Raw genomic sequence first — 72,089 nt, forward strand, 5'->3', positions numbered from 1 at the left:
GATATTAACAATTAAAAATATACTAAATCTAAGGGGTGACACAAACATCAATTATCAATGGGGGGTTTGTGTTAAGCTAATGAATAAAACCGACAAAGATATAAGAAAACGAGATAGGAAGACGGGATTCTTGGGATGTGATAGGAATATGGGATAAACTAGACTATCGGGTTACATGCTTTTGATGGTAGAATGTTGAACATTTGTGACTAGGCTAGACTATAGTGGGAGTAAATTCTCTCTCGAGCAACTTACCCTGAACATTAAGTGCAACCTCCGCCTTAGCCCATTCACTTTTTTGAGCTGAATGTGTGGGAAAAGAACTAGGATTCACTCTCTCGACCTGAACCCATGTCGACCCAATACCACCGGCTATCAATTTAGTAGTCTTAGTTTTACGACCTCTCTCTCGAGCAAGCCAAAAACACTAAGATGAATCGTATTTGCAACTACAATCCCATTAAGTTCATACACAACTACTAAATGAAGTCACATTTAAACAATAAATAAGCCATCAACATGCAAGACCGAACAAATAATCTAACCCATATTCACAAAATCACACCCCAAGAATTGGGGTTTTAACTAGACATGTAAAAGCGATAAAAATGTATACCAATATAAGTTTCCATCAACTGGGTATGAAGAATTAAATCTTAAAACATGTCAAGAGTTAAGAATCTTCGAGACCCACGTCCAATTTCTAAGTGTTAAAACCCTTTGAATCTTCAAGGTCTTAGAACTAAGTCTCCAAAACCCTCTAAAACTTGAAACTGAAAATATTCTAAGTCTGAATAATAATTGTCTATGACTTGATACTAAGTAAACAATTCAAAAAAGTATTTATAGCTTTGGAAAATTTGTGTTGTGGAGGATCACTCGGCACAGTCAGTCGGGATTGCCGATACACTTGGCGATCCGCGTTTTGGTTGATTTCATCGCCTTCTTGCTTTAGCCTTAGGCACCTTCGCTCTTTTAGTCGTTGGGCAATATAGTACTGCTTCACGGAATTACTCGGCAACACGCCGACTGATCCATTTCATCGCCAACTCGATCTTTCCCTTCAAGGCTCAGCACACTAGAACAAAAGACGATCTCCAGGACGATCGGCGACTCGCCAACCGGGCTTGGCGACTCGCCAACTGTGCTCGGCGATCTTCAGGTCTTCATTTCTTCGTTCTTTTCAGCAGCCTTGTTACTTCTTGCTAATTCGTGTTCACGCTTTGCCTCAAACTCCAAATACCTAAAACTTAAGGGTTTTCAGCAGATATTGAGACAAAATATGCATTTGAGGAGACTAATTCTATCAAAATATAGCCCTAAATAAGTCCAATTTGTGGACTCATCAACACCCCAACTTAAACTTTTGCTTGTCATCAAGTGAAACTCATATTCAGCCGTTCAAAAAGGATGTCTCAAACAGTGGTACACAAGAATCGATCATGAATGTATACAACAAGACTCAATTTACTCAAGCAAGGATCAATTGTGTACCGAAAGATTCAAGTTGTGACACACCATTACCAAAGATTCTCAAGTTCGCAATATTTGCGTCAAATGCAAGTTCAAGCTCAACAAAAGTATCTGAATACCCTTATACAAAGGATGATTCCATTTCCACACACAAAGGTTTAATCATATAAAGCTTCGAAATGAAATGCAACGCTCACACTCAAAAACAAGAATACAATGCATGTTTTCACCCATAGGTTTGCCCATATTTTCCTATCGACATTTGTTTCAGCTCACTCATGATCAAACAAGTCTTTACAAGGCTTGTAACGGGGCTGAGTGCAAATGTATGGTCATTTAGGCTCAGTGACTTTCATCCTCATGAAATGTGGTGCTCACAACACTCTCTTTCCTCTTCTTTCATCAATTTCGTTAGTGCTATTAAGTCATCCCATTATTCACTCTCCATGGATTGTTTGGAACCCCATTCCTTTTAGATTTTATTCCACAACTTTTCTTTTTCATTCTTTCTTCTTGTTTTTCTCTTCTCTTTTTATTTTGTATGGAGGGGTTCCATTTTTCTCAGCTCCATGGGTTAAAGGAGACTTTCTTTGCACTTTTTGACTTGTCCTTATCCTTTCACCACACCCCAACTTAGGATTTAGGCATAAGTTGACTATTCAATCAACCACATATCTAGAGGATTATAGGTAGTGGATTATGAGAGGTTTAGTTTTCATCAAGTTTCTTCCAAAGAAAGATAAGGCTCAAGGGGTGTTAAAAATAGGTTCGCACTTTCACAAGGTAGGTCACAAAAGAGGTATATGTCAAATTGGCTCACACTCTTCGATGTTGCCTAAGATAATATCAAGAGATAGCCTTACTTAGTCGACTGGACCAACGGGGCAAATTCTAGGTGTTGTCATGCATGGTTCACAGTAAGCTCATCACACAAGGCATCGACACTAAAGTCAAACAAGACTCTACACTTTCGCTAGTGTGCAACGTTCATCGCAAGAGAATCGATTGGATACATGGCTAATCACAACGATATGCAAAGAGTTCATATATTGTCTATGCAACTTCATTTGGTCTCATTTTAGCCGTACATTAATGTTCGTTCGATTATGAGCACTATTTGAGTCATCGATATTCATCAAAGTCGAGACTCAAATTTGCTAAAGAATAGCCACATTCAATTACATACAAGAGGTGGCAAAACTTCAAAAAAAAATTTGGAAGCGTCAAATGATTTACAAAAGCAAAAGGAGCCACAAGCTCAAACATCCACAAAAAGCAGTATAAAATGACATTGAACGCATAACGACCCAGATGGTGGGCCTCACCCCACCACAATTAAAAAAAATTGTCCTCAAATGCAAATAACATTATATCCAGAATTTAAAATAAAGAAAGATAGAGAGAGAGGTAAAGAGGGGATCCTGACTATTCAGTCGCTCCATCTGTCGGGGCTTCAGTGCCTATTGTATCAATCTGGACTTGGCCTTCAGTGGCCGGAGTAACCTCAGAAGGACCAGCTCCATTGGATCTAGCAACAGGTGCATTTGCTAAGGAAGCCTGCACAACAACATCTATCATAATTGCGTCAGTCTTGGTCAGGTCTTCTTCTGCAGCTCCCTCAGTCTCCTCAAGCATCTCTTCAACAGTCTCTGCCTCGGACTCAGGATTGACTGTCTTCTCCATTTTATCCCCATGTCCGGTAGTGGTCTAAGGCATCTCAGGCACATTTGGAATCTCCACTGTTCGAAAGACCATGGACATATCGGTGGACTTCAGGTAGTCCACATCTTTTCACAGCTCAGCAATGAGAGCTTTTAAAGTCGTCACCTCCTCTGTGGCCCCTTAGTTGCACTCGCACATTGCTATCCTGGCTGTTAAGGCATCAATGATAGTGCTCGGTGGTGTCACAACATCTGCGAGGGCAGTCTAAATCAAGCCTGGAACATAGGCCTCTAGACTGGCAGCCCGACGATTTGCAAATTGGGCAAGCTGCCCCATCCGGAGTAGGGAAGCCTGGGTGAGTGGAGGCCGAGAAACAACAACAATATCAGTAGGTCTAGTAGGTAGTGTAGCAACAGAAGAACCTGGAGTATAAGCATAAGTAGTAGTGGCAATAGATATAACTGAAGGCCCAGGGCCGGAGCAGGCAAAGGTACATCTATAGCTGATGATTCTGTGTCAATTGAATCCACTGAGGGTGCTTTCTTTTTTTCTACTTTATCCTTCAGGTACTCAGATTCGATTCTCCAGATATCAGTAGAGGATGTGGGCATCACTTCCACATCCTTCTTGGCATCTCAAGGTACCCGAGCTCGTTTGCACAGTTTTGTGATCAATATTGGGCATAAAAGTAAGGTTTGGCGCTGCCTTGCACATATGAGTATCTCTGAAGCAATGATCGTACCAAAGTTTATCCGAATATTTTGTATGATTCAACCCAGGTAGGCTTCCTTGGCAAGGCGAATGATCGACTCATTCTGGGACGGCATAATTGTGTTGCCGATAAAATCGAACCCGGATCGTGCAACTATGTTCAGTTGTTTCTTTTCAATCAGAGCTCTTTCTGCCAACCACTTTGGAGTATCATCTGAAATTAGTGGGGCTAACCACTTTTTCATCTCATCCAGCTTCTTGTTCTGATCCAGTGTTGGCAGTGATCCCTAATATTCGTGGACATTCCCAAGACTGCGTTGATCGCATCATTATCATACTTCACCCTTCTGCCTCTAACAACTACATAGTCAACTTCTTTGAAAGTTGCTGATAGTTGCTTCTTCTGCGGTATTAGTACACTGTATGCACTGTATAACTCTCTTACCCAGTTTTAAATATAAGGGCCACGGGGTTTTGTGAAGATTTGGAACTTGTGGTGTTTCAGACACTCCACTATCTCTGGGTACCTATCGATAACCCCATATATGGCAAGACATTTTTCTTTAAGGATCAACCTCATCCCCTCAGTCTTTAATCTATTCACTGACTTGGGCAGAGGACCCTGTACTGGAGGTGCCAACACTATTGCCTGGGACTGGAGATGTAGGAGTGGTAGGCTAAGAACTTTTGATCTTAGATGTATCATTCAGCTGTTTAGATCGTAACTCACCCCTCTGTGCCTCCATCAGTTCATCCTCATCGGAACCCACACCATCACCTTCATATGGGGTGGGGTCATTGGTATAAAAACCATCACTGTCGGAGCTTGCTTCTGATAGCTCAAGGGTTTTGTCCTTGCCCTTGCCTTTTCCACCAGTTGTGGAAAGTGTTTTGGCCTTGCCCCTGGATACAGTTGTATCCTCATTGATTGTAATCCCTTTTGCTTTCCCTTGGGGTGGTTTGTCTCATATTGCAACTTTAGGTCTGGCCATGTCTTCAAAACATTAGAGAAAAGTTAGTAAATATTCATATTGAAGCACAGAAAACTATTGCAGCCAGGATCGCCGATTAAGTCGGCGAGACGCCGAATCTCTTTGGCGAGTGAAATCGGGCTCAGCGAAATGGTTGGCTCAAATACTATGGCCAGTTGGAGATGGGATATCCCTTTCGTTGATTCGCTGATTGCATTCGGCGAGCCAGGGCTTGCCTGCCGAAAGTTCCAGTGCAGCAAGGGTTTAGAGGCGCAAGCAATGGGCGTAACATAAGACTATCGGTGAGTTGCCAAGTGCCTTTGGCGATATCAAGCTTCTCGCCTGAAGTTACAGTAACCAACAACACATACAACATTAAATTAAAGGCGATGTGGGGCTATTAGGTGAACCCCCAAGTAGTTCGGCGAGCTCAACCCATCTCGCCAAATGACCCAACGTGCCTGTTTTCAACCCCATTTCTCAATTTCAGCCTTACGACCCCTGAAAACAAAATTGAAACATGTACTACTTAATGTAAGGCAAGAACCACAACACTCATTACCTCGGGATATTTAGACTTCTCCCGATTTCTATGCATGCACACCTCTAACATTTTTAGCCACTTATAGAGCACGCAAAGATGGAATTTAGACAATCAAACAATACGGACAAGATGTTAAAATTAAAACAGGCACTTGAGCATACTAAGCCTAACAGAGAAGCCCAGCACACATCAACATAAAAATATTATTTGCATAACAGTACAACTCAATAAGACTAAATGCGGGGTTCGGAACTCACCTTGAATGTCGATTACAACAAGATGGAGATGCTAGGCGGTAAAGTGGTCCAAATTCGAGCACAAATTTGATTAGATAAAACACTTATAGAATGCGAAAGTATTGAGAGTACTAACTTGGTGCGAATTTGGAAGGGTGAAAAGTAAGGAAAAATGAGGAATTTGAAATTTAAACCTCTGGCTCTCATAATAAACTGTATATTTCCCGGCCAATCGGCGACGTTAGTCGGGATCGCTGACTTACTCAAAGATGCGCCGATCAGTCAATTCCCTCGCCGTGTTTTACAGGACATCTATTTAATTGGGGGTCTAAACGGTGGAAAAGATCGTTATCTCCAACCAAATCAGTGTGGCTCCAAATTGCTCCTGATCCAGCCAACTTTTACAGGCTCCAAACCAAACTTGTTTAGAATCAAACGGCGGAGGAAAAAGGGTACGCGAACCTCTTCGGCGATTTGCCGAAGGGGCCTTTTTTTTTGCCAATGTCATCGTTTTTCAACACTCCTTACATTTCTTTCGGAAAAATCAAAACACCGTTATTTTAATCTTAAGAGAAAATAATTAAAACCCTGGGTTGCCTCCCAAGAATCGCCTTAGTTATAGTCGTGGCACGACTTCTGCACTCAGTTTTGATTTGTTATGAAGAGATGGGACATCACATGACCCATTTGAGTCTCCAATCGCTGGACATATATGAATTGGGAGGCATATATCTTATTTAGTAGTATGACATTCTCCTTTATCTCATTTAAAATCTTTTCGTGACCTTCCACTCTTCTAAGAATGAGTGAGAGTATCTCCTCTATTTGTTTGTCCTCACGTGCATTGAGTTTCTGATTAGTCCACAAATTAGACTCATTTAGGGTTATGTTTTGATAGAAATAGTGTCCTCAAATGCATATTTTGTCTCAATATCTGATGAAAACCCTTAAGTTTCAGGTATTTGGAGTTTGAGGGAAAGCATGGACACTACTTAGCAAATAGTAACAAAGGTAGAGAAAAGAACGAAGGAATGAAGATCTGAGAATCGCCGAACCCATTCAACAAGTCGCCAACAAGTCTTATCCTCGCCTTTTGTTCCAATGTACTGAGCCCTGAAAGAAAGGATCAAATCGGCGGGGAAAAGAAGCAGTCGGCGTGTCACCGAGCAGTTCCGCGAAGCAGTACTATGTCGCCCAATGATCCAGGACTCGATGATGCTGAAGGGAAGAGCTAAAAGGGGATGAAGCAGACCAAAGGGTGGATCACCGAGTATATCGACATTCCTGACTAACTGCGCCGAATGGCTCCTTCGCATCATATTTTCTTAAAACAATAAATACTAGTTCAATTTTTATTTTTAGCAGTCAGTTTTGGTTATATTAAATTTAGAGTACAATTTTGAGAAACAATATTCTCTCTAAGTTTGGAGAGGGTTTTGAAAAACTTGAAGATTCAAAGTGTTTCAACTCCAAGAATTTGGACTTAGGTCTTGTGGATTCTTCACTCTTTGCTTGTTTTGAGACTTAAATCTTCATACCCATTTGAATGCAAAATCATATTGGTATAAATTTCTATCTCTTTTACATGTCTAGCTAAAATGCCAATTCTTGGGGGTGTGATTTTGTGAATATGGGTTACATTATCTATTTGGTTTTGCTTGTTGATGATTTATTTGTTGTTTAGATGTGATTTCGTTTAGTAGTTGTGGTGGCACTTAATGAAATTGTAGTTTCAATTATGATTTCACCTTTGAGCTTTCGGCTTGCTCGAGAGAAAGGTCGTAAAACTAAGACTACAGAATTGATGGCTGGTGGAATTGGGTCGACAGGAGGTTCAGCTCGAGAGAGTTGACGTTTTAACTAGATAATCTAACCCATATTCGCAAAATCACACCCCAAGAATTGGGGTTTTAATTAGACATGTAAAAGAGATAAAAATTTATACCAATATCAATTTCCATCAACTGGGTATGAAGAATTAATTCTTAAAACACGTCAAGAATGAAGAATCTTCGAGACCCACGTCCAATTTCTTAGAGTTGAAACCCTTTGAATCTTCAAGGTCTTAGAACAAAGTTTCCAAAACCCTCTAAAACTTGAAACTGAAAATATTCTAAGTCTGAATAATAATTGTCTATGACTTGATACTAACTTAACAATTTAAACAACTATTTATAGTGTTTGAAGAATTGTGTTGCGGAGGATCACTCGGTTTAGTTAGTCGGGATCGCCGATACACTCGGTGATCCGCCTTTTGGTCAATTTCATCGCCTTCTTGCTTTAGCCTTCAACATCTTCGTGCTTTGAGTCATTGGGCGATATAGTACTGCTTCACGGAACTACTCGGTGACACGCCGACTGATCCATTTCATCGCCAACTTGATCTTTCCCTTCAAGGATCAACACACTGGAACAAAAGGCGATCTCCAGGCCGATCGGCAACTCGCCAACTGGTCTCAGCGATCTTCAGGCCTTCATTTCTTCGTTCTTTTCAGTCGCGTTATTCCTTCTTGCCAAGTGGTGTTCACGCTTTGCCTCAAACTCCAAATACATGAAACTTATGGGTTTTCATCATATATTGAGACAAAATATGCATTGAGGACACTAATTATATCAAAATATAGCCCTTAATGAGTCCAATTTGTGTACTCATCAATTACCTTCTCATCTATTACTTTGATGTTATTTCTGCTATGGAGCCGTTTCATATTCATGTGAAATTCATGAATCTTGTACGAACTACTTATTTATTATTATCCAAGTGAAATATCATCCTACGTTCGCGTGTATGCATCCAGTAGTTTCTGATAGAAAATCTACTATTAGCTCATCCTACAACTCAACAATATGTGAGTTTACAAAATGCTATTCTATGTTCTCCAGTATATGCATCTCGAAATTTTTTACAAGGAAATTCAAAATTAACTCAACATGTGAGTACGCCAAATTTCATCCAGTGTTCTCTTGTATTTGCATCCAATATTTGTTATCAAGAAATCCACCATCAACTCAAATTCGACCCCACAATGTGCAAGTTCACAAAGATATGATGGTATGGTTTTCTAGTTGACATCGTCGTCGAATTATAACTACTCGATATAAGTATCACAACATCAATAATTGATAGACAACAAATGGCTAGAAGAAATAGTGTTGTACCGATAGGCAAGGCCTGAGGGGAAACACCACAAATGAATATTCTATAAATGGAAATAAGAAATGATGTTGGAGACTCAAATACAAATGACATAGTTGTTGACTGTACCAATGAAAAGAAGATACAAATTTTGCATGTGTAGCGCCTATTATATATATATATATATATATATATATATATTGTAGGCTTAATTTAAATGAGTTTTAAAAATGGTGAATCACTTAGGGCCATTTTATATTAAATAAAGACAACTTACCACAAATTCTTTAGTCATATAAGGAATGTACTTGATCAATTTTCAAGAGAAAACATATTCCTCTTCTAAAGTTTGTGACTTAGAGAGAAAACAAATACTTTTTCTGAACTATGTTGCAATAAATGAGTTAAATATAGAAAAAAAATTAGGAAAAATGAATCACTACATTACGAAATTATAGTGTATATTTGATATTTTTTTCGTACTATTTCTTTATTTGAAGAATTTTTTTGTCATTCACAATTCAAATATGAATAATGCAATTTTTTATCCTCCATTTTTATTACTTTCTGATTGATTACTTCAATGTACTTTATGTTATGAAGCGTTTCATACTCATATGAAATTCATGAATCTTTTACGAACTATTCATTCATTATTGTTTGAGCAAAATATCATCCTACATTCGCACGTATATGTATCCAATACTTTTTATAGAAAATCTACCATCAACTCAACTTGCGGTCCAACAATATGCGAGTTTACAAAAGGCTATCCTACATTCTCCAATATATTTATCTGAAACATTCTTACAAGGATAATCAACATCAGCTCAACATGCTAGTTCACTAAATGTCATCTTGCGTTCTCCTTTATTTGCATCCAATATTTTTTTATTAGGAAATGCACCATCAACTCAACTTTGGTTCCACAATACGCGAGTTCACAAAGAATTGATGGTATAATTATCTGGCCAACAATGTCGTCGATTCATAACCACCTGATAAGAAATAACTGAGCACTGATAATTGATGGATAACTAATGGCTAGAATAAATAGTGTTGTACCAATAAGCAAGGAGAGCACCACCAATGTATATGCTACAAATGGAAAGAATAAATTGTCATGCCCCAAGATTACACCCTGGGCGGGGCAGGCACTCGAGAACCATTGTTGGCCCCAAGAGAACCCTTGGTCTGGCTTACTACTCCGTGGAAGACTTACTCATGATAAAAGTACTTTAATAATTAAACTTAAAGCTCAATAGATAACTTAGAATGTTTTATAAATAAACACTCACTAGCCAAAATGGCAACACAAGTCTCAAAATAACTGAATGGAAATGGAAAGACTTATGAACTAACAATAAATAATTGTATGTGAAGCCTCTAACAACTGAGATGGAAGTCGGGAACAGACCCACGGCATCTTAAAACCTTGAATACTGAAAACAATATAAAGGGGATCCTCTAGAAGCAAGGAGGCTCACCAACAACTCTTAAGCTCAAAGGATCAATGATACGCTGGATGTTGATCCTAGTTACCTGTATCTGTATCATCAAAAAATCTAGGCCAACTAGCATCATTACATTGAATGTATGAACATGCGAGAGAAATTCTTAAGCAAAATAAATCTGTGTATATAGGAATACAAAATATCTCTATGGGAGTTTCTCTAATGACAACTATCACTATGAGTTATGTGATGATACAATGTCTTGCCTCACGCTGCCAGGGCTGTCCTAAACCTTATCGGGGGTATAGAACCTAACTACTAAGTGGATCCAATGGTCTATACTAAAAAGCGCTAAGGAATCATCTAAAAAGTATGACCCTTTTCAACCCATGCAAGCTACACGATTTATGGAGACCATGAGTTATTTGAACTCAACTTGTCCCCAAATCGATGGTCAATACTACTCCCAAAATGTAACTAGCTCATATGTTTAAACACATAACTCTTTCTGTGGTTTGAGATAACTACTTAAAAACTAGCCCAAGGGCTCTCTTGGAAATCAATGTTTCCTTTCTTGTTCAAATGTGAAAACATTTACTCTTTGGGATTACATAGTTCCCATATACTCTTTTGAAAAGACTCTAAGAACTTTCTAGACTTGGCTCTTAACTTTTCTTGTATTTGAATTTATGGATTCAAGGTTATGATTCATGTTTATGGATGATGTCATGATGTTTAGACGTACCTTAGAGTGTAGAAATCAACTAAAAAACTTAGGTATGATTCAAGGGAACTCAAACGGAAAGAAGTGGGAAAGGGTAGAAGACCTAGCAACCCTGGAGTACTGAGTGGCGCTAGGCGCCAAACCTCATACTACAAAACCTCGGTTGGGGCGCTCTGAGTGGTGCAGCGCCATAGAGCCCATCCCACAAACACAGATGTGGAGCGCACTGAGTGGCGCAGCGCCCCATCCCTTTTTCCCAGAAAGTTTTGATAATTTTCTTGCTCGTTTTTCTACCCTAATTCGTCAAGATTCTATTGGTTCCTTCTCCAAAAACATAGATTCGAATACCCAACCCAAGTATACAAGAATATTACTCAAAAACAACCTCAAATTTCATGAAATTATTTCAAGAACTCCTCAACAACTTAACAACAAGAACCCAATAGAAACTTCAACAAAATCCATCAAGAACTCAATTACTGTACTTTCAAGAACTTAATTACTCTATTATCAAGAATGTAAATACACTGAAATAAATCATGATTGGCGTATGGGTTAAATAACCTAATGCTATGTCATCTCACGTACCTCGTAGGGATTAAACCTTGGCAAAATCCGCAAGCGAAACTCAAGAACGCAATGAATCTTGGTCTTTCTCCTCTTTTCTCTTCTCTCAAAACCCTAGCATAATTTTGTAAAGCATAAAATGAGCCAAATCAGTTTAGACCCCAATTTAATTAGTAAAAACAAACTAAATTAATTGGGTGGTTAAAAGACCAAAATACCCCTCTTAAATATGGTTCAGTTTCCTTAACTGGACATCCCGACTTCAAACAGACATATCTCCCTCATACGAGCTCAAATATTAGCAAACTAGGTGGCATTGGAAAGATAATTAAATGACCTTTAATATGATATCTTTTAGAACACCTAAATAATCCTGTATTGAGACCTATGGTCATTTGAAGTTGACCCAAAACTTATACTTAACATAACTTAGCCAAATTTCAGATTTTTCATCTTTTCCAAAAATGGTTCTTTCTAATTATAAATCTTTCAAATAATGGGGTAATACAATATCTCCCCCTTGGGAACATTTGTTCTCAAATGAGATTACTCTTATGTAACACCCCGCCTTTTCCAAACATATAAAATTACTCATATCTTCATGGAAAGACCAGGAGGGTGGGTAATAAATTAATAATGATGTGGTATGTTATATTTTAGGTGTTCAAAGGTTGTATCTCAAGTTTTGAAGTTAGGTAAGTGGCAAAATAAAAGTTGGCGAAAGTTACCATAAACTCCTTTTTAAAGATTTCTCGGAAATTTTGGTCAAATATCTCGGAGGTTTTCTCCTAATATATAGAGAGTTTTGGGGCCCACACCCTATGAAATCGAATTTCTACGAGTCTAATTTCCAACGCATCAAACCGTTTGTTAATAAGACTTTATAATAGAGAGATATTCGTGTTTTCGCGAGACTACGCAAGCAAGCACATGAGGTGGGTCCCCTAGGTTGGTGGAACTTTTTTCTATATAATATTCTTCGACTTTTCTTCATTTTTTTAGTGAAGTACCAGAAAACTCTCAAAACCCACTTCTAGGATCAGCCATGCTATAGATTTTCTCGACTTAAGTTCTTGACGGAAGTTGTTCTACGCGTTGAGCTCGTCAACATGGTATAATTTGTTTTATCAATTTCCTAGCATATCATACTTTGGTGTTGGGACCGCAAGGGTTTGGACATATTTTAAGGTTTTGAGGTGTATTACAAACTTAAGATCAAGGTAAGACCCTTGTTTCTTCGATTCTAGCTTTAATAAGCCGTAAATACCAATTTGCGACGGAAATACATATCTTTTATCGGATTATCATGGTATCCTCGATACTTGTGTGTTCATTATGGTCCTGCCTTGTTGTAGTATCGAGGGGGTTGTGATTAAAAGTCGTTAGGCCACCTGAATTAAGCGAAAAAGGTATGTTAAGGCTATTCCTACTTACGGCAAGTTTCCTTAAAGCTTAGGAGAAATGTAATTGGGTTGTTATACTTGTAGCCATTATTGTTGATTGTTGGCTGCTCGAGTTGATATAATCCCCCCTTGTCGGGATTCTTATTCTGTTACTAGCATCACTATATTGGACACGACATAGATGCTATTTGTATAGGTTGCTTATAACTAAATTGCTCGCTTTAAGCGATTGGATTGTTATTGTTGCCCTTGGGGCTATTGTGGTTAGCTGCAGGAAAGTGGTCTATGCCTAGAAGGGCTATGTTCTACCTACGTATCTATTTGGATGCCTAAGAGGGCTATGAGTTGCCTATAGGGTTATATTGATGCCTTGAATGGCTATGAGTTCTGTAACGACTCGGAAAATGATAGAATGAACTTGAGCCTTGACGTTTGGGTTAGTGGGAGCTTAAGTTGATGTTTATGCTGTTTTAGAACTTAAATAGAGCTAGGTAGCATCCTAGGGTTCAAGAAAGGGACTAGGCTAGCGATTTAGCCTAGTGGACTGCCCAGTTGACCAGCCTTTGAGTAATCCCACTGGAACAGACGAGTAAGGGGAAGATTTTTAAAGTTACTACTTTTAGGGTCAACTTCAAATGATGATATCTTTTAGATAAAAATGAATTAGGTGGGCCATTACCTATCCAATTAAAGGTATCTGAGTCTTGTTTCCAACGCCACTGAGTTTGCCCTTTTCCGATCTCGAAGTAAAAAGTTATGCCCAAAATAGTGAAGCACTATCAGCAAGGACGAGCTTAGACGGGTTTAGTGGAAACTTTTAAGTGGGTCCTTATTTCTTTTCCTAAGTTGAGCCCCTTTTATTATATGCCTCTCCTAGCAATTATAAAACCCTTCTAGACCAAATTCTTCCATTTTAAGTCATTCCAGTTAGAATTAAAAAGAACTCACCTCCTCTTAAATACTTTTCTCTCTACAATCCTCCAGTTTAAGAAGGTCAAAAACTTGGAGCTAGGGCTTGGATTGAAGGTGGTTTCTTCATCAATTTTCTTGGGGAATCTTAATAAAGGTATGGTGATCCTTGATCCTTGATTATCTTTCCTTCAAGGAGTCCATTAAAAAGGGTTTCAAAAGTTTTCACAAAACAAAACTTCTATTTTCTATTCTAGGTATGGGTTTATGGGTAAAATGTTTTCAAAGTCATTATATTGGTGAATTGAAGTTGTATTTATGATTTTAAGATGATTTTATATGAAACTTCTTCAAGAACCCATGTTTTCATTAAAAGCCTCGAATTTGCTTATGAAGCGGGTCTAATGCCTATGATTTAATGTTGATGAAATTGTGTTTAGATCGGATTGTATTGTTGATTTATATGGTTTTGTATATCTAATTATGACGAATTGTTGGTATATGGATTAATTGAGGATTGTGGCCTTATGGGCAAATTATGGGTGAATCACCTTGTGGTGATAGAATTGTTGGGAATTGAGTAATGGTTATTATGGCTTTGGAGGATGGTAAGTTGGCTTAATCTCATATTATGGATAAAATTGTTCTTGCTTGGTTTGATCCACTTATGGTGGAGGTGTTTAATTATGGAATGTATTGTGACCATGGCCTTAAAGGCAAGACATGAGGAGCTAATGTTGACTTAGAATTGTTTACTTGTTTGTTACATTGTGACCATGGCCTTGAAGGCATAGTATGAGAAATTGAAGTGTTATCATGACATTGTATGAATGAGAGTTCAATGAAGATAATGTGATCAAGTTATGAATGTAAATGTGTTACTATTGAAAGATTATTTCTCAATTTGACACTCATGAATGTTGATGATAGAATATGAAGGATTCTCCAATATATTGCATATCTCGAATTGGTAGAGCTTGTGCATCCTTTTCCTGTTTAAATGATTATATTGTTGATTGTGGAATCCTTGAATCGGTAGGCTAGTAGCACCCTTCCAATCATGATAATAATGAACCTTGGAATCGGTAGGCTAATGGCACCATTCCATTAATGATTAGTAATGAACCTTGGAATCGGTAGACCTATGGCACCTTTCCATGAAGGTTAATGATGAGACTTGAACCGATAGGCCCATGGCACCCTTTCAAGAGGAGTTAATGAGCTTTCCTAAATGAACCTTGAAACGGTAGGCTTAAAGCACCATTTCACATGTTAATGAATGTAATTTGGAGTTGGTAGGCCAATGGCACCTCTCATATGTGATAATGTCAAGGTAACGAACTATTCTATGGGAATGTAGGCTAAGCACCGAGCGGATTTGGTTAGATGGAAACTCCCCCGACAGTTAGGCATGAGTTTCAATGATCGTCTACCTTATCCCATAAACTATGTGCCCGCATAGGAAGCTAGTGGATCCATTAAGCTATATATACCGGTCTTCCTTAGGCAAGTAGACCACCTCTTTACGGTGTGGGGACTTATGACACCGGATTCCATGACAAGCTCTCATGGTCTATGTCGGTTAAATGCTTACTTCCCATCATGTGAGATTTCATTATGGTTTCTTGACAGGTTCTACAAAGTGTAGGTAGTAGTATGGGATGCTACCTATACATTGCACGAGTAGGCTTGGAGAGGGTCATAGTGAGTTTCTCTAAATCCTAATGACTGTGACATGAATGTACCCTAAATGAGGTTATTAAAGAATGTTGGCTCTCAAATGCTTAATATGAGATGCATGCTATACTTGGGTTATATTACGAGTTATTTTCCCTTGTCATGTCTTAATTAATGATATACCTCTTATGTATGAATATTGTGCAAAGGTGAAAGAAAGGAATGATAAGTTACTTTAAGTGACCTAAATGTGGTGCCTTAGTATGGATGGTGGTATGGGACGCCATCCATACATTGCACGAGGTATAGCATAAGGGTTTCTTGAGGTGAAGGTCCAAGGTAAAGGTTTTCATGTTGATATTGTTTAAAGGTGATATTATGACTTACTTGATGTTATGCTTGTCTTGTATGTCTTTTATGCTATTGTTCATGATATTTCAAAAAGGTGGCATAATGCATGGTTTCTAACTAAAATGTCCCTTTTTAAGCATGTTTTGCATGGTCATCATACTTAGTACTTAATTGTGCTAATTCCATATTTCTCTATTTTCTACTAGTGTAGGTTCCGAAAAGTGAGCTGGTTCTATAGTAAGCTTGGAAGTTGAAGTTCTTCCAAGATCTTGTGGTATGTCCTCATATGTCGAGGACAAGACTTTTCTATTCTAATTTTATGATAAGGTTCTTGTAATAGACTTCTTTTGATTGTAAAGGGCCGTGTCCCTACTTATGTTTTTTGTATTGTGTCTAAGATGGCCATGTGAGACTTAGAGTTCCGCTGTGTGTTTTTAAAGTTGTTTTAATGAAGCTTGAATGGTTGGATGTAATAGTTTTTAATTCCGCACTATTATCATTATTGAATGCAATGAATGACTATGTGGCTTGTATAAGACCCCTTCGGGGTCGAATACGTCTTGTTACGACTTGGGGGTGCTCCCGGGTCGTGACAAGTTCCCTACGGGGTAATATTGATGCCTAGAAGGTCTATGAGTTGCCTACATGTCTATATTGATGCCTAGAAGGGCTATGAGTTGCCTATAGGGCTATATTGACGCCTAAGAAGACTATGTGATTCCTACAGGGCCATGCTGTTGCCTAAGATGGATATGAGTTGTCTATAAGCTATGTTGATGCCTAAGAGAGCTATGTGCTGCCTACGGGACTATATTAATGCCTAAGAAGGCTATGTTACGACCTACGGGGCTAGGGGAAAACTGTTATGGGTATATAGACAGATTGGCACCTTACAGGCTTATAGGGGCCTGCGTAGGAGGTTTTGTGTGCTGTTTGTTCCTGCCGAACTTATGGGGGCTTGGTTAGGTTGTTGTTTTATTATTTTTGATAAGTTAAGATTTAGGAGCAGGTCAGTACACTTATCTTATCCTTGATTTATTTATTGGATTATTACAGTATATTAGGATACCTGCTCATAGTCTATTGCCTTTCATACTCTGTACATTATTTCGTACTGACGCCCCATTGCCTGGGTGTGCTGAATTCATGCATGCAGGTCCCGACAAATGACCTAGTAGACCTCCTCAGTAGCATCATTGACTTCTATTTGGTTGGCTAGCCTCTTTCCTCTAGAGCTGCCAGAGTTTGGAAGTTTGTTAGCTTTTGTTGTATATATTTTTATGGGTAGGCTGGGGCCTTGTCCCGCAAATATTTACTACACTTAGAGGCATGCAGACTAGTGTGTGGGGTGTGTAGCTATTTATGTCCATGCTGGACTAGTTTGTTGGTTTGTTGAAGCTTATGAGGCGTTTGATGTATTGTCTTGATATATACCTGCTTTATGTTTTTGTATAGAGATCATGGTGGCCTCGACGACCCAATCAAGACTTTTGTGCTAGTTGGCTATTTCGTTAGATGAACTCTTGGGAGTAGCCATTTCTTTTATAGATCAGTTAACAGGGGCCTTGCCAGCCGAGATATTAGTTTTAAGCTAAGATATACTTGTTTGTTTTCTTGTTTGCGTGTGGTTGCCATGCGCTAGTAGAGAATGGTTCAGCAGGGTCGTCTCGGGCCTGAGTTTTAGCAGCAGGAGCTAGTTGCGCCCCTTTATTTTGGGGCGAGATAAAATTGGTATCAAAGCAACGTCGTAACCTAGGGAGTCTGCAAGCCGTGTCTAGTAGAGTCTTGTTTATAAATGTGTTGTGCACCACATTCGATAAGCAAGAAGCTATCGGGCATGTTAGAATGACTATCCTTCTTTTGGTCACCTCGTGCTATAGAGCGGCGTCTTAAGGGTTGAGGTTTCAGGCTTATAATTGCTATTTGTATGCAGATAGAGATGACTGACACTGGATAGACTACAGCTAGCCAAGGGCCAGATACAACTATAGGGGAGGGTACCAACAAGGTACCACAGGTGGAGGTAGCCCATTGTGAGACCCAGTGGGAGACATCTTCTCAGCCCCCTATAGCTTCTTCATCGCTTCAAGAGCCGCTGAGGGCTACAGGATCCCCGACTCCACCAGCAATACCACCTCTAGTCCCTCATATTCGATCTGATCAGGATTTCAAAAGTGTAGTATGTATGTTAGCCCAGTTAGTAACTGCACAGCGCCAGCCAGTTGAGCAGATGTTGCCAGACCTACTGAGGGGACCAGAAGTTTGAGAGTTCGTGAATTTCTTGCCTTGAATCCTCCACAATTTACAGGAACAGATCACAGAGAGGACCCTCAGCACTTTGTTGATCAGCTTCATAGGATCTTCAGAGTCATGCACGCCTCAACGACTGAGTCAGTTGAGTTAGCAACATTTCGATTGTGCGATGTTGCAATATTGTGGTATGAAAGTTGGGAGAGATCTAGGGGAAAATATGTAGATCTACCCACTTGGGATATCTTTACAATAGTTTTCATAGATCATTATTTACCTCGAGATATTAGGGATGGCCGGGTGGACCATCTTCTGAACCTCCGACAAGGCGGCATGAGTGTCCAAGAATATGGGCTGAGATTTGATTCATTGGCTAGATATTCCCCATCATCTGTTGATACGATGCATGACGGGGTGCGTAGATTTGTGGGAGGGCTTGACTCAGACTATATCGCCGCTTGTTCTACCACTGTACTAAATGATGATATGGATATCTCGCAAATTCTGGCCCGCTGGTTCACATTGAGATTTTCAGGGTGGTCCAGACCCTGATATTCTAGTAGGCCACCTAGACCTCCACCACAGCAGTTCTAGAGTAGTAGATTTGATCGTGAGGGCCAGGTGAGGGTTCACGAGCATCAGACTCTTAACCGTAGAGGGGTTCAAGCCATGCTAAGACAACACCGCCGCGTTGCACTACTTGTGGTAGGATGCATTTCGGAAGGTGCAGGCAGGGTTCCACATGATGTTATTCTTGTGGACAGGAGGGGCATGGGTGGAGGAACTGCCCGACCATCGGTCAGGGTGGTATAGGTTAGTCGACCAGGTCAATAATATGTACTTCCTCATCAGCACAGTCTATAGGGCATGGACCCCAGACTTTAGCAGGTAGAGGCAGAGACGGATGCAGAGAGAGAGCATCTAGTTTTGGTAGTGGCCAGAATCATACATATTCACTAGCCGGCTGACAATACTCATAGTCATCACTAGATGTTGTGAAAGGTGCATTAATTATGTTACTCCTATTCTATTGATGGTTTGATAGATCCTGGATCTATTTTGTCTTATGTTACTCCATTTATTATGGGGAAGTTATGTATAGTAGCAGATTCATTAGATCGACCCTTTATTGTATCTACTCCAGTTGGTGGGTCTATTATCGCCAAGACAGTCTATCAAGGTTTCATGGTAGAAATTATTGACCGTCAAACCTCTGTAGACCTGGTAGAGTTAGAGATGGTTGATTTCGACGTCCTTATGGGTATGGACTTGTTAGCATCTTGTTATGCTAATGTTGAATGCCAGACAAAGATTGTTAGATTCCATTTTCCAAGAGAGGCAGTTTGGGAATGGAAAGGCGATACAGCAACGCCGAAAGGTAGGTTTATTTCCTATCTTAAGGTAAGGAGGATGATTCCTAAGGTTGTATTTATCATCTTGTTCGCGCTGATGATATTGATTTAGAACCACTTACTCTTTAGTTTATTCCTATAGTTAATGAGTTTCTAGATGTATTTCCAAACGAGCTCTCTAGTATTCTTCCAGAATGGGAAATTGATTTTGCTATCAGTATGCTACCAGGTACACAACCCATATCTATCCCTCCTTATAGAATGGCTCCTGCTGAGCTAAAGTAGTTGAATGATCAGCTGAAAGACTTTCTGCATAAAGGCTTTATCAGGCCTAGTGCTTCACCATGTGGTGTGCTAGTGTTATTCGTAAGGACGAAAGAAGGTTGACTAAGAATGTGTATCGATTACCAACAATTGAATAAGGCAATTATAAAGAATAAGTATCCCCTTCCGACGATCAATGACTTTTTTTATCTGTTACAAGGTGCTAAGTGTTTCTCAAAAATTGATTTAAGATCAGGGTACCACCAGATACGAGTCCGGGAGAAAGATGTTCCAAAGACAGGTTTAAGAACCAGCTATGGACACTTTGAGTTCTTGGTAATGTCTTTTGGATTAACTAATGCCCCAGCAGTGTTCATGGACCTGATTAATAGTATATTCAGGTCGTATCTAGACTTGTTTGTCATTGTATTTATTGATGATATTTTGGTGTATTCACGTTCAAAAGATGAGCATGCAAATCATCTGCGAGCAGTCCTTCAGGTTCTTCGAGACCGAGAACTTTATGCAAAGTTTTCTAAGTGTGAGTTCTGGTTAGACTCTGTAGCTTTCTCAGGCCATATTGTAGCAGATGCAGGCATTGCGGTTGATACACAAAAGATTGAGGTCGTAAAGACTTGGCCCAGACCCATGACTAGCAGTCGTTCAGGTTCTTCGAGACCAAAAACTTTATGCGATGTTTTTTAAGTGTAAGTTCTGGTTGGACTATGTAGCTTTCTTAGGCCATATTGTATCAGATGCAGGCATTGCGGTTGATACACAAAATATTGAGACCGTAAAGACTAGGCCCAGACCCATAACTCCGACTAAGGTTCGTTGTTTGTTAGGGTTAGGTGGGTACTACACAAGGTTTGTAAAGGGGTTTTCTTCACTTTCAGCACCATTAACGAAGTTGACTCAAAAAGTAGGTAAGTTCCAGTGGACTGAGGCTTGCGAGCATAGTTTCCAGTAGTTAAAGGACAGGTTGACATCAGCACAATTTCTATCATTGCCAAAGGGTTCAGAAGGCTATGCGGTGTACTGTGATGCTTTTGGTGTTGGGTTGGGATATGTTCTAATGCAACATGGTAAGGTTATCACATATGCTTCAAGGCAGTTGAGAAAGCATAAGAAGAACTATCCGACCCACGATTGAGAGTTGGCTGCTGTTGTGCATGCGTTAAAGATCTGGAGACACTATTTGTATGGCATTCGTGTTGATATCTTAACAGATCATAAAATCCTTCAATATATCTTTAGACAAAAGGAGTTAAATATGCAATAACATCAATCGCTTGAGTTACTGAAAGACTACGACGTGGATATTTTATATCATCCAGGAAAGGTGATTATGGTAGCCAATGCCCTTTGTAGAAGATCTATGTGTATTTTATCCAATTTAGGTGTTGAGAAGTTTGAGCTAGCGCGAGAGCTTCATCAGTTAGCTAACTTGGGAGTCAGATTGTTAGAGGCAGATGGTAATGGGGTAACAATTCAGGACACAGCCATATCATCTCTTGTTGTAGAAGTAAAATCACGGCAAAAATAGGATCCTAACTTATAGCAGCTTAGAGCCAAGGCTCAAAATCAACAGACTTTAGAATTTGATATATCAGGAGATGGAGTCCTTAAATATAACGGTCGATTGTGTGTTTCGAATGTTGCTGGTCTTCGTCATCGGATTATGGAAGAGGCACAAAATTCCCATTATTCTATTCACCCTGGTTTGACGAAGATGTACCATGATATTAAGGAAATATATTGGTCGCACGGGATGAAGAAAGACATTGCTGAGTTTATGGCACAGTGTCCTAACTACCAACAGGTGAATGTTGGGCACCAAAAGCCCGCTGGGCTAGTTCAGGAGATAGCCATTCCTTTATGGAAGTGGAAAGCAATTAATATGGATTTTATTACAGGGTTACCTCCATCGCGTCGCAAGTTTGACTCTATTTGGGTAATTGTTGATAGACTAACAAAATCAGCCAACCTCTTACCAGTCAGAGTTATTTTTATGGCCGAAGACTATGCACGACTCTATATTAGAGAGATTGTTAGGCTACACAGTGTCCCAATATCTATTATTTGTGATAGAGGAGCACAATTCACCACCAACTTCTTGAAGTCCTTCCAAGAAGGACTTGGACACATGTTAATCTTAGTACAACCTTTCACCCTCAGACAGATGGTCAGGCTGAGAACATAATTTTGACACTCGAGGATATGTTACAGGCGTGTGTGCTAGACTTCAAGGGAAGTTGGGATGACCACTTGCCTCCTATTGAGTTCGCATACAATAATAGTTATCATTCAAGCATCGGGATGGCACCTTATGAGGCTTTGTATGGGCGAAAATGTAGATCCCCATTGGATGGTTCGAGGTAGGTGAGTCTAGGTTGATTGGACCTGACTTAGTACAACAGACAATGGAGCAGGTCAAGCTTATTCGAGAGAGTTTGCTAACACCTCAAAGCAGACAGAAGTCATACTCAAATGTGCGACGAAGGGACTTAGAGCTTTGCGTTGATGACTGGGTATTCTTAAAAGTCTCGCCCATGAAAGGAATTATAAGTATTGGCAAAAAAGGCAAGCTTAGTCAAAGATTCATTAGGCCATACCAGATCCTTCGGAGGGTAGGACGAGTTGCTTATGAGTTAGAATTGCCTTCGGGGCTAGAATCTGTTCATCGGGTTTTCCATGTATCGATGCTACGGAAGTGCGGAGGAGACCCTTATCGGGTCATCCCAGTTGAGGATGTTCAGATCATAAAAGAATTGTCCTACGGGGAAACTCCAGCTGCCATATAATATCGACAGGTCCGTAAATTGAGGACCAAAGAGGTGGCTTCGGTTAAAGTACTGTGGAGAAAGAAGAATAGAGAAGAAGTGACCTGGGAAGCTGAGGATGGCATGAGGTCTAATTATCCTCGGTTGTTTCATACCCCAGAGTGATGGCATATCAGTTTATATATGTGCAGTGAGGTAAGATACCTATCTGTTTTTTTTATATTGTTGTTTATTATTATTGTTGTTGTCGTTGTATATTTGCTCGCATTCTTATTGCAGAGCTATAGCGCTTAGCTATTTATGTCATCATGTGTGACTCCTAGGTTAGACTTTTTGCATTTCAGGTTCCTCGATAGTGACAATGTCAAAGGATACTCTGCCAAAATTTTGGCAACTCTTAAGGACTTAACTGCGTGACTCAGATTTTTCATTCGAGGACGAATGTTTCTAAGGGGGGAAGGATGTAACACCCCGCCTTTTCGAAACGTATAAAATTACTCATATCTTCATGGAAAGACCAGGAGGGTGGGTAATAAATTAAGAATAATGTGGTATGTCATATTTTAAGTGTTCAAGGGTTGTATCTCATGTTTAGAAGTTAGGTTAGTGGAAAAATGAAAGTTGGCAAAAATTACCGTAAGTTCCTTTTTAAAGATTTCTATAAAATTTGGGTCAAATATCTCGGAGGTTTTCTCCCAATCTATAAAAAAAATTGGGGTCCACAACCTATGAAATCGAAGGACTACAAATCTAGTTTCCAACGCATTAAACCGTTTGGTCATACAACTTCAGAATAGAGAGATATTTACGTTTTCGCGAGACTGCACAAGCAGGCACGTGATGTGGGTCCCCTAGGTCAGTGAAACTTTTTATATATCATATTCTTCAACTTTTCTTCATTTTTCTTAGTGAAGAACCAGAAAACTCTCGAAACCCAATTCTAGGATTAGCCAAGTTATAGATTTTCTTGACTTAAGTTCTTGACGGAAGTTGTTCTACGCGTTGAGCTCGTCAACATGGTATAATTTGTTTAATCAATTTCATAGCATATCATACTATGGTGGTGGGACAGCAAGGGTTTGAACATATTTTATGGTTTTAAGATGTTTTAAGAACATAAGATCAAGGTAAGACCCTTCTTTCATCGATTCTAGCTTTAATAATCCACAAATAGCAATTTGCGATGGAAATACATATCTTTTATCAGATTATCATGGTATCCTCGATTCTTGTGTGTTGATTATGGTCCTGCCTTATTATAGTATAGAGGGGGTTGTGATTAAAAGTCATTAGGCCATGTGAATTCAACAAAAAAGGTATGTTAAGGCTATTCCCAACTTGCGGCATGTTTCTTTAAAGCTTAGGAGCAATATAATTGGGTTGTCATCCTTGTTATACTTGTAGCCATTATTGTTGATTGGTGGCTGCTCGAGTTGATATAATCCTCCCTTGTCGGGATTCTTATTCTGTTAGTAGCTTCCCTATGTTGGACACGACTTAGAGGCTATTTGTGTAGGTTGCTTATAACTAAATTGCTCGCTTTTAGTGATTGGATTGTTATTGTTGCCCTCTTGGCGCTATTGTGGTTAGCAGCAGGAAAGTGATCTATGCCTAAAAGGGCTATGTTCTTCCTACGGGGCTATATGGATGCCTAAGAGGGCTATGAGTTGCCTATGGGGCTATATTCATGCCTAGAAGGGCTATGAGTTTCCTACGGGGCTACATTGATGCGTAGAAGGGCTATGAGTTGCCTACGGCGGTATATTGATGCCTAGAAGGGCTATGAGTTGCCTACAGGGAAATATTAACGCTTAAGAAGGCTATGTGCCTCCTACAGGGCCATGTTATTGCCTAAGAGGGATATGAGTTGTCTATAAGCTATATTGATGCCTAAGAGAGCTATGTGCTGCCTACGGGGTTATATTAATGCCTAAGAGGGCAATGCCACTGCCACAGGGCTAGGGGACTACCGATAGGGGTATATAGACTGATTAGCAACTTCCGGGCTTATGGGGGCCTGAGTAGGTTGTCTTGTGTGTTGTTTGTACCTGCCGAGCTTATGGGGGTTTGGTTAGGTTGTTATTTTATTATTTTTGATAAGTTTAGATTTAGGAGCAGGTCAGTACAATTATCTTATCCTTGATTTATTTATCGGATTATTCCAGTATATTAGGATACCTACTCATAGTCTATTGCCTTCCATACTCTGTACATTATTCCGTATTGATATCCCATTGCCTGGGGGCGCTACATTCATACATGCAGGTCCCGACAGTGACCCTATAGACCTCCTCAACAGCATGATTGACTTCTATCTAGTTGGCTAGCTCTTTCCTCGGGAGTTGCAAGAGTTTGGAGGTTTGTTAGCTTTTATTATATATATTTTTAAGGGTAAGCTGGGGCCCTGTCCCATGAACCTTTACTACTCTTAGAGGCTTGCAAACTAGTGTATGGTGTGTGTAGCTTTGTTATGTCCATGCTGGCTTATTTTGTTGGTTTGTTGAAGCTTGTGAGTTGTTTGATGTATTGTCTTGATATATACCTGCTTTCAGTTTTGTTATAGAAAACATGGTGGCCTCGACAGCCCATTCAAAACTTCCGTGCTAGTTGTCTATTTCTTTATATGAACTATTTGGAGTAGGTGTTTCTTTTATAGATCTGTTGACAGGGGCATTGCCAACAAGGGCTTAGTTTTAAGCCGAGATATACTTGTTTTTTTTCTTGTTTGTGTGTGGTTGTCATGCGCTTGTAGCAAATGGATTAGCAGTGTCAGCACGGGCCTTAGTTTTGGCATTAAGAGCCAGTTGCGCTCCTTGAGTTTGGGGTGTGACATCTTAGTAGACTAAGGGTGTAACATCTAACATTCAGCTCAAACACCCAACAAGCAAAATATAAATACAACATGCCAACTTAAAACGATTCCAAGAAAAGGATTTGTACCTTAATTTGGAATATCTCCGGATTTTAAGAGATATGGGTATCTCTTCTTCATATCCTCCTCAACTTCCCAAGTAGTTTCCTCAACAAACTTATTTCTCCAAAGGAGTTTGACTGATTCTACTTCCTTGGTTCTCAACTTGCGAACCTGGAGATCTAGAATCTGAATAGGAATCTCCTCATAAGACAAGCTATCCTTAATACTAATATCTTCAATAGGTACGATAAGTAAAGGATTGCCCATACACTTTTTCAACATAGCAATGTGAAACACTGGATAAAATGCTGGTAGCTCTTGTTGTAGCTCCAACACATAAGATACATTGCCAATCCTTTTGGATATTATGTAAGGACCAATATACCAGGGACTGAGCTTCCCCTTCTTACCAAATCTCATGACACACTTCATGGGTGAAACCTTCAAGTATAACCAATCATCTACTTCAAACTCTAAGTCCCTTCTCCTAACATCAATGTAGGATTTCTGACAACTTTGCATTGTTTTCAACCTTTCTTGAATAACTCTCACTTTCTCCATAGCTTGATGAACTAAGTCTTGTCCTATCAATCCACATTCACCAACTTCAAACCATCCAATAGGAGATCTGCATCTTCTCCCATAAAGAGCTTCATGTAGAGCCATTTTGAAGCTATAGAGGTAACTATTGTTGTAAGCAAACTCTATGAGAGGTAGGTGATCATCCCAATTACCTTTGAAATCAATCATACAATCTCTCAACATATCTTCTAAAGTCTGAATAGTGCGCTCTACTTGACCATCAGTCTGAGGATGAAAGACAGTACTCAAGTGCACCTTTGAACACAAACCTTTTTGGAATGACTTCCAAAATTGTGCACCTCTATCTGATATAATCGAAACTGGAACTCTATGAAGTCTTACTACCTCTTGAATATATATAACTTGGCATAATCCTCTCCTGACTGAGTAGTCTTTACTGGCAAAAAATGGGTTGATTTAGTCATTCGATCAACAATCACCCAAATCGAATCATGTTGCCTGCGAGACCGTGGTAAACCTGTAATAAAATCCATATTGACCGCCTCTCACTTCCATTCCGGAAGTTCTAGATTTTGAGCCATACCACCGGGCCTTTGGTGTTCTACATTAACTTGTTGAAGTAACTCTTTAATAGTATTTATGCATGTATTGGTAATTCTTTCACTTAGAAGTGTTTTTAACGAGTGCACACGTTAGAAGTCGTCTTGTGGCTACTTCCCAGACCAAGGAGGTAGTTAATGAGGAAAGAATTATCAACAGAGATTTAGTGGATGCTATCTAATAGTCTAATGTCAATTGGTGCGAGGGTGAAAACTAAGCCATACATTGATGTGATGTCTAATCTAAGGTAAAGGTAAGGGTTAGTAAAGTATACACTCGTAGCCAGACTAAGGTACATAGTGAAATTCCCTATTTGGAGGACCAATCACCTAGGTATACCTATCTTACAACCTTTGCATGTAAACACTACGAAAGGATCACTATTGTTAGCATTATCGCATTAAGAGCTTATGGGGAACACATACACCATAGTTACTCTCTCATATTGTTAAATCGAAGTTTGAATCTTCCTCTCTTGTTACTTAAGCAAAAATCAGCTATTTGTTTCCAAATCCCCCCACCCTTAATTCCTTGTTTTAGAAATAGTTTGACTAAACAGATATAATAGTGAGTTAAGTTTAAGTCTGAACCATATTACCCATGGGATCGACCCCAACCTACAAGTTGGGTTCTTTATTTGACGACGATCGCATATACTTCTTTAATAAGGGTGTAATTTGAGCGTATCAATCACTGATCTCCTAACTGAGGTCTATCACTAGCCGCCTGAAGATGCCCTGTACTCAACAAAGAACGAGCAAGTGCAGTATAAGTACACAACCACAGTGTAATAGTAGGATCACGCGGCTACTCCAGTAGGCACAATACACACAAACAATTACAACACATTAAACATACATATATAGAATGCACAATTCAGTTATCATTTTAGAAGCAACATACAATTTCCCAACATCAATGACAATTTGATATGAACATAATAATCACAAGTGGTCCTGTCATGGAACCCACACCCAAACTATTAATGTGTCAGAACGTGACACCCGATCCAATGTATGTGTTCAAACCAGACACCCGGTTCAATATATGTGACTGAACGTGACACCCGATCCAATGTATGTGTTGGAACATGACAGCCAATCCAATAAGCACAACCACAATCATAATAACACCATAATGAATAGTACATATAGTCACATGATCCAATAACAGTTCATGGCATGTAGTTGTTCGCACATACTCATTTCATAACATTAGATTCACATTTCCCTATTCACAAACACGCATGCATACAATGAAGCATTTAACCGTCATATATTGTACAAATAGGAAATCAAACTGTTACCTACCTTGAAACCAAGCTTGAATCCTCCTTCGACACTTGAGCCTTCCCTTTTCGGATTCTTTCCGCTTGTTCTTGGTCTAAAACAGTTAAATAATGCAAGGATCAATATGCAATGCCTAATTTACCTGGATATAACTAAAGTTATCAACTGAAGGCCACACCCAAGATCCTAATGTTGAACTAGGGATTTCCCGCCATTAACTTCAGGCTAAAACCCTCCCCCAATAATAATTACCCAAGATTCTAGGTTCTACGAATTGAAATACAGATTTAGGGGAGTAATTTAGTTAACTTTAGCAGTAGAAGTCGTGGAAATCTATCAAAAACTACTATGGGTCGTCACCTAGCTCTCAAGAACGATGTATTGTAGAAAACAACGATTTTAGGGATTTTCCCCAACTTAACTCGAGACTGGCCCGCTACCGCTGACCCCATCCCGCCATAGCGGTCGTGCCCTGGAGTCTTGACCAGAGACAAAAGCTCGGAGTTTGCATTCCAAGCTCCCATTTCACAACACACTTTCAAACTACCCTTTCACTCCAAGATCAGTGTTGGGAGTTCTACTCGTTCGTATTCAATTATGTAAAGTCATAAATGTTTCTTGACGTCTTGTATATCTACTCCCGTGATCAAATTCATAACTAAATTCCCCATGCATTACCAGATTTCCCTAGGCCTCGCCTGACTCAGATTTTGTCCAGGTCTGGCCTAGGTTAGAATTTTCTAGTCACTACTCAAAAGTTTTATGGTCCAAATGAATTCCCCGTTGGCTTTTGCATAACGACACGAACATGTCGTTATAATAGATACAAATTTACCCCCCGAGTGACAAACTAGGAAAAACTAGCTAAGGTAAGAGAAGAGTAGTACCTGAATCACTGAATAACTGGGGATACTCGTCTCGCATGTCCTTCTTGGTTTTCCAAGTAGTTTCAATTGGACGATGCTTACATTGAACTTTCACGGACTTTATCTCATTCGTCCTTAGCTTCCGGACCTAACTATAACTAGGTCACCAACTAGAGTAGACACTGAGAAGGGTTCTGTAAGAGTTACTGGGCTGACACCGAAATTTACTGCTATATAGGGAGTTACAAAGGAAAGAGTATCCCCTGGATCTAACAAAGCATAAACATCTACATGAAAGACTTGTAAAGTACTAGTGACCACGTTAGGAAAATCTTCCTGCTCTAGCAAGCTTGGAGAGCATACAACCTGTTCTGGCACTGACCGCCACCTGTACTAGATGAAGCACCCTGCTGAGTTGGGTGACCTACTGGTGCTCCTGGAGCTGTAGACTGATCCTTACTTTTATTACCTTTTGAGTATTTTTAGAAGAAGGACCATCTCTCAACTTGTGACCAGTCTGACCACACCCAAAACATCATTCCATTCCTGCATGACACTCGCCCAGATGGTTCTTACCACACTTTGGACAAGTTTGGTAGGTTCCGGTACTTGAAACACTCTCTGAGACTTAGAGCTTGATGCCTTACCTTTTTGATCATGTCAAAACTTGGGGGATGGAGCATTAGCTGATGAGGGTACTGGAGCAGAAGACCTTTGCTGAAACTGCGAAAAATTTCCACCACCCAATTTCTGTTGAGAGTTGTCATAGTTGTCTGTCCTAACCTTCTTATTGTCCTTCGCATGTTCCCTAAACTTATCTCCCTCAACCCACTGAGCATGAGTCGTAAGCCTAGAGATGTTCATATCTTCTAACAACATAGCATTTCTGCACTCTGTCTTTACGAAATCGAATACCCAAAATAGAAACTTATTCATTTGTGCCCTTGAATCGGTAACCATGTGAGGAGCATACATTTAGAGTTCGGTGAACATTAGTCTGTACTCTTTGACTGACATGTTACCTTGTCTCAAATTCATAAATTCTTGAGCCTTAGCCTCCCTCAACTCTATTAGAAAGAACATGTCCAGAAAAGCTCCAGTAAAACACTCCCACATGAGTTGTATTATCACCCTTATTTTCCTTCCACTACGTGAACCAAATATGAGCCACATCCTTAAGCTGGTAGGAAGCCAACTCTACCCTATCAATTCCAGTCACTTGTATCACTCCAAAGATCTTCTTAACCTCATCAATTAAGTTCAATGGGTCTTCACCAATCTGCGACCCTAGAAACTTAGGTGGATTCATCCGAACAAAATTTTGAATCCTAGTTGTAACTGATCCACCACTAGTATTTGCTGGAACTGGAACCTACTGATTGTTCTGGTTGGCTACACTCTGGGCCAACAATTCCAAAACTCTACATTCGAAACCTCATAGTCTGGGACTGGAACAGTTGTGTTAGCATTGCGGGCATTAGCATTCCTTGCGTAAGCTCTACGGGGAGGCATGATCTGAAACACCTAACGATGAGTTAGAATGAGATGTTAGATCATACCTCACGCACGATAAGAGTAACAAAGAAAGTAATGTTTTCCTAAAACATTTCACAACCTTCCTCTTATTAGATGTGGTGCACTTTACACCCATGAAAAGGACTCTACTTAGTGTGGCTTTTCAAACACCCTACGACACTTAAACCTAATGCTCTAATACCATGTTTGTCACGCCCCAAGGCTACCCCCTTGATGTAAACATGAGACTTAGGATCACGAGAGACCCCAAGCTAACCCTACTGGCATATCATAAGCATACTAAGATAAACTCAAATGAGTAATAGTGTGCGGAAGCTTAAAATATGATATAAATTGAAATTGGGAATACCCCATACTATCTGAATATATAATTTGTGAGTTTAATGACAACTGAAAGATCAAACTCCAAGCTAAAACTGAACCTAAGTATGTCTAAAATAAGCTTCTCACTGACTAGAGATGCTGGGACATGTCCCCAGATAACACTAGCAAAAACTAAAACCAAAAAGGAAAGACCGAAGAAAAAACATGTCAATCATCCTCAAAGAATGAGGACACACCACTAATACTGCTCAATACGAATCGGGAACCGATTTACATGTGATCTGGATGCTATAGACCTAAACGTACATCACGAGAAGATGCAGTGCATAGTATGCATTAGTACTTGAAAGGTACTGAGCATACATGATAGGATAAAGTTGAAGAATATATCTACACAACTGAATAAAGCATACTGAGCAATATTATAAAATGAACTTGATCAATATACCGAACACACTAAATGTGAACTAAACTGAATGTAATGACCAAATACATGACATGCTGAAACTGGATATTGAACTGTATATGATACCCTAATCAATGCACTAGAATATTACTGTGGGAGTTACTAATAACCAACATAAAATCACGTGAGATAAATGTGGAGTCTGTTGTATACACTCCATCGAGAGGACCCAATATACCTTGCCCAGGGTATAACAACATGACTGGCGTGATCACTAAATATGATGCCCACAGAGGGCACTTAATCTACGGGGGAACGTAGTTCTGTGAGTATAAGGGTGACTGACCCTAGTCCAACTCTGTCTAAGCATACTCCCAACTAGAATGTGTATAATATGACATAACTACAAATAAATTGGATGGCTCAAGATTCTGATATGCTCACTAAAAATGAAACATTTAAGTACTCATAATGCAACATTTGTAAACTAATGCATGTATATCTCTATAAACATACCTAGCAAGTGTAATGCATGAACTAAACAAATCTACACAACTAGGGTTCTGAATTTTATGCAAGAATTAAGCAACATTGTTACGACAACATGATAATCTGATTTGGAATACTCTAACAACTAAATCACAACAATTATCTGAAGTTCTAGAAACCCTAGGTCTAAGCAATATTTAGGGAATCAAGATTCTGACTGAAATCTAGAGACCTAGTGGATGAAAGGAATTCACCAGTGAAATCGCACAAACATGATGACGAATTTCACGGAGAAATCTTTGGATTTCAAGGTTGGAACTGAAGAAAACCTTGTCGTTGTTCTTGAGCATGCTAACGCCCGGACTCTCTTCATTTTGCTCTAGTTTTTGGTGAATGATCAATTAGGGTAAGTTATGATTATGTTACTAGTCTCAAACTAGCCTAAACTACATCGTTTAGAGGTTAAACGACATAGTTTAGGTGTCCAACGCATAGGAAAAAGACCAAAATGACCCCACTTAAAATTTGACGAGGGACAACCACGGTTCCTATGACGGATCGTCACAGGGACCACGAACCGTCAGGTGTGTCGTGGTCCTTGGCCAGTAGCTACTGAATCTGGGTTGTTCGACCATGAGCCCTACCATGGCCCGTGTGAAGAACCATGCACCGTGAAGGTTTGCGTGGTTCTTCACTTGGGCTAGTGGTCTGCTGGCTCAGGTCCACGAACCCTCCCACAGTCTGTCATTATGACCAAGTCCCGTGGAGGGCTTCGTGGTCTTATGCTTGAGCTGGGGAGGTTTTTCCTGACTCACACGAGCCTTCCCATGGGTCGTGGGTTGGTCCACGGCCCGTGAAGGCTCCCGTGGTCTACCTATGTTTGGTTGGGTGTGAACCACGAACAGGTCGACGGATCGTGGTTCCTTTCACGGTCCGTGAACTGTATCGTGGTTCACCTTCTTCTGCTGGTTTTCTGCTGAAAGTTCTAAGTTTTATTTATGAGTTGTTACAAACTTGCTCACCAACCTGAAATGTCATATCCCTTACCTTACGATTTGCATACTTTTTCTGTCGACTTTGGGTTGCTAGAAGCTTAGCTTGGATGCTTCTCACTTGATCCGATGCATCTTTCGCCAAATCAACCCCCAAAAGTTTCACATCTACAGCCTCAAACCACCCTATGGGTGATATATATCCCCTCCCATAAAGTGCCTCGAACGGTGCCATGTCAATGTTGGAGTGGTAACTGTTATTATCGGAGAACTCACACAAAGGCAAGAACTTGTCCCAATGCCCTCCAAAGTCAATCACACATGCCCTCAGTATGTCCTCTAACACTTGAATAGTCCTCTCTGACTGCTCGTCCATATGTGGATGGAAAGTTGTGCTAAAATTGAGTCAAGTGCCCAACTCTTCATTCAATTTTCCCCAAAAGTTGGATGTGAACTGCGTACCACGGTGTGAGATGATAGAAAGGGGCATCCCATGTAGCCTCACTATTTCCTTCACATAAACCTTAGCCAACTGTTGAGCATTATAGTCTACTCTGAGTGTAATGAAGTGGGCAGACTTAGTCAGTCTGTCAACCACCACCCAAATGGAGTCAAACTTCCCCAAGATCTTGGGAAGACAAACCACAAAATCCATAACTATCCTCTCCCACTTCCATTCAGGGATTGGCATTCGCTGAAGCAAACCTGCAGGCCTTTGGTGCTCATACTTTACCTGCTGACAGTTTTGGCACTTAGCCACAAACTCAGCTATGTCTTTCTTCATACCAGGCCACCAATAAAGTCATTTTTAATCTCGGTACATCTTGGTCACACCCAGATGAATGGAATACCGTGAACTATGGGATTCTGTCAACATCTTCTGAATCAAATCCTTCACTCGGGGAACACAAATTCTTCCCTTAAAACTGAGTACACAACCCACATCAAGCGTCGCATCTTGTGCCTTGCCAGATAGTATCTTCTTTCTGACCTCATTCAAAATCTCATCCTCAAATTGTTTGGCCTTGATCTCCTCAATGAATGTGGGCCTAACCTCAATGCGAGCTAACACCCCACCCTTCTCTGAGACGCCCAACTGCATGAACTTAGACTCCAAGGTTTGAATCTCATTGGCCAAAGGTCGCTTGGACACACTAAAGAAAGTTAGACTACTCATACTCACCACCTTCCGGCTTAATGAGTCTGCCACCGCGTTAGACTTACCCGGATGATACTAGATGGTAGATTCATAATCCTTGAGTAACTCCATCCACCTTCGTTGTCTTCAAGATTCTGATATGCTCACTAAAAATGAAACATTTAAGTACTCATAATGCAACATTTGTAAACTAATGCATGTATATCTCTATAAACATACCTAGCAAGTGTAATGCATGAACTAAACAAATCTACACAACTAGGGTTCTGAATTTTATGCAAGAATTAAGCAACATTGTTACGACAACATGATAATCTGATTTGGAATACTCTAACAACTAAATCACAACAATTATCTGAAGTTCTAGAAACCCTAGGTCTAAGCAATATTTAGGGAATCAAGATTCTGACTGAAATCTAGAGACCTAGTGGATGAAAGGAATTCACCAGTGAAATCGCACAAACATGATGACGAATTTCACGGAGAAATCTTTGGATTTCAAGGTTGGAACTGAAGAAAACCTTGTCGTTGTTCTTGAGCATGCTAACGCCCGGACTCTCTTCATTTTGCTCTAGTTTTTGGTGAATGATCAATTAGGGTAAGTTATGATTATGTTACTAGTCTCAAACTAGCCTAAACTACATCGTTTAGAGGTTAAACGACATAGTTTAGGTGTCCAACGCATAGGAAAAAGACCAAAATGACCCCACTTAAAATTTGACGAGGGACAACCACGGTTCCTATGACGGATCGTCACAGGGACCACGAACCGTCAGGTGTGTCGTGGTCCTTGGCCAGTAGCTACTGAATCTGGGTTGTTCGACCATGAGCCCTACCATGGCCCGTGTGAAGAACCATGCACCGTGAAGGTTTGCGTGGTTCTTCACTTGGGCTAGTGGTCTGCTGGCTCAGGTCCACGAACCCTCCCACAGTCTGTCATTATGACCAAGTCCCGTGGAGGGCTTCGTGGTCTTATGCTTGAGCTGGGGAGGTTTTTCCTGACTCACACGAGCCTTCCCATGGGTCGTGGGTTGGTCCACGGCCCGTGAAGGCTCCCGTGGTCTACCTATGTTTGGTTGGGTGTGAACCACGAACAGGTCGACGGATCGTGGTTCCTTTCACGGTCCGTGAACTGTATCGTGGTTCACCTTCTTCTGCTGGTTTTCTGCTGAAAGTTCTAAGTTTTATTTATGAGTTGTTACAAACTTGCTCACCAACCTGAAATGTCATATCCCTTACCTTACGATTTGCATACTTTTTCTGTCGACTTTGGGTTGCTAGAAGCTTAGCTTGGATGCTTCTCACTTGATCCGATGCATCTTTCGCCAAATCAACCCCCAAAAGTTTCACATCTACAGCCTCAAACCACCCTATGGGTGATATATATCCCCTCCCATAAAGTGCCTCGAACGGTGCCATGTCAATGTTGGAGTGGTAACTGTTATTATCGGAGAACTCACACAAAGGCAAGAACTTGTCCCAATGCCCTCCAAAGTCAATCACACATGCCCTCAGTATGTCCTCTAACACTTGAATAGTCCTCTCTGACTGCTCGTCCATATGTGGATGGAAAGTTGTGCTAAAATTGAGTCAAGTGCCCAACTCTTCATTCAATTTTCCCCAAAAGTTGGATGTGAACTGCGTACCACGGTGTGAGATGATAGAAAGGGGCATCCCATGTAGCCTCACTATTTCCTTCACATAAACCTTAGCCAACTGTTGAGCATTATAGTCTACTCTGAGTGTAATGAAGTGGGCAGACTTAGTCAGTCTGTCAACCACCACCCAAATGGAGTCAAACTTCCCCAAGATCTTGGGAAGACAAACCACAAAATCCATAACTATCCTCTCCCACTTCCATTCAGGGATTGGCATTCGCTGAAGCAAACCTGCAGGCCTTTGGTGCTCATACTTTACCTGCTGACAGTTTTGGCACTTAGCCACAAACTCAGCTATGTCTTTCTTCATACCAGGCCACCAATAAAGTCATTTTTAATCTCGGTACATCTTGGTCACACCCAGATGAATGGAATACCGTGAACTATGGGATTCTGTCAACATCTTCTGAATCAAATCCTTCACTCGGGGAACACAAATTCTTCCCTTAAAACTGAGTACACAACCCACATCAAGCGTCGCATCTTGTGCCTTGCCAGATAGTATCTTCTTTCTGACCTCATTCAAAATCTCATCCTCAAATTGTTTGGCCTTGATCTCCTCAATGAATGTGGGCCTAACCTCAATGCGAGCTAACACCCCACCCTTCTCTGAGACGCCCAACTGCATGAACTTAGACTCCAAGGTTTGAATCTCATTGGCCAAAGGTCGCTTGGACACACTAAAGAAAGTTAGACTACTCATACTCACCACCTTCCGGCTTAATGAGTCTGCCACCGCGTTAGACTTACCCGGATGATACTAGATGGTAGATTCATAATCCTTGAGTAACTCCATCCACCTTCGTTGTCTAAGATTCAAGTCCTTCTGGGTGAATACATGTTGTAGCCTACGATGGTCATTAAACACCTCACACTTGCCACCATAAAGGTTATGCCACCAAATCTTGAGGGCAAACACTACTGCTGCCAACTCCAAATCATGCATCGGGTAATTTCTCTCATGCACCTTTAGTTTCCCCGATGCATAAACTATGACATTCTTATCCTTCATCAACATAGCACCCAATCCCGAATGTGAAGCATCACAATAAACAATGGAATCTTTACCTTCCACTGGTAGTGCCAGAATGTGTGATGTGGTCAGTTCGCATTCCTTTCGTAAGCTCTATGAGGAGGCATGATGTGAAAGGGCATAATGATAGATTACAAAGAGAGATCATACCAACGCACAATAAGAAAATCAAGAAAGTGAAGTTTTTTTCCTAAAACACTTGGTAGCCTCCTTCTTATTACATGTGGTGCACTTCACACCCCATGAAAACAACTATACTTAGTGCGGCTTTTCAGACATCCTATGACTCTTAAACCTAGTTTTCTGATACCAAGTTTTTCACTTCCCAAAGCTACCACCAGGACTTGGACACGGGACCTAGGATCACGAGTGACCACAAGATAACCCTGCTGGCATATCATAAGCATACGTAAAGATAAACTGAAACAAGGAATACTGTGATGAAGCTTAAAACATGAGATCAACTGAAATTATGGGGAATACCCAATACTATCTAAATATATATAATTTAGAAGAGTTTAAGATACCTAAATAAAACTCAAACACTAAAGTTGAATTGGTCTATGTCTGAAATAAAGTCTCTAACTTACTAGGGATGCTGGGACATGCCCTCAACTAACTCTAGCAAATACTAAAAACTGAAATGAAAAGACTAAATATAGAAACATGTCCATTGTCCTCGAAGAATGAGGACTCACCACTGAAGCTACTAAATTGAAGACCGGGAACCGATCTATGTGTGGTCTAGATGCTGAGGACTAGAACCTACTTCACGAAAAGATGTAGCGTAGAGTATGCGTCAGTACTTGAAAGGTACTGAGCATGAAGGATAGAACAATGTTGAATAAAACATATAACTGAATAAAGTGATAAAGCAATGATATAATCTGAACATGATAAATATGCTTAACATGATGAATATGAACTAACTGGATGCAGTGACCAAGTTTATATCATACTGAAACTAAATATTGAACTGTAACTGATAACCTGGTCAATACACTAGAATTTGTCTATGGGAGTTACTAATAACCGACATAAAACCACATGAGCTAAATGTGGAGTCTGATGTATACTCTTCATTGAGACGAACCAATATACCTTGCCAAGGGTATAGAGGCATGACTGGTGTGATCACTAAGTATAATGGCCATAGAGGGGACTTACCTACGGGGGCACGTAGTTCTGGGTCTATGAGGGTGATTGACCCTAGTCCACTCGGTATTATGCCTACTCCCAACTGATTGTGTAAATGATACATTATGACTGAAGTTCCGTAATACAAAATAACTCAAATACTGTCATGCTAACTGAAAATGTAACATTAATATGTTGATAATGGAACATTCTTAACTGAGGCATGTATATTCAAATAAATTGACTGAGCAACTGTAATTCATGAACTAAAAAGTCTACAAAACTAGGGTTTAGAGTTTCAAGCAAGAAATAAGAACCAATTCCACGAAAACATGATAATCTTATTTGGATTAGTCTCATGACTAAATGACAACATAAATTCTGCAATTCTAGAAACCCTAGTCCTAGCATTATATAGAGAATCAAGAATGTGACTAAAATTTAAGGACCTAGTGGGTGAAAGGAACCCACTAGTGAAATTCCACATACCTGGTGACAAAATTCATGGAAATTTTTTTTGATTTTGCGGATGGAACTGAAGAAAACTTGTTGCGTTCTTAGAGAGGGCTTGGTCGACTTTTTCTCCTTCTTTTCGTTCAACTTGGATGAATTTTGGGGAATGAGTTGACTAGGGTAAGTTCTAATTAAGCTTCTAGGCTAAGACTGACTAAAAAGACGTAGTTTAGGGGTTAAACGACATAGTTTAGGGGTCCAACGCATAGGGAAAAGACCAAACGATCCCTGACTTAAAAGTTGTAGGGGCCAACCGACGGACTGACCCACGGTCCATCCTGTCAACCTTGGACTGGCTTCAGAGACTAAAGTCCTGGGATCTCGATCCATGGACCAGGACCACGGTCCGTGGGTCTAGCCGTGGGTCATCCCTTTGCCAATTTTGTCTGACTTTTCTGGGGAGGGTTGCAGGTGGCCATCCATAGACCCCCACTTACGGTTCGTGGGTCACCCTACGACCCATGGGTGGTGCCCGGCATTGGCGCCTGCAACTTATGAAATTTGCATTCTGTTCTGTCTAGGATATGGGGTGTCACATTCCCCTACCCCTGCATCACCCACTACCTCTTGTTGTGGAATCCTCTGTTGGGTCATTAGTGGGAGCTACGGGGCTGACGTTGTTGTATCGCATATTAACCATCTATGGACATAAGAGTGAAAAAGAATTAGATACCAATTTGGATCACCAGATATCGTTCCGCAAGACTCTACTAGACTCATTTTGGTACAATGAGATCAATGAACCTAGGGCTCTGATACCAACTTTGTCACAACCCAGGCCACCCTGATTGGCACCCACACTAACCCTCCGGTTGGAGAACCATTACTATAACCTAACTAAGAAACTTAACGAAAAACTAAGCATTTAAAGATACAGAAGCAAGTTTAAATGATGGATAAAAATGGAGTTCCCATAAACTCCAAGGGTTTTAAATAAACAATTAACAAACAACTGCGGAAGTAAACCCCTAGCACCTGAAAGTCATTGTACCAAAACTCTTTTAACCAACAAGACTAAGACAAGGGGGTGCAACCCCAAAAACTAAACATAAACCAAAGACTGAATGAATAAATAGCCTGAGTCCGAAAAGATTGGACTAAACTAATGAGGGATCCATGGTAGCCTGAAAGCATTGGCTAACCCTTGAATCTGGTCTCGATCAGTGATCTCCTAACTGAGTTCTATCAGTAGCCGCCTGAAGATGCCCTATACTCAACAAAGAACGAGCTAGTGCAGTATCAGTACATAACCATAATGTATTGGCAGGATCACACGGCTATTTGAGTAGGCACAATATACACAAGCAATTACAACATAGTAAACATACATATACAGAATGAACAATTCAGTTATCATTTTAGAAGCAACATACAATTTCCCAACATCAATGAAAACTATATATGAACATAATAATCACAAGTGGTCCTCTCATGGAACCCACACTAAAATTGTTAGTGTATCGGAGCGTGACACCCGATCCAATGTATGTGTCAAAACGTGACACCCGGTCCAATATATGTGTCGAAACGTGACACCTGATCCAATGTATGTGTCGGAACGTGACACCCGATCCAATCAGCACAACTACAATCACAACCACACCATAATAAATAGTACATATAGTCACATGATCAAGTAACAGTTCATGGCATGTAGTGGTTCGCATATAATCATTTCATAACATTAGATTAACAGTTCACTATTCACACACACGCAAGCTTATAATGAAGCAATTAACTGGCATATATGACACAAACAGGAAATCGAACCATCACAACCTCGAAACCAAACTTGAATCTTCCTAAGACACTTGAGCCTTCCCTTTTCGGATTCTTTTCGCTTGTCCTTGGTCTAAAATAGTTAAATAATGCAACGATCAATATACAAAGCCTAATTTACCCGGATTATAAATAAAGTTATAAACCCAAGGCCAAACCCAAGATCTTAATGTTCAATTAGGGATTTCCCACCATTAACTTCATGCCAAAACCCTTCCCCAACAATAGTTAACCAAGATTCTAGGTCTACAAGCTTCTTAACGTCTTGGCTATCCACTCATGTGATCAAATTCATAACTAAATCCCCCATGCATTACCAAATTTCCCTAAACCTCGCCTGACTCGGATTTCGTCCAAGTTTGGCCTAGGCTAGATTTTTTCAAGTCAGTACTCAAAAGTTTTTTGGCCCAAATTCTTTCCCAATTGGCTTTTCCATAACGACGGGAACAGGTTGTTACAGTACCCCACCCCCTCACCCCTCAAAATTAAAAACACCACGAGTACCCCGATTCTCCCCCACCCTATCCCCCCCCCAAAAAAAAAATATTTTTTTCTTATCCCACCCCTCTCCCCTCAAGAAAGAAGTTTAGAAGATTTTTTATTTTTTTAAGTGGGTGGATAGTGAGGTGTTAGGCTAGGGGTATAGGGTAGAGGATGGGGTGGGGTCATAAGAAAAATAAATTTTTAAAAAGAAAAAGATATGAAGTTCTTTTATCTTCCTAAATTGCTAAATTATTAACATTTAATTATTTACATGTTCTTAAAACATTTTTTCTATTACATACATTTATGTGTGCGTCTTGAAAAATCTACATATATGCACATGTGGCATAAGAGGGGCATTAAATTCACTTAATCTAGAAAAGGGGTATTTTTAAAGCTGTCAGTAGTTGGGGGACTAAAGTAATAATTCACGCCGAGTTTAGGGGTGTTTTCAATAAATATATTTTTTCATATTAATTGAAAGATTTTACCTTCTTTTATTTTCTTCATTCTTTTCAATGCTTTCACATTAAAAATAAAACAGAACTTTTATTTATTGTTTATAAATGCTAATATTCCTAATGAAACCAACATTAACAAATAATAAAAAATATAAAAGGTGGATTTCTCTTTGGTAATTTTTTAAACAAGAAGAAAAATAGTGATTTATAATTAAGTCCATCAAACATTAATTCTCTTCTTTTCCCATGAGCCAACTCTGATAAAATTGTTGACTATTACTTTGTATATTGGGAAAATGAAAATATTACTTTAATATAAATTTTGACTTTGTATGGAGAGAGAATAACTAAAATAACTATTATATGTTTACTACTATAAATATTTTTTGTATTTTATAATTATTCAATTCTACAATTAATGTTGAGACAGATTAATGCTATTTTCAGTCTAAGTCAAAATTAATTGAGAAAATATCACTTATAAGTAAGACAAGTATAGCTTATCCAAAATTAATAAAGAATTTTGTTTCTCTTGATAATTACTACAATCTAGTGATAATTAAAGAATTATAAAGTCATAAGTCAAAATGTATTAAATACAAATAAATTATAATAAATTATTTGGTTATTTAAAGCAATGCCCTTGATCAATTTCAAGAGAACATATTCCTCTTTTAAAGTTTGTCTACTTAGAGAGAAACATTATTATTTTTTTTTCTTTTGGAGTGTTACAACAAATGAGTTATATATAGGCAACAAATACAGGAAAATGAAATCATTAGATTATACATTTTAGTAACAAAGTTGTCACTCAATACAAAAATAGAATAAATATAAAGGAAAGAGGGAGTTATACCATGAGAAGCCTATAAATTCTCTTCATTTTTTTTGAAATTATAGTGCATAATTGGTATTTTTTTTATATCAATTCTTACTTTAGAGAAATTTTTGGTCATTCATACATCAAATATGAATAATGCATTTTTTTCTTCTCCTTCAGTTTTAATACATTCTCGTGTATTACTTATATGTCCTTTATCCAATGGAGCGTTTCGTACTCATATGGAATTCAGGAATCATGTACGAACTACTCACCCATCAACACCTGAGCGGAATATCATTCTACGTTCTCATGTATATGCATTTAGTATTCTTTTGACGGAAAATTTGTCATAAGCCCAACCTGTGGCCCCACAACATGTAAGTTTACAAAATATTTTCCTACCTTCTCCAATATATGCATTTGGACCATTTTATCAAGAAAATACGTCACCATATCAACATGTGGCCCTAGCACATGCGAATTCACAAAATGCCATCCTACGTTTTCCTATATTTGCATCAAATAATTTTTTTCAGAAAATTTGTCATCAACTCAACCTTCGACCCCACAACATGGGAGTTCGCAAAGAAATGTTGTTGTTGTTATCTTGTCAATATAATCATCGTATTATAACCACCGGATAAGAAATGACAGAACATCAACAATCGATAGACAACAAATGGCAAGAAGAAATAATGTTGTACCGATAAGCAGGGGCATGGCACCGCCAATGAATATGGTACAAATGGAAAGAATAAACAGAGTTGGAGGTTCAAATTCAACATTTACAAATTCAAATGAGACTATTGTTTATGGTACAAGACAATTGATAAATCAATTGGATGTTCCTATTTCACCAAATGCAAATGAACTAGTTAACTTAGTTGAAGAACAAGATGATTTGGACTTAAACTTGAGGCTTTAACTAGTGCAAATTTTATGTGGATCTTCTTTGTAAGGGGGTTTCTAAAAATGTGCTAAGTTTTGAATTTTATTTTTCGTATGTTTGTCTAATAGAAGGGTATCTAAAAGTGTGAGTCTGTTGTTTTTATTTTATTTTATTGTTGGTAAGTCATGGGGGTGGTCTAAAATCATATTCTGATTGGAGTTTATTGTTTTTTTCATCAAATATTTGTGTTGATTTAAATTATCTAAATTGATTTGTTTGTTTAAATATAAATAATTGCATATGTTATTACTATATATCAACTTTCGGCATCCAAATTATATATGACACGTCACAAGCGCTTTTCACCTTGGTATTTTAAATAAATTCCCCTACACCCACCCCACTCAAAAAAAATTATTGTGTAAAAAATTAGCAACTCTTTGTTTTACTCATTTTTTAAAATTTTCTAAAATCTAATTAAATTCGAAGATAGTTAATTTAGTAGGATCCAATATGTGCATCCGTCTTTAACAATAAAGTCATAATTAGATTTCAAAAAGAGAGCAGATTGTTTTAATTCATTAATGGAACTAAAATCATTCGCAGTACAATCAAAGTTAGTTAGAGCGATCATTCATTATATCAAAATTTTATTACAATGGCATGATTTTTTTTCTCTATAATTAATTTTTCATGTTATATATATTTCTCTAGACATCATTTTCCTTTTAATTCCCCTTTTTATGTTTGCACATGGAAGCTGATTTTAAACTCTATTATCGTAAATGCATGTCAGGTTTGTGTTTTACGCGATTTCTATTATCTTCGATTTTTCACTATAGCTCCCAACGAAATTAACGATTTGAAACAACCAAAAAAATTAAAAACAAAACAGGGTAGAGATATTGTCCTGCTCTCCCTGCTATAGCATCATGTATGCCATTTTAGCGACTCCCGCTATGGAGAAAAATCCCCGCCATAGTGGGATCACAGTAGCGAATCAGCCTCGCCATGGCGGTCCGGATGATGGTAGCGCAGAAATTGCAAATTTTTGCAACTTCCTCTCATTTCACATTCCCAATTATCAAAGATAACCCTTTAAATCGCATTGTGATCTTAAATATAACCTCAAGACTAACCCCAACAATGTATAATTAAAAACTTCACACCACTTAACATTAAACCAATCATGAATCACACCAGAAAATTGTTAATCACATCACGTTCCCGCTATCATACCAAAATAGCCCTCATGGTTCTCAACCAATCCTGACTGTCTTGAAATTGGAGCTTTTCCACTGTCATAATTTATTTTGTCTTATTACCAATGGAAAGAACATACCCAAAATTTGAGACAAAATTTCAATTGAGCTTCATAGCAATTTTGTAACTTACTCACTACACATAATCAATCTATTACCTTTTTCATATTACAGTTTCACAATAATACAAATAATTATACTACACACATTTCTAGTTATTCAGGCAATACAATGCACATAACTACAATTTCAAGATTTACCACTAAATCAAATCACGATCATCACCTTTAACTGGCATCATAGATGATCATTAGCTCATCATTCATGCATTTACATAGCTTGAAGACCAGCTGCCAATTGAAACCTTTTTTATTCCATTTTTTCTTGGTTGTGTTGTTTCAGCCATAGACAACGGTATTCAATTACTCCATCGAGATACCGATTAGAATCAACCAACAAGCAAGAAACAAACCACACGTAAAGATTGAAAGAAGAGGAACAAATGTTATATTCTCGAAGATTAGATGTGGATGGTAGACTTGGTAAAATGGCCTCAACTTATTTTCATAATTTGAGTTTGATCGCTAGGTCACTATCATATTCTATTTTGGCTTTATTTGACCCCAAGAATGGATTGGATATAAATGAATTTCCTGTTGAAGCTCTTTGTATTGATTTATCTACAGGATTGTATTCGACATTTCGACATTTGGTCTTATACCGAGAGACCAGCAACCTATATAAGCTCTGATATTAAATTGTCATGATCAAAACTCCACGACCGTGCAGACACCTAGTCTGACACCTAAATAAGAGAACTCTTACCACCTAATTTAAATGAATGATATTCATATTACTTGCAAAATGCCTTGCGACTTTTGTGTGAGACTTAGTTCTGTTAGGCTTATGTCTTCAGAGCCCAACTATGCTCCCTAAATACGCCTAACTGTAAATGGTCATTGCTCATTCAATAATTTATATCAAGAGTTGTCAATGATTCTGTTCGGACGGTTATTTTTGAAGAAATTTTGCTTTTTTAGTTATTTAAAAGTTATAAGAAAATAGTTAATTTGTACCTCTTGATTACTTCAACTCTATTACATTGTTGATATATAAAACATGTTACATATTATTTTTATGAGTCTATTTAATCGTTCTTAAAATGTTAATGCAATTTCTACATTTTCATTAAAATTCTAAAATTTTAACTAAATTTCAAAAAAGTAATAGAAACGAAGAATATGAAGTTGGATTTAACCTTGGAGCTCCAGAGAATACTCAAAATTGATGTAGGTTCTTAAATCGTCGTTGTATACTTGTTTATCTTTTTAATTTGGTATTTGCTTAAAGGACAATTCGGTGTACTATGTTCTTGCTATGTGTGAGATCTGAAAAAGAACTGGACCACAAGAATCTAGCAAGAGTAGTAACAACAACCTCTTTCGAAAATGCAAGTTGATAAATGTTTTGTTGCTATTTGGTTGGTTTGGTTTAAATGAATCTTGGTTATGTTTCTATAAGATGTATGCTTTTTCCAAAATAAAAACTTTTATTTATCTTCTAGTTTTTAAAGTAGTTAGTTTTTACACATATGCCACGCACGTGTATTACGTATCAAATTTTTTTATATTTGATATTTGTGAAATTTAGTGTAAATGATCTCTAAATATGTAATTTTTGGTGTATTTGAAAAATAAATCTTCCTAGTTATTTATGCCAAAAGTAATTGGTTTCTGTTCATGTGTGTCACCTATATATTTATCAAATATCACAAAAATAATGACTTTTGATAGAAAATATATTTAAAAAAGAAAAGGAAAAAACTCAAATATGCCATTGAACTTTGGAAAAAAATTCATCTATATCATTAGTTAAAAGTTTGGATCATCTATGTCATTTCAGTTAACAAATAATGACATGGATCAGCCTTTTATAAAACAAAAATGGCATAGATGAGCCAAACTTTTAACGGATGACATAGATGAGCTTTTTCTCAATGTTCGATGACATATTTAAGTCTTTTCCATTAAAAAAGCCACTTATATTTTTAAATAAATAATACTTACATTATCATAAAAGTAATTTTTAAATTTATTAGGATCCATTCTATCTGGTACAGGATAACAACAATGATCAGAATGTTGTAATTCACTAATGAAACATAAATCATAAAGAGTATTTACTTTGAAGTTTAAATTCATAAGTCCGTCATATTAAATATAAATGACCAAGAGAGAAGTTCAATATAGTAAAGGAGGGCACTTGATCAACATAGAGGGATAACATAATCGTTTTTATGGTTCGTCATCTTAGAGAAGAAATAATATATTTTCTTAAAGTTTTTGAAATAGAGAGGAAACATAAAAGATTATTCATTCGAAATTATATTGGACCATATTTATTAAATATATAGATAACTGTAGACAGTGAAATTTTATTGATAAATCCATATTAAATTTTTTATTAATCCTTCAATTAATGATATATTGACCAAGTCAAATAACTGGTTAATTGTCACGCCCCGAGCCTACACCCTGGGCGGGACTGCCACTCAAGAACCATTACTTTCCCCAAGCGAACCCTTGGACTCGCTTGCTACTCAGTGGAAGACTTTACTCAACAAAGATAAGTTCATGTAATAACTTAGAATATATAAAGAGACATTCACTAGCAAAAATGGTAACTCAAGTCTCATAGCACAACAACTAAAATGAAAGACTCACGAACTAATAATAACTAACTGTCTATGAAGCCTCTAATAACTGAGATGGACGTCGGGACAAGACCCCCGATCATCCTAATAACAAAGCGGAAATGACAAACCAATAACAAAAGGGATCCTCTCGAAAGCAAGGAGGCTCATCAAACGACTCTGAGATGCTCAATTGGATCAATGAGGTGCTCCATACTGATCCTGGTTACTTGTATCTGCATCATGAAACGATGCAGGCCAAATGACATCAGTACATTGACTGTACGAGCATGCGAGGAGAAAACTAAACATGACATAAGCTTGAACTGAATTCTGAAAGAAACACTTACCACAACTTTACTTAACTCATGGATACTCAACACAATGTAGAAATAAACAACAGTAAATATGCGATTTATAAAGGAAATTTAAACAGTAAGTAGCAACTCAATGTATCGGAGAAATAAAATAACAACTCAATTTATGTATATAATAAAGTAATATAACTTTGTGGTAGTTTCTCTAACCGACAACCATCACTATGAGTTATGTGATGATACAATGTCTCGCCCACGCTACCAGAACTGTCCTATAACTTGCCTGGATATACAACGCCTCAACTAAGTGGTTCTACTAGTCTATGCTAAAAGCATTAAGGAATCATCTAAAAAGTATGACCCTTTCTCCCACGTTGGCTTCATGGTTTATGGACACTTGAGTTATTATGAACTTGTCCCCATATCGGTGCTCAATACAACTCCCAAAATATACTCAGCTCATATGTTTAGAAACATAACTCTTTCTCTGTGGTTTGAGATTATTACTCAAAACCTTATCTGTTAAAAGAGATGGATATCAAAACTACTCATGAAAACTCATTTGAAAATTTGTGTTTCCTCTCATCTTAAATGTGAAAGCATTTACTCTTTGGAAATACATAGTCCCCATATAACATTTTGAAGAAACTGAACTCGGCTCTATTCTTTCTCAATCTCAATGCTTAAGTCTTAAAACAAATTTAAAATATTTGTAAAAGACTTCTTAAAATGACTCGAAGAACCCTCAAGATTTGACTCTCAACTCTACCTTGAATTTGATTTATGAATTCAAGGTTGTGATTTGTGATAGAACAGATCTCGTGATGTTTAGGAGTGTTTTTAGATAGTTAAACATGAGAAATGATCAAGAAATCACTATCTAAAAGCAAGTCCGCGACACGGAGATGCATTTTATTATTTGGTCGCGAAATAAATTTAGAGGCAAAAGTGTCTGCGACACGGAAAAAAATTCTTTGAAAAGGGGAGGAAGGTCCGTGACGCGGACTGGGTTGCCAGTTTCACCCGACTGTTTCTTTCTTCATTTTCTAACCGCAATTCGCCTAAATTCGATTCTTTTTCTCAATCTCTCTTTAGATTTAGATATCTAGTATATGTACAAAAGAATCTATTTCTGAACGACTCTAAAATAAACACGATTTCCTCAAGAACTCAGCAATCCCAACTTAACTCAAGAACGAAAGCCAATATTCAAGAACACAATTCAAAATCATCAACTTTCAACTTTCTAGAACATTTTTTTCTGAAAAAAACATGATTGGTGCGTGGGTAAATAAACCCAACTCTATGAAAGTCTCACATACCTATTTAGGGATCAACCCTTGGCGAAATGACTTCGATTCCACAAGAACTATCCAAGAACACCTTGACTTTTCTCCTCTTTTCTCTCCTCTCAAAGCCCTAGCGTAATTCTTAATTATGTAAACTGAACTAACTCAGTTCAGACCCCAAATAAATTCCAAAAAATGGAATAAATTAATTGGGTAATGAAAAGACCAAAATTCCCCTCTAAAATCCGGTTAACTTTCCTTATCCAGACAGCCCCACTTCAAACGGGCATATCTCCCTCATATAAACTCGAAAATTAGCAAACTCGGTGGCATTGGAAAGATAATTCAATGAACTTTCATTTGATATCTTTTAGACCACCAAACTCATCATTTACCAGGAATGATGGTCATTCGAAGTTGACCCAAAACTCATACTTAACATACTTGCCAAATTTCAGATTTTTATTCTTTCCAAAAATAGTTCTTTCTGATTCTAACTCTCCCAAATAGCGGGGTGTTACAATATCTCCACCTTGGGAACATTCGTCCTTGAATGAGATTACTCTTCGTAGGCTAAGGGTGTAACATATAACATTCAGCTCAACCACCCAACAAGCAAATCTAACACATTCAGTATATCAATTTAAAGAGTACTAAGAAGAGAATTAGTATCTTGATCTGGAATTTCACCTGGCTCAAAGAGATGTGGGTATCTCTTATTCATATCTTCATCAGCCTCCCATGTAGCTTCCTCAACAAACTGATTCATCCATAAGACCTTGACTGATGCTACCTTGGTTTTCAACATGCGAACCTAACAACCTAGAATCTGAACAGGAATCTCCTCGTCAGATAAGATACCCTTAACACCAATATCTTTAGTAGGTATAATAAGTGAAGGATCACCCATACGCTTCTTCAACATAGAAATGTGGAATACCGGATGAACCACTGCTAACTCTTGGGGTAGCTCGAACTCATAAGCTACGTTACCGATCCTGTTGGATATTCTGTAAGTACCAATATATCATGGACTAAGCTTCCCCTTCTTACCAAATCTCATAACGCCCTCCGTGGGTGAATTCTTCAAATAAACCCAATCATCTACTTCAAAATCTAAATATTTTCTCCTAGCATTGGTGTAAGATTTCTAATGACTCTGCACTGTTTTCAACCTCTCTTGAATAATCTTAACTTTCTCCATAGATTCATGAACTAAGGTTGGTCCTATCAACCCAGCTTCACCGACCTCTAAACATCCAATAGGAGATTTGCATCTTCTCCCATAAAGAGCCTCATACAAAGCCATTTGGATGCTAAAATGATAAGTATTGTTGTAGGCAAACTTAATGAGAGGTATGTGTTCATACCAATTTCCTTTGAAATCAATCACACAAGCCCTCAACATATCTTTTAAAGTCTGAATAGTGTGCTCTGCTTGACCATAAGTCTGAGGATGAAAAGTAGTACTCAAATTCACCTTTGAACCCAAACTTTTCTGGAAGGACATCCAAAAATTGTGCAGTAAATTGTGCACCTCTATCTGAAATAATCGACACTGGGACTCCACGAAGTCTAACTACCTCTTGGATATATAACTTAGCATAATCTTCTTCTGAATGGGTAGTCTTTACGGGCAAAAAGTGGGTTGATTTTGTCATTCGATCTGCAATCACCAAAATAGAATCATGATCTTTGCGAGACCACGATAAACCTATAATAAAGTCCATATTGATCATCTCTCACTTCCATTCAAGAAGATCTATATTCTGAGCCATACCATCGGGCCTCTAGTGCTCTACTTTAACTTGTTGGCAATTTGGACACTTAGCAACAAACTTTGCAATGCCCTTCTTGATAATACTCCACCAATAAACCTCTCTAAGATCATGATACATCTTTGTGGAACCTGGATGGTTAGAATATCTGGAGCTATGAGCTTCCTCCATGATCCTCTTTTGGAGTTTATCCACCCTTGGCACACACAATCTACCTTGATATCTCAATACACCATCTCTCCCTTGTTCAAAAGCCATCCCTTTTTGCTTATGAACACTTGCCTTTAATTCATGAAAAATAGAATATTGGTCTTGCTTCTCTTTCACCTCAGACACTGGTGACGATTCAGCCCCATTCATCACCACCACCCCTCCTTCATTGGAATACATTAAACCAACTCTGAATCATGCAAGTCTATGCACATCTTTTGCTAACTCTTTCTCGTCTTTCTCAACATGGGTCATACTACTAATAGACAACCTGCTACAAAGCATCACCAACCACATTATCCTTACATGGGTGATATAGAATACTCATGTCGTAATCCTTGAGTAAATCTAACCACCTCCTATGTCTGAGATTAAGCTCTTTCTGATTAAACACATACTGAAGGATCTTGTGATCGATTAACACATCTACATGAACACCATAAATATAGTGACGCCATATTTTTCAAAGCAAATACTATGACAGCCAACTCTAGATCATGGGTTGGGTAATTCTTCCTGTGAACCTTAAGTTGCCTGGAGGCATAAGCTATAACCTTGCCATTCTTCATTAACACATAACCCAAACCAACTTTTGATGCATCAAATAAACCACAAAGCCTTGCATACCCTCTGGGAAGGTCAATACTGGGCCAGTAGTCAACCATTTTTTCAATTCTTGAAAGTCTTTTCTCACAAGCTTCAGACTATTGAAACTTAACTATTTTTTGAGTCAACTTGGTAAAAGGAGATGAAATATATGAGAACCCCTTGACGAACCTTCTATAATAACCAGCCAACCCCAAGAAACTCCTAATATCAGTTGGAGACTTAGGTCTAGGCCAATTCTGTATTGCCTCTATCTTTTGAGTGTCAACTCGAATCCCATCACCGAAAACAATATGACCTAAGAATGCCATAGACTCAAGCCAATATTCATACTTAGAAAATTTAGCATATAACTCCTTATCCTTTAGAGTTTGGAGAACTATTCTGAGAAGGCAAGCATGATCTTTCCTTATTCCTCGAATAGATGAGAATGCCATCAAAGAATACGATAACAAACATATATAAATATGGCTTGAATACTCTATTCATAAGGTACATGAATGTTGCAGGATCATTGGTCAAACCAATGGTCATAACTAGGAACTCATAATGACCATAACGGGTCCTGAAAGGTGTCTTAAGGGTATCACTTTCTCTTACTCTCAACTGATGATAGCCAACTCTGAGGTCTATTTTCGAAAAACAAGTGGCCCCCTAAATTTGATCGAAGAGGTCATCAATTCTCGGAAGAGGATACTTATTCTTGATAGTAACCTAATTTAACTAACGGTAATTTATACTCATTCTAAGAGAACTATCTTTATTTCTCACAAATAAAATCGGAGCGCCCCAAGGTGAGACACTTGTTTGAATAAAGCCTTTCTCGAGGAGATCTTTCAACTGCTCTTTTAACTATTTCAACTCTGTTGCTACCATTCTATATGGAAGAATAGTGATAGGATGAGTATCGAGGAGAATATCTATACCGAAGTCTATTTGTCTCTCAGGAGGAAATCCGGGAAGATCATTTGGAAAGACATCAGGAAACCCTCTTATTACTAGAATTGACTGAATAGAAGGTGTCTCAACACTAGAGTTATTAACATGGACTAAGTGATAGACACAACCCTTGGAAACTAACTTTCTTGCCTTAAGGTACGAAATAAAATGACCCTTAGGCACTGCTCAATTGCTACTCCACTCTATAACTGGCTCATTAGGAAATTGGATCTTAACAACTCGAGTTCTACAATCAATTGAGGAATAACATGCATGAAGCCAATCCATACCCAGAATGACATCAAAATCTACCATGTCTAACTTAACTAAATCAGCCATTGTGCTCTTGTGATAGATGGAAATGGTACAATCACGATAGACTCTCTCAGCTAGAATAGACTCACCAACAGGTGTAAAAACACTGAAGGGCTCAAGAAATTGCTCACGAAGAATATCAAAATTCATGGAAATATAAGGAGTGACAAAAGATAGAGTCGCTCCTGGATCTAGCAAGGCATAAACATCAAAAGTAATGACTCTGATCATACCAGTGACAACATCTGGATAATTCTCTTGCTCTTGGTGACTAGTGATAGCATAAAGGTGGTTTGCTCCTCCGTTTGTCCCAGAAGTAGCTCCTCTAGGTGAAGCTCTGTCTAGTGGAGCAACTGAAGAAGATTGAGCTCTACAGCCCCTATACCCATTACCTTGCCTATTTTTAGGAACTCTTTCCTGAAGTGACCCTCTTGACCACACTTGAAACAACCAGTAGAGCCATCACGACAAGTGACCCTCTAGACCACACTTAAAACAACCAGTAGAACCATCGCGACAAGTACCTGGGTAGTTCCTACCACACTTAGCACATGTAGGAGACAAATTACATCCTTGTGCCACACTACCCTGAGACTCTGCAGGTCTAGCTCTGATATTCTGTGAATTCGGACTATTGTACTCACCTTTGTTCGTAGGTGCAGATGCACTAACAGATGATGGAGCAGGTCCCTTTTGCTTTAGTTGAAACGATGACTGGTTGGCATTACTGTTCTGTTGCCCGACTCATTCCCTGACGTCTTAGCTTTCTTATTTTTGAAATCGTCCCTATCCCTTGACTCATCTTCCTCAACTTGTTGCACATGAATCATCAAATTCACTATGACCAAATCTCCTATCAAGCATTGTCTTCCTTACTTGACAGACGAGACAACCAAGCAACAAACAGACTAATCCTACTCCTCATATCCGCAACCATCTCCAGAGCATAACGGGAAAGTTGGGTGAACTTAAGGTTGTTCTCGTGAACGCTCATAGATTTCTTCTTAAGAATATGGAATTCTCGTACCTTTGCTTCTCTCATTTCCCAAGGGAAGAAATGCCCTAAGAAAGCACTGTCGAACAAAGCCCAGTTTAAAATTGGTGCACCCTCAGCTCTACCCTCCTTCCATTGGTCAAACCAAATTCTATCAACATTGTTCAGTTGATATGCAGCTTGTTCTACTCGCTTAACATCAGCTAAACGCATAACCTCAAACAGTTTTTGTAGTTCCTCTACAAAGTTTTTCGGATTCTCAGTGACCTTTGAACCAGTGAAGCTTGGAGGATTCATCCTTAAGAACTCACGGATCCTAGAAGTATCAGTCACTTCCTATCGATTATCCCTCTGTCCAACTTGATTGGTCACAGCCTGACTCAACATCTGGATAGCTGCACGAAACTCAGCATTGGTGACCTATCCTTGGGGTTGCACTTTAAGTGAATTAGGTACCCCTTGTTCCTCAACATCTTTCCTAGCAGGACAACCTCAGACATCTCTTTGTGGAGGCATGATCTAAAATATATGCGCAAGCTTGAGTTAGACAAAAACATCTTAGAGATAAACTATGTCGCATGAAATGATCGTATGAAAGAAGTGAAATAGTTCCTAAATGTTACAACCTCCTAATTATAGATGTGGCGCGCTTCACACTGATAACTAGGACTCTACAGGCACAGTTTCATAGACTCCCTAGGACTTTTGAACACTATGCTCTGATTCCAAATTTGTCACACCCCGAGCCTACACCATGGGCGGGACTAGTACTCGAGAACCATTGTTGGCCCTAAGCGACCCCTTGGCCTGGCTTTCTACTCAGCGGAAGACTTTAATCAACAAAGATAAGTTCATGTAATGACTTAAAATGTATAAAGAAACATTCACTAGCCCAAGGGGCAACTCAAGTCTCATAGCAAAACAACTAAAATGAAGGACTCGTGAACTAATATTAAATAACTGTCTATGAAGCCTCTAATAACTAAGATGGAAGTCGGGACAAGAACCCCAATCATCCTAATAATAGAGCTGAAATGATAAAGCAATAACAAAAGGGATCCTCAGGAAAGCAAGGAGGCTTACCAAATGACTCTGAGATGCTCAACTGGATCAACGAGACGCTTGATGTTGATCCTAGTTACTTGTATCTGCGTCATAAAATGATGCAGGCTAAATGACATCAATACATTGAATGTAAGAGCATGCGTGGGGAAAACTAAACATGACATAAGCTAGCAATGAATTCTGGAAGAAATACTTACCTTAGCTTTACTCAACTCATGGATACTCAACTCAATGCAGAAATAAACAACAATAAAGATGTTGTTTATATAAGGCATTTAAACAGTAAGTAGCAACTCAATGTATTGGAGAAATACAATAACAACTTAATTTATGTATATAATAAAGTAATATAATTTTGTGGGAGTTTTTCTAACCAAAAACCATCACTATCAGCTCTGTGATGATGCAACATCTCTCCAACGCTGCCAGAACTATCCTAGAACTTGTCGGGATATAGAACGCTTGCACTAAGTGGATCCACTAGTCTATGCTAAAATCATTAAGTAGTCATCTAAAATGTATGACCGTTTCTACCCACATTGGCTACATGGTTTATGGAGACTTGAGTTAGTATAAACTAGTCCCCAATACTACTCCCAAAATATACTCAGCTCATATGTTTAAAAACATAACTCTCTCTCTGTTGTTTGAGATTATTACTCAAAAATGTATCTCTTAAAAGAGATGGTTATCAAAACTACTTATTAAAACTCATCCGGAAATCGGTGTTTCCTCTCATCTTAAATGTGAAAACATTTACTTTTTGGGAAAACATAGTCCCCATATAACATTTTGAAGAAAATGAACTCGGCTCTACTCTTTCTAAATGTCAATGCTTAAATCTTAAAACAAGTTTAAAAGATTTGTAAAAGACTTTTTAAAATGACTTGAAGAACCCTCAAGACTTAACTCTCAACTCTACCTTGAATTTGATTTATGAATTCAAGGTTGTGATTTGTGATAGGGAAGATCTCGTGATGTTTAGTAGTGTTTTTAGATAGTTAAACATGACAAACGATCGAGAAATCACTGCCTGGAAGCAAGTCCGCGATGCGGAGATTCATATTACTATTTGGTCGTGAAATAATTTTTGAGGCAGAAAGGTCCGCGACTTCTCCGCGACGTGGAGAAAAATTCTGTCAAAAGGGAATGTAGGTTCGTGATGCGGACTGGGTTACCAGTTTCGCTTGAATTTTTCCTTCTTCGTTTTCTAACCTCAATTCGCCTAAATTCGATTCTTTTTCTCAATTTTTCTTTAGATTCAGATACCCAGTATATGTACAAAAGAATCTATTTTTAAACGACTCCAAAATCGACACGATTTCCTAAAGAACTCAACAATCCCCAATTTAACTAAAGAACGAAACCCAATATTCAAGAACACAATTCAAAATCATCAACTTTCAACTTGCTAGAATGAATTTTGCCGAAACAAACATGATTGGCGCGTGGGTGAATGAACCCAACGCTATGAAAGTCTCACATACCTCTTTAAGGATCAGCCATTGGCGAAACGACTTCTATTCCGAAAGAAATCTCCAAGAACGCCTTGACTTTTCTCCTCTTTTCTCTTTTCTCAAAGCCCTAGCGTAATTCTTAATTGCATAAACTGAACTAACTCAGTTTAGACCCCAAATAAATTCCTAAAAATGGAATAAATTAATTGGGTAATTAAAAGACAAAAATACCCCTATAAAATTCGGTTGACTTTCATTATCCAGACTTCAAATGGGCATATCTCCCTCATACCTACTTGTAAATTAGCAAACTTGGTAGTGTTAGAAAGATAATTCAAAGACCTTTCATTTGATATCTTGTTGCCCACCTAACTCATCCTGTACTAGGAGTTATGGTCGTTTGAAGTTGACCCAAAACTCATACTTAACATAATTGACAAATTTCAGTTTTTTATTCTTTCCAAAAATGGTTCTTTCTAATTCTACCTTTTTCAAATAGCGAGGTATTACGTTAATAAAGTCAGATTAATATTTGAGTCAAAATATATGACTTAAATAAAGTCAAAATTACATTTAGGTATGTCCATTAAGTTGACAAGACGAGCCCAATTCATGCTCTTCAAGCCCTAGGTCCTCTAAAATTACTTGAAGACCTAAACACCCCCAAAACCCTAGCTCACAACTATATAAAGGGGTTCTCATGATACAAAAAAAAGGCAGAAAAAGAAGAACACACACACAAAATACATAGAGAATCATTGCTCTTCAGTGGTGATTTGCAAATCTTCCGCATACAAAGAAGTCTTCGCTCCAAGTGTTGGCCGCAAGTATTCCCTCATGAGTTTAAATGTATATGGTTCAAAAAAATCCAATAAGTTGAAAACCTCGAAATAAATGGCCTAGAAAAATTATAAAAATAAAACTCAAATATTTTGCATTGAAGTGTAAAGTAAATTTATTTTATTGCTTCAAAATTGCAAGACTTTTTACACATCAACAATTATAAGGAAGGGATGAAAAAGATGAACATATCATCCCATACAACAGGTCTATGTAGAAGAAAACTCAAACGTCGAGAAATGGTTGTCAACTCATCTTGTATGTCTTTATCAAGTTCGCATCACCTCTTCATCAAATATCATCACTTCAAATATTTTATGGGTCGATGCAGTCATAACCGTGCCTCTATCTTTGGCATGGGGGCATATTTTGAAGTCTGATTTGTGAAGCTGATCATGTGACAAGTAGTTGTTCTGCAGAACTAGGACACACCACCAAAATCTCTTTCTCGGCAAAGTCAAAACTAGAGAAGAAGAGACATAAATTGTGATTCGTCGCCAAGCTTCAATTTAGAGAAAGATGCACTAAGTATTGTTCTCACCAAAGCTGCAGTTATAGAAGAGGCATCAAGTGTGTTTCTTCGTCAAAGACGTAACTGCTAAAGAAAAGGCATCAAGTGTGGTTCATCGTCAAAGCCACACCTTCAAAATAAAAATATATTTCATGTGTGGTTATTCATCAAAGCCACAACTCTAAAAGAAGATGACCCATGCCGCAATTGTAGAAGAAGATGTACTAAGTGTGGTTCATCGCTAAAGCCGCAATTGCAAAAGAAGAGGCAGCAAGTGTGGTTCACCATCAAAGTTAAAACTACAAAAGAGAGACATCAAGTGTGGTTTGTCGTCGAAGCCGCAACTGCAAAAAAATAGAATATTGCATGTGTGGTTTTTCATCAAATCCACAACTCTAAAAGAAGATGATCTATGTATGATTCTTCATCAAAGCCGAAATTGTAGAAGAACGTGTACTAAGTGTGGTTCGTCGCTAAAGCTGCAATTGCAAAAGAAGAGGCACCAAGTGTGGTTCATCGCTAAAGCTGCAATTGCAGAAGAAGAGGCACCAAGTGTGGTTCGTCATCAAAGTTGAAACTACAAAAGTATATGCATTATGTGTGAACGCAAATTCAAAATAAAATGCATGAACTGTAGTTCATCGTCAAAGCCGCAGTTACAACAGAAGATGCACGAAGTGTGGTTCATCTCCACCGAAGCCACAATCGCTAAAATATTACACCAAGTATGATTCATTGTCAAAATCGCAACTACAAATGAAGATGCATCAAGTGATTTCTCATCAATTATGGATTACCCATCACTTTTTTTGTATGATATTGAGAATGTTTGCGGTCCATCGTAAACCTGCAAAAAAAATGATGTGTCTCACGGTGCCAATTGCACGAAGCTTCTAATCGACATGAAAACATTGTGGCATATGCTCTCGCGATCGTCATGATGAATATGGTTGTATTGTCTTAAGATTTTTGTGTTATCTCTCCATGAAGATGACGATAAAATTCTCAATCAATACAAAACTCAATACGCGGCTCTTCGGTGAAAATGCAGAGAAGTGAACTTATGAATGTTGTCAAAAATCAATTAGATCACCAACAAATAATTATCATCAATTCATGAGTATTTTTACCTTGATTTTTGGATATGTTGTAGACTTTGATGTCTAGTTCCTATATAATTAAGTCGCTCATCATTCGAAATCTCCTACACCAAGATAGAGATGTTTTGGTGAGACTACATAGAGCTGTAAAAAAGAAGAAGACATATTTGATAGCAAACTTCAAAAATCAATTCGCATCAATTCAGAAGGGTTTTGATTTTAATTTTGGATATGTTGTATCCCTCTGAGTGTAGTTTCTGGAACATAAAACGAATCATGATTTCGACGTTTCTACAACAGGTTATGCATTTTCTACCGCAGGTGTGCTGTGCTTAAAAAAAAGTGACGAAAATTGAGTTTGATATGCCTCAAGTTGACAATCAACCATTGTAAGATCATGTGTATTTATAGATACATAAATTGTGTTCCTACAAATTATGGAAAAACCATATTTGAAACAAAATTATGGTAAATATCAATAGGTATCAAGTTATGGAAAATTCCATTGGAATCAAGTTATGGAAAATTTCCATTTGAATCAAATATGGAAAGTATTGAAAGACTCCATAAAAAAAATATTTCACGAATACTTCAAGCCTTGTCTTCAAAGGTTCGACAAGTTGGACACCACAACAAGCCTTGAAGCAGGAGGCATTTGTAAACAGTGAAATTTTATTGATAAATCCATATTAAATTTTGGATTAATCCATAAATTCATGATATATTGACCAAGTCAAATTAATGGTTAATAAATTTGGATTAATATTTAAGTCAAAATATATGACTTAAATAAAGTCCAAATTACATTTGGGTCTGCCGATTAAGTTGACAAGATGAGCCCAATTCGTGCTTTCCAAGCCCAAGGTCCTCTAAAATCCTTGAACACCGAAATACCCCCAAAACCCTAGCTCACAACTATATAAAGGGGTTCTCATGAGACAAAAAAAGGCTGAAAAATAATTGATAATTGATACCCCTAAAACCCTAGCTCATGAAAGCATAGGAACATGGTTTTCCACAAGTATAGAAGAAATAATTGATAAATTTTTCAAAATGAAACTAGAGGATCGTTAACGTGATTATGCTGAGGAAAAATCAAATGGCTTTGAGGCATTGGAAGATCTCCATAAAGATTTAGAAGCATTGAACGAGAAAGAAAACAAACGAATACTAAAGTATAAGGTTATGCACCCCGACTCTGAAATACCTTAAAATAAATACATGGAGGAGCGGAAGCTGTCAATAAAGATGTAGGTGGGAAAGTTCTAGAAGAAACAAAAAGTGCTACTTTGGTCGAGCATCTCAAGTTTGATTTAAATGTTCCCCTTGAGCCAAAAGAGGAGGAGAGTTATTGACTCATAATTATCATGGAGTTGTTAATTGGAGTTATGCTTGGAGAAGATTTAACCAGCGATCGAAATCTTATAATATGGTCAATTCTTGTCTTTGTTATTAAGTCAGTTAACGTTACTCTTCAGTCATCCATTTATACGAAGGTTTAGACCACTAAATAGAAGGTTTTGGAATTCTTATGAAATTAATTTAGTTTTTCTATATGTTTCATCTTTAATATTTAATGGTATTATGTGTTATCTAGAATAGTAAATCAATTGAAGCCTTTTCAAAACTAGTGAAAGTGATGGATCAAAGAGAACTCTTTTGCACTAATTAAGGTTCTGGCATGGTTCCAACTCTAGGGAGATTGGTGCATATACATTTTACACCAGAGTTAGCTCTCTGTGAGATGGTGGAATCTTTTGTAATGAGTTTATAAAACATCTAGTAACGATTAGTATTATTTTATGCGGATTAGAATAGGGAATAAAAATATGTGCATTAGCAAACCTTAATGATACCATAAAAAAATAAAAAAATAAATATATATATATATATACTCGCATACTATCATTGACTAATGAGTAATTTCTGAACATCAAACCTTATCGATACCACAACAATATACATATACTCTTATAATATCATTGACTAATGAGTAATTTTTTGAGAAAAGACATAAACTCCACCTTGAACTTGTATCGAAAAGTCACTTACACGCTTAAACTATCATGATGACCTATTACACACCTTTACGATTTAAAAGTGAATTTATTTACCCCTTAAAACTGATGTGGCAAAATTACACACCTTTACTATTTAAAAGTGAATTTATATATTGATTCAGAATCAGTTAAGCAAAATTATCAGCCTTAATGATACCAATACAATATATGATATTGATTTCGCATAAGTTAAGCGAAACTTATCAGCCTCAATGAATGGGGGCCTGGGCGGTAAAAGTTATCAGCCTTAATGAATGGGGGTAGGGTTGTAAATTTTTTTAAGTGAATGAGTATTTCTTGAATTACTTTGTATTAGAATATGAACATGTAATTATTTTAATTTTTACGGCCCATTTACGTAATTTTTTAGGTCAAACAATGGGCACATTCCAAATCCATGTCTTTTTTTCTTGAGCAACTTTCACATATAGCAAACATAAAAATGATATTTGTATGTTATAGCTATAGTTTGTATAATTGCGCTCCATAGAAAATTTTATGTTTCCTATGGAGCTTTTGATTTGTATAATTCGCTAGATACATCAAATTTTATATAAATTATTCAGTTTTGTATAAATTCATGTATACATTGCAATTTGTATAATAAAATCTATATTTGTATAATTATAAGTGTATAGAATGAAAATATATGTATTTGTATTTGTATATACGCTTTTCTCTCACTTTATACAAAAAAAAAAACGCATTTTATACATTTGTATACCGAATGGGTAATTGAATACCAAAAATGGCTAATTGTTTATCGAACCAAATGTCAAAATAGATATTTGCTGCGAATCACAAATAAAATACACTATGACTATATCATTTAATCTGAATTTTTAGTTTTTTATTTCATACAATTTTCCCTTTTTTCTTTCTTGAGATAAACAAAACGGAAAAAAACCCTAGAAAACAACTTTTGAATTAATTACATCATAAGGAAAACGCCTCTCCAAGGACCTGTTCATCTACCTCGGCTAGCAAACTCCTACCGCCCACCGGTCCACAGTCCGCAGTCCACAGACACGCTGAGAAGATACACAGATTAGCACAAATTTCTTCATTTTGTGTTTCAAATTTATTCCAACTCCTTTGTAGCAACTAGCAAGTGCTCCAAATCGCGCCAACGCCTTTAGTCTAATTACAACAGGTATTTATCTCCGTCGTCGCTTTTACATTACTGGTTCATTTATTTTGGGGAAAAAATACCTACTATATCTAAATAAATATAGATTTAAATTGCATTCTATCTTTAAGTTTTTGGTGTAATCAACTATTCTCTAACGACACTGCATCTAGAATTGATCTTTAGACTAAATATAGACTGGAAAAAAAGTAGAAAGGGAGACATTTGTATATATGGTTTAAGTACAACCTGTGATTGTTTTTTGATATATTACAGAGTTACCTATTTCAAAAACATTATATATGTCAAGTAATTAGAGAAGTGCTATTTTTCATTTATCTGTAAATTCCACTCGAGTCTATTACTATGCAACTGCAATGCAATAAATACGAGATATTGTTAGTGGGGATTCATGATAATCTCATAACATATTTACATAATATGAACACATTGAATACATTAAATGAAGGTGCCAAATACGCACCACTATAAATGCAGATATTAGTTATGCAATGATTGTAATCCGCGATAACTTTTGTGCACCTCGACTAATTTAATGAGATACCTGCCACCTCCCACAATCCACAAGCAACAAGTACTTGGTAACTTTGTTTACTAAGGATAGGACAAATGAGAATAATCACAAAGTATTTTTTGTCTCCGCTGAGTTTTGAACTTGAAACCTCATAGTTTTCAACCACTTTATTGACCACGAAGCAACACCCTTGGGTACATGCGGTCATTAATAATTTAAAAACTGTTGTACATGAATTACTTATTTTAGTGGCGTGGTTATGCATTTAAGTAGTTAATAACAACATTGCTAATTTAGTAATTGAGTTTACACAAAATAGGAGCCATAATAGGAATGAGTCGAATTTGAAAATGTACATTTCAAGGGCACACAACGGTGTGGAATTAAACAAACATATTAAACACTTTTTTTTAGAAAGGTAACACTAATATTTATAGAACATTTTGTAGCATCACATTAGTGTTATAGAGAATGACATACTAAAGTGTAATAGAGGAAGATTACTGCTTTGGCCTTTGTAGTCTATAAAATTAGAAGTTTCTATCTAAACTTCATGGCTACTAATTAGTAATTGATATTTGTCTCAGATGATTCTGATCGTTGTGGAGATATGATTTTAGTGCAAAAATGTGTTGTTAATTTTGAAGGCAATGAGGTCTCAGAAGTAAGTTATTTATCTTTTCGGCTATTCTCTTTGTGCTAGTTCAACATGCCCAGTCTCCTTCTGTTTTCTAAGCTAAATTAATTCAGAAGTTTTCACTTATTGTTGATATTTTATATACCATGGTTTATTAATAGAATAATGCCTATTTAGGTATGCGGAGAACAAAGTGAATCTGTGATCTCAGCCATGGATTTTTTACATCTTTGTAGCTGCCTGTAGAGGATGTCAACCAAGATGAGTTGTTGTAACTGAAAATTTGAAGGTTGGTAGTAATTTTACATAACAGGACATTATATTTGCTCTTTTGATTGATTAATAAATGCCTTTTTCGTGCAATAAACTTTATCTTGTATAGTTTAAGTTTTATCCCATTATGCGAAATATGCCAATATGAAAGAATTTGCAAGTTCCCTAGCCCCTAGGATAGTCATAAGGAATATCAGTGTGGATGACCATCAATTGATCATGTTTACTGTGAAATTAGTTTACTGGTGCAAGGCTTAATGATTTGGAAGTTGAAGTCCATTATGTATCTGCTATCTAATGGCTTAGCCTTCACCTTTTATTTTGTCTCCTGCCCAATGTGGTACCCATGTTTCTTGGTTCCATTTGGTTTACCCCCTTTTCAGATAACCCATGGCAGCAAGAAAAGGTCAAATATCTGGAAATGTAGAGTGGAAGTCCACAATCTAAGAGTTAGCTTATATAATATAATCTCATAGTCAAGAGTCATTGTTTTGAAAGGCTTCTAGAGGTGACTAGTTGATTATCTTATTTCAATTATAAAGGATGGTTAGAAAGACCGAGAAAGATGTTAAACTATATTAGAAAAAATAATGCATGCATAACTAATGCAAGCATTACTAATACATGCATTACTAATACACTCTACTCATCATTGTTTGTAGGTTCCTATTTTTTGGTATAACTCTTGTATACAACAAGTTGACCTTGTTTTATCAATGAAACTTTTTGCGTGATGAAAAAAATAAAAAAATTAACAAACAAATTACATAATGGTAAGAGTTGGGCAGAGGTTGTGTTATGACACATTGTTTATCATATTTTTATCCAACCCAGCACAATCCAACAAATTTTTGGGTTGGATTGGACAATGACTCATTTAATTGATTCAATCCATTTTGACTGGCCAAATTCAGTCCAAATTAACAATTTTCCAGTTTGCTAAGGGAGAATGCATAGGTACCACCCCCACCCCCCCAATATATGCCCGAAATTCCAGGGAGACACTTACACTATACAAAGGTTCTATTACCCTCCCCCCCATGAACTTATTTTATAAATAATTTTCTACCCCTTTTTCGGCCTAGGTAGCACTATCAACCAGATAGCTTGAAAAAATTGTCAACACACACTGGGCCAGAAGATAGTGGCACATAGGCCGAAAAGGGGTAGAAAATTATTTATAAAATAAGTTTGGGGGGTAATAGGACCTTAGTATAGTAAAAGTGTGTCCCTGAGATTTCGGGCATAGGATGGAGGGGTACTTATGCATTTTCCCATCTTTTTATTATGAATTTACCTCATAAACAATCCATGCATTACAATCTCCACATAAAAAATTATCTCTACCATAGTGCATGTTGAGGTTGTAAATGTATGAAACTACTCGTTAGGCAAACTGGAAAATTGTTAATTTGGACTGAATTTGGCCGGTCAAAATGGATTGAATCAATTAAATGAGTCATTGTCCAATCCAACCCAAAAATTTGTTGGATTGTGATGGGTTGGATAAAAATATGATAAATAATGGGTCATAACACAACCACTGCCCAACTCTTACCAATATGTAATTTGTTTTTTGTTTTTTTAATCAAGCAAAAAGTTTCATTGATAAAACAAGGTCAACTTGTTGTATAAAAGAGTTATACCAAAAAGAGGAACCTACAAACAATGATGAGTAGAGTGTATTAGTAATGCTTGCATTAGTTATGCATGCGTTATTTTTTCTAATACACTTTAACATCTTTCTCGATCTTTCTAACCATCCTTTATAATTGAAATAAGATAATCAGCTAGTCACCTCTAGAAGCGTTTCAAAACAATGACTCCTGACTATGAGATTTATTATATAAACTAACTCTTAGATTGTGGATGTCCACTCTACATTTCCAGATATTTGACCTTTTCTTGCTGCCATGGGTTATTCGAAAAGGGGGTAAACCAAATGAAACCAAGTGGGGTACCACTTTGGGCATGAGAAAAAACAAAAGGTGAGGGCTCAGCCGTTAGATAGCAGATACATAATAGACTTCAACTTCCAAAACATTATGCCTTGCACCAGTAAACTAATGTCACAGCTAACATGATCAATTGACGGTCATCCATAGTGATATTCCTTGTGACTATCCTAGGGGCTAGGGAAGTTGCAAATTCTTTCATATTGGCATATTTTGCATAACAGGATAAAACTTCAACTATAGAAGATAAAGTTTATTGCACGAAAAAGTCATTTATTAATCAATCAAAAGCGCAAATATAATGTCTTGTTATGTAAAATTACTACCAACCTTCAGATTATCAGTTACTGCAACTCATCTTGGTTGACATTGTTGGGTTTTAAAAGGTGTGAATGGAAAATGAAGAGATGTGACTTTTATGAAAAGTTGTGACTTTTATTAAAGGTTGTGACCTTTCCGAAAGATTGTGAATTTTCCAAAGGTTTGTGACCTATCCGGTAAGGCACAATAAGAACCTTTTCACACTACCCTTTGTTTTCTATAAATTGAGGGATTTCCTCTCATTTTAGGAGAACTAATTTTTCTGGACTTTTTCTACTACTACTAAATCTAGTATTCTAACTGTAGTTTACTACCGTTGAGTGATTCGCTTATACTGTGGTTTTAGGTTCTGATACACCAGTGAGTAAGATCGCTCTATCCTGGCAGGATATATTCCATTAACTCGGGTACTTGAATGGAATAATTTCTTTAAGTGGACACTGTGCATTTAGTGTGCTCGATTTTCTTCTGTAAGAAAAATATTTTGTATATTGTTTCTAATTTGTTTCTAATTCTATTTTTTTCTACTAGTTTTAATTTTCCAGTTTTGAAATGTTATTTAACCTTTGTTGTTTCTTACTAAGTTCTTCAAAATATTGTTCTAAGTATCTTGAGAATACAAGATGAACAACAATCTTAAGGAAATTATTATACTGTTGGTATTTCTTGTATTCTACTGATTGAGACAAACATATCATGGAAGTAGAAGATTAATGCATTACTTCTCCAGAATTTGGTGCTTTGTTTAGCAAGGTCGAAGTGAGAATATACTAGAAGAATTGGTGGTATTTCGGTTAAAGATTACACCAAGTACCCTTCTTATTATTTATCTAAGGAGGAAAATAGTTTCTAAAAGTTAACAGTTTTAATATTTATCATGTATGTCTTTGGAAAAAGATCTGCAAACCATATGGTTTTTTGAATGAATTTTCCTTGACAAAAAGTGTTGCCTTTAAAATTCTTTAGTTTGCAGAATGAGAGATGCACAAATACTATGTCAAAATGTTATAGTTGGAAGGCTATTTGAAAAGAAAAGCATATCTATGTGATAATCTATGATTATGTTCAATTTTGTTTGGAGACTGAAAAAAACTTTTGTAGTTTTGTACTCCATGTGAAATTTGATTGTGTATTATTTTTGTAGACTAAACACTTTTGTAGTTTTCTACTCTGGATAAATTAGACTATGCAATTGGTTTGAAGAGTATGAAAACTTCACATAATAAGTCAATGTTGTACTTTTGATTTTCTATAAACTTCACTGTTATATAGAAACAAATTGTACAAAAGAAAATTTTCTTTATTGTTAGTATTTTAAATATTAAATGGTATGTCTATTTGTGATAGAGGAAAAACACCAGTGACTTAGAGTTTGTGATTTTGTGCCTCTATGGAATGAACATTGACGTTGTGTAAAAATTGTCAAATGGAATTGAAGCACTAAAATTCTTTTGTATAATAATATTTTCAAAAGTGGTTTCATGTTGCCAATGACACTTTGATAGCATGAGGAAAACAATAATGTGGAAAAAACTATTTTCAAATACTTGAAAAATATTTTTGAGATCAAATTTAAAATGTGGGGGGTTCTTTGCTTATGACAAAGTTAAAAATTAGACTTAGTGTCTAATTTAAATTTCGAGCTCAAGATATGAAATTCGATGATACTTTTGTATTATTTTAGACCCACAAAATTCTTGGAGTATATTTGATATTGTGGTCGTTGAGTTTCTCGTTTACTAGTATATGGTATGACTAGTATGAAACTACCAAATTATATGTATACTTGTTCAAAATGTTTGAGTTCTTTTATGAAAAAAAGTGTCACTTAAAATGTTGTGATTTTTCAAGAAAAGATATGTCTATTAAGTATAACTATTTGTATAGACATGAATATTGGTGAATGGTCATTTGTCATGTTTTGTAAAAGAAGCATTTGGTACTATATTGCCTTTATTGGACCCGATGAAACTTTGTTCATGGGTAGTTCTATAACAATCAAATTGAAAGTTATGGAAAGGTCCTTCCGAAAAGGACATTTGATAAGGTGACGACTCTAAACAATGTTTGTATCACACAAAATTGTAAGAAAGAGGAACAAAATAATTTGTGAGAAAAATCTACCTCGCGGAGAGCTTTTCAAACTCAATACTTGGGACATGTCAATTACAAAACCTTGTAAGGAAAACTGATCAACTTAGAAATTTTGTCTAACTTTGAGCGCAATAAATAAAAATAGTCAAGTTTGTGTGGAATCTAAGTATGATGAGCATTCTTATAAATCTGTTGAAAGGAATTTTAATCCCTTAGAGTTGATTTACACTGATATTTGTGATATGAAGTCAACATCATCTCATGGTGGGAGTAATTCATAACTTTCATTGACAATTGCATTACAAACGACTATGTCTATTTGTTTAATGGTAAGAATGAAGCAATATAAATGTCTAGAAAATATAATATTGACGTTGAAAATCAGTTGGAAAAAATATAAGAAGTGATAGGGATGGAGAATATAAATCTCCTTTTGCAGAATTATGTTTGGAAAGTGGATTTATCCATCAAACTACTGCCCTATTCACCTCAATTTAATGGAATTGTAGAATGAAAAAAAAAATCAAACTTTTGTGGAAATGATGGCTACATTACTTGTAAGTTCAGGTTTACCACAAAACTTGCGTGGAGAAGCTATCCTTGAAGCAAAATGGAACAACAACAAAAAATTGTCTTTTCAGAAAGAAAGCAATAAAAAGTTATTTTTGTTCAGGACACAATCTATTCCATATGAGAAATGGAAAGGAAGGAATTCCAACTTGAAATATTTCAAAGTGTGGAGGTGTCTAGCTAAAGTCCAAGTTCCTATTCCTAAAAGGATTAAAATAGGACCTATGACTGTGGACTGTAAAATTAGACTTGAGTAGTCTAGTGAAGGGTCTAAAAGACCTTGGAAAGAAAAAAGGAGAATGTACTTAATAAAGAGATTCAGAGGCATAGTAAATGTCAAAGGATATCTACTTCCTTCGAATATGATTTTGTAACATTTCTTGTGTCTTCTCTAGACTCATCCTTTTGGAAAGATGGTGTCAATAGTGAGATTGATTCAATCTTGAGCAACCATATTGGAAGTTAATTGCTGTTCTTCTAGAAAATAAACCTTTGGGTTCAAAGTGAATCTTCAGAAGGAAAATGAAAGTCGGTGGAACTATTGACAAATACAAAGCAATACTTTTTGTCAAAGGTTGTAGACAAAAATAAGGTTTTAATTTTGTCGACATATACTCGCCATGAACTAGAATTACATTCATTCGGATGTTAATTGCATTAGTTGCGGTATATGACCTCCAAATTCATCAAATGAATGTGAAACTAATTTTCATAAATAGAGAATTGGAGGAAGAAATTTAAATGGAACAACCCGAGGGTTTTGTGGTTCCTGATAAAGAAAAGAAAGTGTGCAAACTTGTTAAGTCACTTTATGGACTAAAACAAGCACCCAAACAATGACATAAGAAATTTGACCACACCATGTTGGCAAATGGATTTAAGAATGATGGAAGCGATAAATGTGTTTACATTAAAAATCACACGATCATTGTTTGTTTGCATATTGATGACATGTTGATCATCAGTAGAGACACTAATGACATAAATGGTACTAAATGTATGCTAGAAAGCAAGTTTGATATGAAAGATCTTGGAGTTGTTGGTGCAATCTTAGGTGTAAGAATCCTTAGAACTCCATAATGTTTAGCATTGTCACAGTCTCACTGCATCAAAAAAGGTACTTGACTAGTTCAAATATTTGGTATTTCAATATTGTCAAAACTCCAATAAATGTGAGCTTTGCATTTCAAATGAGTGAAGGCGAAAGTGACTCACAATTGGATTGTGCTAGAGTATTGGGAAGTATGATGTATATCAAGAAGTGTACGCGATCAGATATGGTAAGTGCTATTAGTAAACTGAGTCGGTCACGAGTAATCCCAATCAAACTCATTGGATGACAATGAAAAGAGTTTTGGGGTATTTAAAACATACTCAAAACTATGTCTACATTATAACAATATCCAGTAGTATTGAAATGATAGAGTGATGCAAATTGGATCACCGGGATCAAATTAAGTAAAATCCACGAGTGGATGTGTATTTACTCTTGGTGGAGGAGCAGTCTCTTGGAAATCTTTCAAAAGGACATGTATCGCTAGCTCTACAATGATCTCTGAACTAGGTTCTCTAGATAAGGCCGGTGAATAAGTTGAAAGACTCCGGAATTTCTTGATAGACCTTTCCGAAAGATTGTGACTTTCCCAAAGGTTTGTGACCTTTCCGGTAAGGCAAAATAAGAACCTTTTCACACTACCCTATGTTTTCTATAAATTGAGGGATTTCCTCTCATTTTAGGAGAACTAATTTTTCTGGACATTTTCTACTACTACTAAATCTAGTATTCTAAGTGTACTTTACTGCAGTTGAGTGGTTCGCTGACACCGCGGTTTTAGGTTCCGATACACCGGTAAGTAAGATCATTCTATCCTGGGAGAATATATTCCATTAACTTCGGGTACTTGAGGGGAATAATTTCCTTAAGGGGACACTGTGCATTCAGTGGGCTCGATTTTCTTCTTTAAGAAAAATATTTCGTATATTGTTTCTAATTAGTTTCTAATTGTATTTTTTTTTTCTACTAGTTTTAATTTTCTTGTTCTGAAAATGTTATTTAAACTTTGTTGTTTCTTACTAAGTTCTTCAAAGTTTTGTTCTAAGTATCTTAAGAATACAAGATGAACTACAGATATCCTATACAGGCAAATATGGAGATGCAAAAAATCAATGCCTGAGATCACAGATTCACTTTGTTCTCCGCATACCTGAATAGGTAGTAATCTATTAATAAACCATGGAATATATAATGTCAACAATAAGTGAAAACTTCCGAATTAATTTAGCTTAGAAAACAGAAGGAGAATGGGCATGCTAAACAAGCACAAAGAGAATAGCCGAAAAGATAAACAACTTTTTTCTGAGACCTCATTGCCTTCAAAATTAACACCACATTTTTGCACTAAAATCATTTCTCCACAACGATCACAAGCATCTGAGACAAATATAAAATACTAATTAGTAGCCATGAAGTTTAGACAGAAACTTCTAATTTTATAGTGCAAATGCCAAATCAATCATCTTCCTTTATTACACTTTAGTGTGTCATTCCCTACAACACTAACGTGATGCTACAAAAGTGTTCTATAAATATCAGTGTTACATTTCTCAAAAAAAGTGTTTAATATGTTTGTTTAATTCCACAGCCTTGGGTGCCCTTGGAATGTACATTTTCAAATTCGACTCATTCCTATTATGGCTTTTATTTGTTTAAACTCAATTACTAAATTAGCGATGTATGTATTAAGTACTTAAATGCAAGACCACTCCATTAAAATAAGTAATTCATGTACAACAATTTTTAAATTATTAATGACCGCATGTACCCAAGGGTGTGGCCTCGTGGTCAATGAAGTGGTTGAAAACTATGAGTTTCAAGTTAAAAACTCAGCGGAGACAAAAAACACTAAGTGATTATTCTCATATTTCCTATCTTTGGTAAACAAAGTTACCAGGTACTTGTTGCTTGTGGATTGTGGGAGGTGGCACGTATCCGGTGAAATTAGTCGAGGTGCACAAAAGTTAACACGGATTACAATCTTTGCATAACTAATATCTCCATTTATAGTGGTGCACATTTGTCACCCTCATTTAATGTATTCAATGTATTCATATTATGTAAATATGTTATGAGATTACCATGAATCCCAACTAACAGTATCTCGTATTTAATGCATTGAAGTTGCATAGTAATAGAATTGAGTGGAATTTAAAGATAAATGAAAAATAGCACTTCTTTGATTACTTGACATATATAATATTTTTGAAATAGGTAACTTTGTAATATCTCAAAAAACAGTAACGGGTTTTACTAAAACCATGTATACAAATGTCTCCCTTTCTACTTTTTTTTTCACTCTATATCGACTCTAAAGTTCAATTCTAGATGCATTGTCGTTAGAGAATAGTTGATTACACCAAAAACATAAAAATAGAATTCAGTTTAAATCTATATTTATTTAGATATAGTAGGTATTTTTTACCAAAATAATTGAATCAGTAAGGTAAAAGCGACGACGGAGATAAATACCTATTGTAATCAGACCAAAGGCGTTGGAGCGATTTGGAGCACTAGCTAGTTGCTGCAAAGGAGTTGGAATAAATCTAAAACACAAAACGAAGAAGTGTGTGCTAATCAGTGTCTCTTCTCAGCGTGTCTGTAGACTTCGGACTGTGGACCGGTGGACGGTGGACGATAGGAGTTTGCTAGCTGAGGTAGATGAGCAGGTCCCTGGAGCGGCATTTTCCTTTATGATGTAATTAATTGGAAATTTATTTTCTAGGATTTTTTTTCGTTTTGTTTTATCTCAAGAAAGAAAAAAGGAAAAATTGTATGAAATAACAAACTATTAATTCAAATTAAATGATATAGTCATAGTTTATTTTATTTGTAATTCCCAGCAAACATCCCATTTTCTTGCAATCTGGTTCAATATTTAACTAGCCATTTTCAGTATACAATTACTCATTCGGTATACAAATGTATAAAATGTGTTTATGTTTGTATAAAATGAGAGAAAAGTGTAATATACAAATACAAATACTTATATTTTCATCTTATACACTTATAATTATACAAATACAGATCTTATTATACAAATTACAATGTATAAATGAATTTATACAAAACTGAACAATTTACATAAACTTGGATGTATCTAGCAAATTATACAAATCAAAAGCTCCATAGCAAACAAAAAATTTGCTATGGAGCACAATTATGCAAACTATAGCTACAACATATAAATATGATTTTTATGCTCGCTATATGTGAAAGTTGCTCAAGAAAAAATGACATGGATTTGGAATGGGCCCATTGTTTGACCTAAAAAACTACGTAAATGGGCCATAAAAATCAAAATAATTACATGTTCATATTCTAATCCAAAGTAATTCAAGAAATACTCATTCACTTAAAAAAAATTACCGCCCTACCCCAATTCATTAAGGCTGATAACTTTTACCGCCCATGACCTCATTCATTAAGGTTGATAACTTTAGCTTAACTTATGCGAAATTAGTAATATATATTGTATTGGTATCATTAAGGCTGATAATTTCGCTTAACTGATTCTAAATCAATATAAAAAATCACTTTTGAATAGTAAAGGTGTGTAATTTTTCTACGTCAGTTTTAAGGGGTAAATAAATTCACTTTTGAATAGTAAATGTGTGTAATAGGTCATCATGATAGTTTAAGCGTGTAAGTGACTTTTCGATACAAGTTCAAAGTGGAATTTATATCTTTTCTCAAAAAATTACTCATTAGTCAATAATACTATA

Source organism: Solanum tuberosum, unplaced genomic scaffold (genome assembly GCF_000226075.1).
Source record: "Solanum tuberosum cultivar DM 1-3 516 R44 unplaced genomic scaffold, SolTub_3.0 scf00059, whole genome shotgun sequence".
Classification (NCBI taxonomy): domain Eukaryota; kingdom Viridiplantae; phylum Streptophyta; class Magnoliopsida; order Solanales; family Solanaceae; genus Solanum; species Solanum tuberosum.